Raw genomic sequence first — 71,919 nt, 5'->3', positions numbered from 1 at the left:
CATTCACAAAGCGCGTGTGCAGTAGGAAACGGGCAGTGAAGTTGCAAGGCTTCACTGCCCGTTTCCCTTTGTTAAGATGGAGGCGCCGGCAGCCGATTCGATGGATGGATTGGCCTCGGGGGGCTGAAATCGTGGGCTCACTGGACAGGCAAATGTCCTTATTAAAAGTTAGCAGCGACAGTGTTTGTAGCTGCTGACTTTAAAAAAAAAAAAAAAAAAAAAAGAAAAGAAATTTGTGGCTGAACACCGCTTTAAAGAGGAACTTCACCCCTCATTAATTTTCCTCTTAACCCCCTCTTACCTGGTCTGCGGAGCTGAACGCAAATAGCATACACACTGGCCCAGTGAACCCACAGGTGTCCAAATACCACCTAAGCTGGGCCCTGCACCGCCATCTTCATCGTAGACATCATCAGGAAGCTGGCTGGCTTTTTAAGTCCTAGCAGTTTTTGCTTTCCGCATTGCCCCCACTGGAACAAGGTTTTATTAAGAGTTGATCTTGCCAGTAGTTGATTTGCCACTTCAAGCAGAATTTCCATTCTACACACGTTTATGGCAATGCAAATCCTGCTTAAAAGTAGTCTTAAACCCACAAGGACATATTTATTGGAGCAAAGTTCAAAACGAATCTTAGAAAACCTTATTTTACTGAATGGGTAGTTGATGATTGGAATAAACTACCAACAGATGTAGCGAGACAGTCAACAGTAAATGGCTTCAAACAGGGTGGATTTGATTTAAATCAAGTTAAGTCCATCTTGAGTGTGGAAAGCTGGCTGTGACTTCCTATTGGCTCACAGCCGGCTCCCCGCTGCACATGTGCGAGTCATTCTGTGCTTTCTGAATTGACCTGCAGCCTTGTAGCATCTGCAAAATGTGCTGGGGGGCAAAGGGAACAAAAGTTCTCCTGGATCGCCTAGGTCAGAGGTGTCAAACTCGATTTCACCACAGACCGCATCAGTATGATGGTTGCCCTCAAAGGGCCGGTTGTATCTGTGAGGCTGGGTTCACACCTCTGAGCGGCTCGCAGCAAGGGGTCCAGTGCGTCCCTGAGAGTTGCAGGGAATAATTAGGGATGGATTTTTGGCTGAAATTGGCCCTGAAACTGAGCCAAAGACACACCGGAGATATTCGAACCGGCTCCATAGAGAGTCCGTCACAATCTCCTGGCATGTGAATTGGTTTTCTTGCATCCAATTCGCATAGGTGTGAACCAGCCTAAGACTAGATGTCCAGAGCTCCCCCCCCCCACCAACACCTTACATCAGATATCAAGAGCCAACCCACCATCAGAAGTCAAGAGTCACCCCACCCTCCCTTACATCACAGTGATACTCCCTGCTGCCAAAGAAGAAGCTAAAGGCTGAGCTGGAAAGTGCAGGGTCTGGAGGACCAGATGAGGGCTGGAGTCAGCTGAATGCTGAGACCAGGGAAGGCGTAGATAAGAGGTTCTGAGGTGCAGGATCTGTAGGAGGAGTTCTGTTCTCTCGCTGCCGAAACAAGGTGGGGGGCAGAGATGAGGGGGGGTGTGCCTCAGCAGCAGGAGAAGTGCGAGCAGTGATAGCCCGTAATGCAGGGTCGCCGCCCCCACTAATCTACATGCAGGGTGCTGGATTCCAATGGGTTTTTCTTTTTTTTTTGAAGCACGCGATTAGAGGCTCTAATTGGCTTCAGACAAGAGTGGGCTCGGGGCGCAGAGCAGCACTGAGCCCTGAGCCCACCCGGTTGTGTGACAATAAAGAATATTCAATATTGTCCTCCTGATTCTCCTCTCCTCCCGGCCAATCAGGAAGCAAGTCCTGAGACCCGATTGGCTGAGGAGAGAAGCGATTGTATTGGAGGAGAAGAAACAGGGAAAGCCGCCATGATGGCAAGGAGGAGAAGATGCAGGGTGAAGCTGTCGAGGAGGAAGCACGTTGCCCACGGCCTAGATGGGGTAAGTGCGGGGGCTGGTGGGCTGACGATTGAGCGGGGGGGGGGGGCACCAGCTGCCACCGGGTGCGAGGGCCAAATGAAATGGCCTGTGTTTGACACATGTGGCCAAGCGATCCAAATAGGAGTGAGAGAGGGTACCTATCAAAACTGAATACCTGCTGGGGGGGGGATTCCAAAATATTGAAGAAGGGAGGGGGGAGGGGGAGGAGGAGGAGGAAAAAGTAACCTTCCTTTTAAGGTGATGTTCCACTTTGATGATAAACTCACACATTCCTATCACTTCAATCAAATGCCAGTTGGTGGATCTAAAAGGAGACTGTGCATTGTATAGTCAGCTAAAACCAATCCCTATTCTACACAAACAAATACAAAAAAAAGTTTTGATTACACAAACATGTCACAATGTGTCCAAAACACATCCCAGCTCAGCTCACAGATCATCGTGTCTTCTACAGAGAGGGATGAGGGATACAATGTATCAGATTAGACATGATGTATCATCAGATGGGATTGTGACCCGGGAGAAATCAGAGCACAGGCTGCGCAGGAGATCAGAGGAAGAATGAAGAAGTTTACCTTCTGCGCACGATCAGATCACAGCCCCGATGTCAATCACAGACCACCCACGGATCGGCCGACGTGCCCTCTCTCTCCCCCACACTGGCGGCTGCTGGAGAATGATGCCGGGGGAACTGATCGTCGGTGATCAGCTGACCTCTGACGTCACCGCCCTACAGCAGCCTGAGAGAGGCAAACCTTGTGTGCCAGGGATGTCCCTCCCTCCATTCACTGTCCCTCCTTCCCTTCCATTCACTGTCCCTCCTCCCTCCTCCCTTCCATTCAGTGTGAGTGTTTCATGGTAACTTGGTGACCACACCATAGAGACACAAGAAGACATGGAAGAACCGCAGCCATCTGCTCAGATCTGTATATCTATCTGTAGATCTGTCATTTTTCATGTAAGGATGCCTAAAGCGGAGGGCCACCCTAAAATAAAAAATAGCATTAATATTCTTAAAAAAAAAAATTATTTTAATTTACCTGAAACCCCTGTTGCTAGGCAGTTTTCCTAATCTGCCTCTTCCTATTCTGCAGCCCCCGTCGCCTTCTGGGACATGTGTGTGTCCCAGAAAACAACCGCTCTGGCCGTTCACAAAGCGCTGCGCGACTCGTGCTTGCACAGTAGGAAAGCCGCAAGGCTCCACTGCCTGTTTCTCTTCATTAAGAAAGCGGCGCCGACAGCCGATCCGATGGACATATTGGCCTGGGGGGGGGGGGGGGGGGGCGATATCGCTGGCTAAGTGTCCTTATTAAAAGTCAGCAGCTACCGTGTTTGTAGCTGCTGACTTTAAAAAAAAAAAAAACACTAAATTATATCCTTTGACTCCAGAAATAACACATTTTGGTGCCTCGTACAGTAGACCTGATACTGGGTAGATTTCACCCGCTGATTCAGGGCCATCTTTAATATCGATTGGATCCCGGGCAAACATATTCTTTGAGCCCCCCCCCCCCCCCCCACATGCAATTTCACTCTCCACCTGCTTTGAGACCTACAGTACAATAAATAGCAGCTACGCTCAAAATCAGGTTGCCAGAGGTAAAGCATAACATTACCACTCACTGATTAGTTGCTAGAGGTTACATCATTTCTGCTTGCTGATTGCTGCTAGAGGTTTCTGTACATCATTACTGCTCACCTATTGGTTGCTGGGGGTGGGAGGGGGGGTGATCAGTGGCAGTGGTGCTGAGGGGGGTGGAATGGTATCAGTGGCAGTGGTAAGGGGGGATTAGAGGGTGTGATCAGTGCTGGGGGGGTGGGATCAGTGGCAGAGCTTGGGGAGGAGAAGGGGGTGGGATGTGTGGCAGTGCTTGGGGTGGATGTGATCAGTGGCACTCACTTGCTGTCAACTGTCAGTCAGTGTCAACTCAGTTCCCCCTGCCTGCATGCTATGTGGGGGAGGGATGAGAGAGAGAGGGTGAGTGGGTGAAGGAAAGAGGGTTAGAGATAGAGGGGGTGAGAGAGAGAGAGAGGCAGCATGGTGAAAGAGAAGGGGTGAGAGTGGTGTGACAGAGGGGTGTGAGAGAGAGACGGGGTGAGAGAGAGAGGGGGGTGAGAGGGGATTGGCAGTGAGAGAGGGGTGAAAGGTTGGGATGAAACAGGGAGGGGGGTGAGAAAGAGAGAGCGGGGAAGAGAGAGAGGGATGAGTGGGTAAGAGTGAGAATAGGGGGCGAGAGAGGGGTGAGGTGGATGAGAGAGAGGGACCCCTAGCCCTGTCTGCAGTCCCTTCTGTGGGTAGTTGTGTGTGATGCCTGGTACCTTCAATAGGATGTTCAGGCTGGCCAGCAGCAGGCTGGACCCTTCTCCTTCTGGGTGGTGAGGATAGGGGTGTTCTGCCCCTTCCAGTGGATCCTTTTTTCTGTCATAGACTGTGGACTGTCCTGGGTAGCAGTCCCTGGTTGCCTGCATCTCCCGTCAGTCCTCGAGACCCTCAATCAGCCTGTCCTCTGGGCCACTGTCGGAGCTGGGAGTGGAGAGAAGGTAGAAGGAATCCAGCCTCTGTGTGGCGCCACCACGTCGGGTTTGCTTCACCTGCTGCTCCTCACATGTCCAGTGGTCAGGGAGCTCTTCTCCCTCCCAGGCTCTTGCTTCTCCCTGCTCCCACCGCCACTGGTCCCAGACTCCTAATGACAAGGGGCTCAAGGGGCAGCTGCTTTGGGAACCCCAAAAACAATGGCTGCCACTTTTGCCCCGCGTTAAAGATGGCCCTGCACTGATTCTAAAATTTAAACCAATTTTTCCATATCTGCTCTAGTTTTTGAGATACAGCATAAACTGCATATAACACTTTTCACTCTGTTAGCCCATCACAATTGCAGCCTGGTCCCGAGCAGCCCCCCTGTACACCTAGATATGAGGGGCAGCGCCGGCAGTGGTATATAGAGGAACTGATAACCTCAATTTTACTCATTCGGGTTGGGGTACAATGTACCTCATATGCATTCACATAGGTGGGTCCGGGATCTGGGGGCCCACTTTCTTAAAGAGGGCTTCCAGATTTTGATAAGCCCCCCTGCCTGCAGACCACCACAACCACTGCACAGGGCTGTTGGGAAGAGGCCATTGTCTCCATCAACATTGGGGCACAGTGCTTTGGGGTGGGGGGCTGAGCCTAAGCACTCCCTCTATGTTTAGGGCATGTAGCCTGGTATGGTCACTCGTTCCCCCCCCCCCCCCTTTGCTGAACTGCCAGGCTGCATGCTTGGATAAGGGTCTGATATGGATTTTGTGGAGGACCCAATGCCTTTTTTGTATTTTTTTGGCCTGGGGTTGCCCCTCAAAAGCCATACCAGGTCTTGGGGGGGGGGTCAAACACAATTTTTTTGTGTTTTGTTTTTTTAGAAGAAAAAAAAACAAAAAAACTGAAAAAAACAAAACAAAAAACAGCCAAGAGAAAGGAAAGACATTTTCCATGGTAGCACAATCAACTATGATAATAATAACAAAATAAAAGTAATTAAGTATTAACTATCACCTCCATCCTACAGGGAAGAGGCAAAAAAAAAGAAAAAGGGAAGGAGTGATAGCCCACAGCAGATATTAATAGTTCTTCCTCTCCTCTCTCCCCTTCGCCCACCTCCGTCCACCCCCCACCTCCAAAGGGTAATGACCCAAGTCATACCCCAAACTCCATCCCAAACTCTTAACTAATTGACATTGTCCTTTTTTTTTTTTAACCTTCAAGATCCTCAGAGCCCAAGTTGCATACCACAAGTCGGACCAGTTAAGACGCCTCTCATAGGGAACCATTGATTTTGACATGTCATGCGACTGGTGCTCTCGATGTCGGAGCGTATGTAGGACCAGTGTAAACCGATCCTAAAACCTGGAAGCTGATTTTGCACTCTTCAGTTTTAGTAACTCTTCCCTAGTAAAAAGAGAGAGAGGAGATTGCGCTATGGATAGAGCAGGTGTATCAGTAGTATGAGCTGCCTCTACCTAATATAACCCATCCAGATGATGTCCATGTGACGAAACGCATAGGGAATAGCCATACAGCGTGCACCTTCCATACAGACGGCAGCGGCCGGCGGTATTTTTAAACAGCGATTTATGCTTAATGTGATGTAAGTAGATTTCTTTTCAATAAATTCATTACCAATACGTACTACACCATGGATGTATTCTTTTCTTCACCATACATAATAACGCGGATGTAACATCATTGAATGAGCAAGCGTCTCCTAGGACAACACCAGCTAATGCCAGAGAGCAGCACAGTGGCTCATACTGTGGAGGCTTATCCACCCCAATAGGGGTAAGATTTCTGGTGAGGGTAATCACATTACTATTCACTGAAAATCGCATCGGCAGAAGTCTTCGGTTTTTTAAAGAAAAACATAAATAATCTTTCTGCACCAGCCACTTTTCTCTACTTCTAAGTGGGACTTTTACTATATGTCAATTTTAATTTGACTGTCACATTTAGCTTCTTAATTCATTTTATTTGAATGTCACATTGTGTTGATTTATTTTTATATACATGTATATTTATTGGTTTGCTCAAGTATTTGTTTAAAGCAATTCCTGTATGAATTTTTTATACATATTGATTTAGGTAGGAATAGCGGCACATAAGGTGTGTGTGTTTATTTATTTTTTTTCATATATTTGACACATGGTATATTTGGACATTAGGTTATAATTTTTTCACTTTGTGATAAGTTGGCATTATAATTCACACTATTGTGGTATTATGTATCTGTCGCCCTTTTTCACATAAGGCCGCATACATACAAGGGATTCACTTTTATAGATGTTTTGGTACCACATTAGATTTTTAAGCACGGTGACAACATCTACCATCCCTGTCTTTATTACCTTTTTATTTTATACATTTTTTCGTAGTATTTTTTTTTTTTTTTTTTTTATTAATTTTGTAATTAATTTTAAAAGTATAGTGCCACATCTACTCTCTCCTTTCTTCAACTCTTCCCCAGTAACTGAATGAGCTAAACAAGCATGTTTTCAGTGAAGGATCTGATAGGCCAGGCCTTTGAAAAGCAAATGTATAGATTCTGTAGGCCTGTTTCATAGCTCCCAACTGTCCCTGGTTTCGAGGGACTGTCCCTGATTTGGAGCAATGTCCCTCTTTCCTCCTCATTTGTCCCTCATTTTGGTCTGATTTATATAGATGTATATAAAATGCACTTTTTATCTATCAGAAAGTGTTTTCCAGCGCTAAACCTTTCATCTGATTCCTAAATTGCTGCATTTGTGAATTCCAAAAGTCAATATAAAGGAATAGTAGTGGGAATAAATGCACTTGTGGGTTTAACCAATCTTGTTCTTTTGTACAATTCTCCTTTAAGGGGGTGTGGCAGGGGGTGTGTCCTTTACCTGCATACCTTTACTGATAGATGTCCCTCATTCCTATCTCAAAAAGTTGGGAGTTGTGCTGTTAACCCTTGAGATGTCTTTCACTGTAAATCCCTTGGCGCCTACATTTGTCAAGTCAGCGACCAGATATGTAATTAGAGTAGATTACAGGACTTCATTGTAATCCCTCAGCCCCAGAATTACTAGAACAGTAACTACAGGGGACCAGATATGTCGTATTGTAATTACATGTGTGGGAACCTGTCCAGAGGATTTATCATTCAGATTTTTTAAAGTAAAATTAGATCACTGCCCAAACCTGTTACTTTATTTCTGCAAGAAGGTTAAAGCAGGAGTAAACCCGCTGAAGTTTTTTTTTTTTTGACCTGCAAAGGAAAAGGACTGCATACTAGCTCATTATGAAATACTTACCTTAGAGCGAGGCCCCGACATCTGGCCCGATCCACAGCGGTGGAGCTGACATGTTCCCTCGGCATGCCTTCCAGGTATCGCGGCTCTGGCGCTGTAAGTGGCCGCAGCCGCGATATCGTCACTCCCGTGCATGCGCACGGGAGGTTTCTTTCCGGCAGGGTCCAGCGTCTGCCGGACTTTCAGCCGAGAATCCCCTGTGCGCATGCGCCGCTGCAGTTAGCGGCGCATACCGAGGGGAATATCTCCTAAACCGTACAGGTTTAGGAGATATTTTTTTTACTTACAGGTAAGCCTTATTATAGGCTTACCTGTAGGTAAAAGTAAAAAAAATGACGATACAACCACTTTAACTAGGTTTACCTAAAAGCAAAAATATTTCTGGGGGGGGTAAAATAGAGGAAGGGGGGGGTAAAATAGCGGAAGGTTACTCCTAAAAGAAGAGGTAGAATCAGCACAAAGGACACAATATTCTAACTGTACGTTATGTCCCTTGTGCTGATTTTAGGAGAGCTCCAAACATATATACAGAAAATGCCATTTAGTACAGTTACACATTTATTTATAATGACTTAACAAAGTTTAAAGTGCTTATATGATTTATTTATTTTTCAGCAAATACCTGTTGATCTTGCCAATGATTCAGCATCTTTGTAATTTCTCGTGGGCTGAACTGAAAGCAAAAAGTACCTTATCTTTTTGTGTAAACTACTAACCCCATCAATCCCTCATGTAATGAACAAAGGCAGACGTGTTTGAAGTCCAGTCAGTGTTATAACCATGGCTGCTCCCATTTATATAATTGAGAGATGAATATAATTATAAAGGGGCAGAAGTGTGTTACTGGCAAAATTACCAGCTTTAAATAAGGGACATGAAGTCTGAAAAATGAAAACCAATGCAGCCATCACATTTAAAGTGGATGTAAACCCTCTCCTATACCCAGTAAAGTGAACAGCCTCAGATTATACCCAGAGATTAAACATATCCTCCTACATAAGTGTTGTATGTATATCTGCTGTCTTCAGCTTTCTACAGTCTTTAGAAAGTGCAGATCATGTTAGAATTTTTACTTCCTCTTTCACCTGTGGGTGTAGAGTCTTGGCATACACTGTGTGACAGCTGATTGGAGGAAAGGCACACACCCCGCCCCCCCCCCCCCCCTCTACATAGGCAGAGGAAGAAAGGAATGTGCAGAGCTGTGCTGTGAATAGACCAGCTCTCTGCTAATCTATTTATACCAACCTCCCTGACACAAATTTCAGGCTGTTTTTATCTCCTGTGTCAAGGGAACTTGTCAGAAGTTATCATGCTGATAACAGAGGAACAAAGCAGCAGAAAGACATAGGACTTAGGGCTTTGGAACGAGATAAGTAAACACTACAGATATATGTGCCCAGGTCTGATTACATGAATGGGATTTACATCCACCTTAAGGACTGGTAAGTTTGCAATATACAGTATCTCACAAAAGTGAGTACACCCCTCACATTTTTGTAAATATTTTATGCTATCTTGTCATGTGACAACACTGAAGAAATTACACTTTGCTACAATGTAAATTATTGGGCATACAGCTTGCATAACGGTGTAAATTTGATGTGCCCTCAAAATAACTCAGACAGCCATTAATGTCTAAACCTCTGGCAACAAAAGTGAGTACACCCCTAAGTGAAAATGTCCAAATTGGGCAATTAGCCATTTTCTCTCCCCGGTGTCATGTGACTCGTTAGTGTTACAAGGTTTCAGGTGTGAATGGGGAGCAGGTGTGTTAAATTTGGTGTTATCGCTCTCACTCTCTCATACTGGTAACTGGAAGTTCAACATGGCACCTCATGGCAAAGAACTCTCTGAGGATCTGAAAAAAAGAATTGTTGCGCTACATAAAGATGGCCTAGGCTATAAGAAGATTGCCAAGACCTTGAAACTGAGCTGTAGCATGGTGGCAAAGACCATACAGCGGTTTAAAAGGACAGGTTCCCCTCAGGACAGGCCTCGCCATGGTTGACCAAAGAGGTTGAGTGCATGTGCTCAGCATCATATCCAGAGTGTAAAGTCACATCAAAGTCCCACTCCATGAACAGAACTGTCATACTTTCCTACCAGCTAAAAAAACCTCACACAAAATGCATACAATACACATGTTCAAAAATTAAAAACACGCAGGAAAATGCATAGGCGTTCGTATTATTGTTGCCGGCCGACTCTTTTACTGTTCTTATTGGAACTTTCTATGCTTGTAATCGTACACTTTTAATAAATAAATTACCACTCTGTTTTACCTATTGTGATTCCCTTCTATTTTGTCTCCGCATCATTTGGATCATCTATATCTAGTGGATTTGGATTTTTGGCTGCTGGTCAAGGAAAAACACCTTCAGTCTCTAGGAGTACCTGGCCTGATCGGCCATTGGAGACGCCGGGAGGATTAAAGGCCCTGGCTGGGTAGTAGCCACAAGCTCTAAGGCTTGTGCAGCTGGTATATGGTGGAGGATTCACATTGTCCCGTAAAGTCACAGGAGACAGTCATCGTATTGTGTTGTTACAATCACTCACTTATTTTTCCTTTGAGGGATTTTTCAGGACTGTTTATTTTATACATCTTCAATATAAAAAAAGTATTGTTTTATTTTTCATTTTTGGACTGTTTTTGTCACATTTATTTCACTTGCACTCTTTTGGTTTCATTTTCAGCATTTTTTTAGATATATGGTTTGTGAGCACAGCTCCTTGTGTTTATTTATCAATCTAAGAGGGCTCCTCTCCTATGACCACCAATCTAAGAGGGCTTTTCTCCATTGACTACCAACCTAAAGGGGCTCTTCTCCATTGGCCACTAATCTAAGGCAGCTCTTCTCCATTGACCACCAACCTAAGACAGCTCTTCTTTATGGGCCATAAATCTAAGAGGGCTCTTCTTCATTGACCACCAACCTAAGAGGGCTCTTTTTCATTTACCACAACCTAAGAGGGCTCTTCTCTATTGACCACCAAGCTAAAAGCACTCTTCTCTATTGACCATCCATCTAAGAGGGCTCTTCCCCATTGACCACCAACCTAAGAGAGCTTTTCTCCATTGACCATCAATCTAAGAGGGCTTTTCTCAACTGACTACCAACCTAAGAGCACTTGTCTCCATTGACCATCAACCTAAGAGGGCTCTTCTCCATTGACCATCAATCTAAGAGGGCTCTTCCTCATCGACCAGCAACCTAAGGGGGCTCTTCTCTATTTACCAGCAATTTAAGGCAGCTCTTCTCCATGGAACATCAATCTAAGAGGGCTCCTCCCCAATGACCACCAACCTAAGAGGGATCTTCTCCACTGACCACCAACCTAAGAGGGATCTTCTCCACTGACCACCAACCTAAGAGGGCTCTTCTCCATTGACCATCAATCTAAAAGGGCTTTTCTCCATTGAACACCAATCTAAGAGGGTTTTCCCTCACTGACCACCAACCTAAGGCAGCTCTTCCTCATTGACCACCAAACTAAGAGGGCTCATCTCCATTGACTGCCTAACTAAGGGGGCTCTTCTCCATTGACCACAAGTTTGAGGGGGAATTTCTTTGTTAAACCACCAATGTAAGGTGTCTCCTCTCCATCGATCACCAATCTAAGGGGGTTCTTCTCATTTGAGCACCAATGAATGGGGGCTTTTCTCCACTGACCATCAATTTGGGGGAGGGGGGCACTTCCTTATTGACCAAGTTCACTACATTCCTCATACTTTTATTTATGAATAAAGCCATAGCATTGCCTTACCATGGCCATACCACCGCATAAAACTAAAAAAATCCCTGCTAGTTCTGCACTGCAGCACTTCTCCTATTGGATATCTCTTCTGACTTCCTGTCCTAGTGACAACACTGAGGGGAAATCTCCCAAACAGAGCCACAGGAGACAACCGCACGCCATTCTACCAGTGTTTCTATTCTCCTCTGCCATGCAGATCTATAAGAAAGAGTCCTGGACGGAGGAGGACTCGCACAGGACACTCTGACAAGTAGAACTAGAAGTCCCAGCATGTCAGGAGGAGGGGACACAGGACAACCTGCCCACCTATCCCACCATTCCCTGCTCAGCCCGCTGCTATAGCAACCCGCAGGCCCCACCCTGTTGGGCGTAGCGCACGCCGGGAAATGTAGTCCGCCGGGGAGAGCCGCCCTCCATTGTGCTGGGCGGAGTCTGGCTGACCCGGAAGTGACGAGTCTCCGCTGTGTTTGGGTTGTGACAAGGAGGAGGCCGCGATCGTGTCTGTTCCGCTGTCTCCGGGTGACACAGGTATGAGCACCGGGGAGGAGGGGACCGGACTGAGACATGAGCCGGAGAGGCCAGAGTGACAAGGGGGGGGGGCGGAGAGAAAAGGAGGGTGGGATGGGGTGAGAGGACAGTACCATGGGGTGAGAGAAAGGAGGGTGTGTTAAGAGAGGAGAGGAGCATTGGGGTTTGGAGAGTAAAGGAGCATGGACGAAAGAGGGGAGGTGAGGAAGTGGGGTGGGGGTGTGAGAGGGAGAGGAGCGAAGGGGGAAGAGAAGGGCTTGATGAAGGGGGGGGGGGGTGTAAGGGAGAGGTGCGAGGGGGGGGGGGGTGAGAGGGAAAGGCGCAAAGGGGCAAGAGAAGGGCGCAAGGAAGTGGGGGTGGTGAGAAGGAGAGGAGCGAAGGGGGAAGAGAAGGGCGTGAGGAAGTGGGGGGGATGAGAGGGAAAGGCGGAAAGGGGAAGAGAAGGGCATGAGGAAGTGGGGGGGTGAGAAGGAGAGGAGCGAAGGGGGAAGAGAAGGACTTTAGGAAGTGGGGGGGTGAGAGGGAAAGGCGCAAAGGGGAAGAGAAGGGCGTGAGGAAGTGGGGGGGTGAGAAGGAGAGGAGCGAAGGGGGAAGAGAAGGGTGTGAGGAAGTGGGGGGGTGAGAAGGAGAGGAGCAAAGGGGGAAGAGAAGGGCGTGAGGAAGTGGGGGGGGGTGAGAAGGAGAGGAGCAAAGGGGGAAGAGAAGGGCGTGAAGAAGTGGGGGGGTGTGAAGGAGAGGAGCAAAGGGGGAAGAGAATGGCGTGAGGAAGTGGGGGGGTGAGAAGGAGAGGAGCGTAGGGGGAAGAGAAGGGCGTGAGGAAGTGGGGGGGTGAGAGGGAGAGGAGCGTAGGGGGAAGAGAAGGGCGTGAGGAAGTGGGGGCTGAGAGAGAGAGGAGCGTAGGGGGAAGAGAAGGGCCTGAGGAAGTGGGGGCTGAGAGGGAGAGGAGCGTAGGGGGAAGAGAAGGGCCTGAGGAAGTGGGGGGTGAGAGGGAGAGGAGCGTAGGGGGAAGAGAAGGGCCTGAGGAAGTGGGGGGTGAGAGGGAGAGGAGCGTAGGGGGAAGAGAAGGGCCTGAGGAAGTGGGGGGTGAGAGGGAGAGGAGCGTAGGGGGAAGAGAAGGGCCTGAGGAAGTGGGGGGTGAGAGGGAGAGGAGCGTAGGGGGAAGAAAAGGGCCTGAGGAAGTGGGGGGTGAGAGGGAGAGGAGCGTAGGGGAAAGAGAAGGGCGCGAGGAAGTGGGGGGGTGAGAGTGAGAGGAGCGTAGGGGAAAGAGAATGACGTGACGAAGTGGGGGGGGGGGTGAGAGGGAGAGGAGTGTAGGGGAAAGGAAAGGGCATGATGAAATGGGGGGGGGGGTGAGAGGGAGAGGAGTGTGGGGGGTGAGAGGGAGAGGAGTGTAGGGGAAAGAGAAGGGCCTGAGGAAGTGGAGGGGGGGTGAGAGGGAGAGAAGCGTAGGGGGAAGATAAGGGCGTGAGGAAGTGGGGGATGAGAGGGAGAAGAGCGAGGGGGGGTGAGAGGGAAAGGCGCAAAGGGGGAAGAGAAGGGAGTGAGGAAGTGGGGGGTGAGAAGGGCATGAGGAAGTGGGGGGGCGGGTGAGAGGAAGAGAAAGGTGTGAGGAAGTGGGGGGTGTGAGAGGGAGAGAAGCGTAGGGGGAAGATAAGGGCGTGAGGAAGTGGGGGATGAGAGGGAGAAGAGCGAGGGGGGGTGAGAGGGAAAGGCGCAAAGGGGGAAGAGAAGGGAGTGAGGAAGTGGGGGGGTGAGAAGGGCATGAGGAAGTGGGGGGCGGGTGAGAGGAAGAGAAAGGTGTGAGGAAGTGGGGGGGTGTGAGAGGGAGAGAAGCGTAGGGGGAAGATAAGGGCGTGAGGAAGTGGGGGGTGAGAGGGAGAAGAGCGAGGGGGGGTGAGAGGGAAAGGCGCAAAGGGGGAAGAGAAGGGCGTGAGGAAGTGGGGGGGGGTGAGAAGGAGAGGAGCGAAGGGGAAGATAAGGTTGTGAGGAAGTGGGGGGAGTGAGGGAGAGGAGCGTAGGGGGAAGAGAAGGGCCTGAGGAAGTGGGGGGGGGGGGGTGAGAGGGAGAGGAGCGAAGGAGAAAGAGAAGGGCGTGAGGAAGTCGGGGGGGGGGGGTGAGAGAGAGAGAGGAGCGTAGGGGAAAGAGAAGGGCGCAAGGAAGTTGGGGAGGGGGGTGAGAGGGAGAGGATTGTAGGGGAAAGAGAAGGGCGTGAGGAAGTGGGGGTGTGAGAGGGAGAGGAGCGTAGGGGAAAGAGAAGGGCGCGAGGAAGTCGGGGGGGGGGGGGGGGGTGTGAGAGGGAGAGGAGCGTAGGGGAAAGAGAAGGGCGCGAGGAAGTCGGGGGGGGGGGGGGTGAGAGAGAGAGAGGAGCGTAGGGGAAAGAGAAGGGCGCGAGGAAGTCGGGGGGGGGGGGGTGTGAGAGGGAGAGGAGCGTGGGGGGGTGAGAGGGAGAGGAGCGTAGGGGAAAGAGAAGGGTGTGAGGAAGGGGGGGGGTTCATTGGCAAACTTCAGACTGGATGGAAAATGCGCCTTCTTAACTACTTCCCGGTGGTTCAGTTATCCTGACTGGGCGTCATATGACGTCCTTTAGGATAACAGCTGCCGCTCCCGTTGAGGCGCGCATAGCGGCGATCGGTGGTGTGTGTGTCTGTCTGACGGAGGCTCTTTATCATGTGATCAGCCATGTCCAATCATGGCTGATCACAATGTAAACAGTAAGGGCCGGTGATTGGCTTTTCCTCACTCACGTCTGACAGACGCGAGTAGAGTAGAGCCGATCGGCGGCTCTCCTGACAGGGGGGGGGGGGTCTTCGCTGATTAGTTATCAGCGCAGCCCCCCCTCAGATGCCTACACCAGACCACCAAGAAAGCCGCCAGGACCACCAGGGAAGCGGGCAACATGTGGATGGCCGGGTATGTACCCCATGGCCATCCACATGTGCAAATTATGCCCAATCTCTGCCAATCAGTGCTTGCAAATGGGTACTGACTGGCACCATTATATAACGTGATGCCCATCTGTGCCACTTCATCAGTGCCACCTCATCGGTGCCCATCAGTGCTGCCTTATCAGTGCCCATCAGTGCAGCCATATCAGTGCCCGTCATTGAAGAAGAAAACGTACTTATTTACAAAAAAACTTAACAGAAACAAACTTTTTCAAAATGTTCGGTCTTTTTTTTTTATTTGTTGCGTAAAAAAATACAAACCGCAGAGGTGATCAAATACCACCAAAAGAAATCTCTATTTGTGGAAACAAAATGATGAAAAAAAATGTGTGTTGGGACTTTGGGTACAGTGTAGCATGACCGCACAATTGTCATTCAAATTGCGACAGCGCTGAAAATTGTTCTGGGCAGGAAGGTGTCTAAGTGGCCGGTATTGAAGTGGTTAAGGAGGGGGACCTTGTGGATGCTACAGGATTTCAATCCATGGCGGAGTATTGTTACCAATGGTTTGTTCGGTGTCTATGTTCCCAACGGCCTTGAGATCATTCACAAGCTCCTCCCGTGTAGTTCTGGGCTGATCCCTCATTTTTCTCATTATCATCCTCACCCCATGAGGGGAAATCTTGCATGGAGCCCCAGACTGAGGACTGTTTGATGGTTATTTTGTGTCTCTTCCATTGTCCAACAATTCCAACAGTTGTCTCTTCACTAAGCTTCTTACTGATGGTCTTGTAGCCCATTCCAGCCTTCTGCAGGTCTACATCTTGTCCCCGATGTCCTTCAACAGCTCTTTGGTCTTGCCCATGATGGTGAGGTTTGAATGGAAGAAAGGTTCTTTTATACACATAATAAGTTGTCATTCGGAGCTCTTTCTTACATTGACAGGACTAATCTGTGTACCACATGAGCACCTACTGGAGCCAGTCTGTGGGGGCCAGAGTTATTGTTGGCTGGTAGGGGATCAAATACGGTACTTATTTTTTTCTTTCTGAACTGCAACTTGGTTTATAACATTTTGCATTGTGTGTTTTCTATTTTTATTTGTTTGTTTATTTGATATTCTGTCTTATTTTTAAATACACCTTTTGATAACAATTCTAGACCCTTAATTTCCTTGTAAGTGGGCAAACTTACAAAATCTTCAGGGGATCAAATCATTATTTTCGCCACTGTAGGTGACTACAGGTTTTCCCCCTGGGGATAGAAGGCATGCATAAGATTGGGAGCTGTGAAAATGGAAGATCATACACCTCAGAGGGGTGACAGAGGGGGAAGAGGTGGCAAAAACAATGTATGTGGAAAAATACCGTAATGGGAAAATAAGAGAAATCATAGCGATGTGTCTGGTGCCAGGCTGCAATGATTAGACAGATGATAGTGATGTGGTTGTATGATGAGATAAGACAGATGGCTGTAGAGATCTGACTGTACAAATAGGACGGGATGTGGGATAGACCTGTGACTGTAGATGTGTGACAGATATCAGACTCTTGGGGGGGGGGGGGGGGGGGGGGCGCTTTCTACAGACACGAGTTAGGCAGTAGATGGTGGATAACAGAGATCAGCATGGCAATATATTACTGGTGGTGACAGATGAAAGATGCCATGGGTGACAGATGAAAGCAATAGGCGATGGATGATGTGCGTTTATGAGTGCTTGAAAATTATGGATGACAGGCATCATAAAATAGACACAGGTGAGATAAATTATGGATTACGGGTGTGATAATTGAGACATGGGTATGATGGATGACAGGCATCATAAGGGAGACACACGAAAATTTAGATGTAGCTGAGACGAGTGATAAATGAGACAGGGGTGAAATGAACGATGGATGACAGATGTCATAAGGGACATAGGTGAGATGAATGACAGGTGTCATAAGGGAAGTGGGTGAGATGAATGACAGGTGTCATAAGGGAAGTGGGTGAGATGAATGACAGGTGTCATAAGGGAAGTGGGCGAGATGAATGACAGGTGTCATAAGGGAAGTGGGCGAGATGAATGACAGGTGTCATAAGGGACGTGGGTGAGATGAATGACAGGTGTCATAAGGGACGTGGGTGAGATGAATGACAGGTGTCATAAGGGACGTTGGTGAGATGGATGATGGATGACAGGTGTCATAAGGGACTTGGGTGAGATGGATGATGGATGACAGGTGTCATAACGTACATAGAATGAGACCTATGTAAGATGTATGTATATAGACAATGTGTAGGACATGAGTGAGATATGTGATGGATGACCAGCATCATAAAGAAGACAGGTGATGAATATTGAAACATAAGTGAGACAAGTGATGGTTGAGTGACATGTGAGACGGGTAGAACGGGTAGCTTTGTTTAGAAAGGAACATGGGAAAGACAGGTGATGGATGTCAAATGGCTTTGATGAGTCAGATGATGGGTGACATTGCCATTGGCTAAGGGAAAACCTAGGTGAGGGAAGAGCTGTTAAATGGGTGACAGGTGACACAATGCAGATACTAGTAGGCAATGCATGGTGATACAGGTGATGATATGAGAGCGCTGTTGGATCAGAGCTCACTACTGGGATCTGGGCAGAATGGCGGAGTCTGGTTTTTCTAAAGCCTGAACCAGAAGCTCCAGAGACCAGTTTTCCAGTGCAAGATGAGGGATTAAAGTAAAACCAGGACTAGTCATTGTAGGTAATGGCTCAGTTTCTAATGTCTTGTTTTCTCAAGTCATCTTCCAGGACGGCACACCTGAGAGATGAGAGGCTCCTCCCTACAGGAAACACAATCAATCGACAGCTGTTTTAAGTCCCCACCCTTCCCCTTGATCCTCAGTTTTTGATTGTGTTTCTCCCTACACAGCGAAACTGTTTGTTTTTTTCCAAATGACCCGAAGCCTGGGGCTGGTGGTCTCCCCCTGGGAGCCGGACCACAAGCCTGGGAAGCCTCTGGGTCTGGTAGGATATTCTTGTCCTTCCTGGGGGGTTCCCCTATCTTTTCCTCAGGGCGGGCAGCAGAAATTGGAAGAGCCCCCCTGAGAGCTGAAGGACCCTGGGTACAGTGGTGTACCCAGAACTTCAGGGGCCATTATCCTGTCTCCCCCTCCTTACCTGTACAGGTGGCTGTTCAGACGGGGGTGCTGGCCATCGGTTCTTTCCAGGGGGCTTGTCCCCGACTCCTGGGTCCCCGGTAGCTCGCGTGGGCTGCCGGAGAGGGCGTGGCAACAAGCACCCGCGTCATTTTCAAACTTCGGGAAAATGGCAGCGGCGTTCTTACCCAGGAGGGAAGGCTGAGAGTCAGTAGGAGCAGGCGCCCACATCCTCCTTTCTCTAGAGCGAGGAGGCACCAGTTTACTACGGTGGATGTCTGCCTTAACCACCTCAGATATGAAGATAGGAATGAGGAATGGAAGGCATTGCCCCCCCATGTATATAGACTGACTGGTACAGTGCAGGACACAGCCTAACCTGGCACCTCCCTATGGGGACAGCAGTTGGGGGGGGGGAGCACTTTGGCGGCTATCCTCCTTGCGTGTGGACCATAAGGATGGAAAAGCAAGCCCGCTGGCTGTGGCAAAAAGAGGAAGACGACAACGGTGAGTACTTTACTTTCCTTTTGCCTTGGGAATTTAGCTGCAAAATCCCCAATTCCAGCCAGAGGGTTCCTGGGCATTTGAGATCTCACCTGGGGTCTGGATTCAAATAGCCCTTAAGCTTCTGCTAAAAACACCAGCCGCAGCTCCCTCTTACATCAGAGAAGCTGTATGGTGGACAGGTGGTGCAGAGGAACGAGTGTGCCTAAACCACCTCAGATGAGAAAGAGGTAGGTAGGCCATTGCTCCCCCTTCCCCGTGTATATACTGACTGGTGCAGTGCAGAACCTGGGGTCGGGATACAAATAGCGCAGACGCCACTGCTAAAACCACCAGCCACAGCTCCCTCTTACAGCAGAGACACTGTGGTTATCGCAGCAGTAGGTTGCCAGCCTCTCCCTACATGCCCAGTTGTGGTACATTAGTAGGGATGAATATAGCGTACAGAGGGGACCTGGTAGATACAAAGTTACTTACAGGCCAGGTATACCACTGAACAGGTTATTAATTGGGCAGTGGTTGGTGGATTCAGAAGCTCCCCTGGTCAGCAGGTGCACTAGGTTACCGGCCCTATTAGCCCAGCTGCTAGGAATCTGAAGTTGCTTCACAATGTTTAAAAGCTGACCTAACATTCAAGGATGGGCAGAGACCAAGCTATTGTGTGGCACAGTAGGGGTTCCCTTGTCACAGATCCTCCTTTTGGGGGTTGCCTGCTATAGTTAACTTTCATAAGCTCCAACCTCCCACTCCACCTTTACACTGTGTTTATATTATAGTGTAGGAGGTAAGAAGAAACTTTTTTTATTGGTTTGGGCTACAATCCACTCAGTGGCAGATCTAAAGGCGATTCACCATAGATCGCTCCCTACATCCTTTTAATTGAGGATTTTCTGTGCAAACCTATGCAAGAGCTACATAATTAATTGTTTGAAGCCTGCAAATAGCTATTTACCTCCCAGGCTAAACTGGTAACCACCTCTTCTAGAGAGGTCTTAAATTGGTCTCTAGGGCTGGGCTCATTGAGACTTTAGTTGCTAATCAGCACCACCTGGATATGTGCTGGCTAGCGTTTGCTCAGTCTATGGAGGTAAGGTAGGACAACAACTACTACTAATAGTAGGGTGTCCAACCATTTTAGGATCTGTTCCTTCTCTGGTGGTGAAGGTTTAGTATCTACAGCCCAGGCTATGCCTATGAAATAAATTGCCTGTTGGTTATTTCATAAAGGGATAGACCATGACTCCTCATTGGCTGCACACCAGTAGACCTCAGTAGTGAAGGTTTGTCCTTGCTGGGATGTTTTTGTGGCACAGCAGAAATACACATTGAGATTTGTGACATCTCTGCTTATAAGGGCTATATTGCTGTACATCAGAAATGCACTGCACTGAAGCTTGTTTGCTGTCCTTTATATACTAAAGGTACTGCTTTGTTTGGCTACAGATCAGAAAAATACAACAGTGAAGGTGGTCTGTACTTTCTGGTTTTGTGTTGCACAGCAGAAATGCACATCGTTGAGTCAGGTGACATCTCTGCTCATAATGGTTATATTGCTGCACATCAGACATACACAAGATTGAGGTCTGTCTGTGGGGCTTTGTGTCCTGTTTTACTGCCTTGTTGGTTACTTATCAGAAAGGCAGCAGTGAAGTCTGATGATCCTGATTTGCGTGGCGCTGTGCTGATTCAGACAGTGCTATTAACAGCAATGGCTGCCGAGTTTAAACATGCGATTTGACATGTTGAGTTGCATGACAAATCATTTCAATATTGGTGTGCTATCTCTATTCATAGTGTTTTATTGTTGCACATCAGATATATACAGCATTAAGGTCTGTGAGGTTTTGTGTCCTGTATTACTGCCTTATCAGAAAGGCAGCAGTGAAAATTGATGGTTCGAATTTGTTGGGCTACATAGTAGAAATACAAATTGAACCCCTGCCAGGTGTAGTACATATACTGCCTTTGGTAATCCATGTAGCACCACAAAGTGGTGTTGTGCTGATTTTAGCCATGCGATTTGACATGTTGAGTCGCAAGGCCAAATCGCTTCAATATGGATGTGCTATCTCTATTCAGAATTGTTATATTGTTGCACATCAGACATATACAAGATTGAAGGTTGTCTGTCCTTTGTCTTGCATATACTGCCTTATTGGCTGCATATCAGAAAGGACACAGCAGTGAAGGTTGCTTGTCTTTTTCTGATTTTGTTTTTGCTGCTCAGCTGAGAGACACATTGAGGATGCTGGTCTCTCTGCTCAGTATTGGTATATTGCTACACATCAGACATACACAAAGATTGAATGTTTGTGTCCTGTATGTCCTATATTTACTGCCTTATCGTTTGTATATCAGGCTAAGCAGTGTTTCTCATGGATCTACCTTTCTGCATCTTAGGGATACACAGCAGGGGTTTGTTGGCTGCAATCCTCCAGGGAGTCACAGCATTGGGGACCCCTTACTTGTTCGACCTGAAAATTGCTATTTGTTTTTTTCCCTGCGACCTGTGTAATCTTGAGGTCTGTGGATCCAGGAATCAGGGACTGCTGGTGTTGCACAGACACAAATGGTACCCATTGGAAGCCATAGTATATGACTTCTCATGCGTCTTGCAGTCCCAAGTCGCAGGTTGGGTCGCACGGGTGTGGGAACCCTAAACTTATCTGTCCCTTCTGATTGAGGTTTTGCTACACAGCAGGAATACTCATCATGGCGTTATTGTTTTATTTTGCAGCAGACCAGAAAGATTGCAGCTGTAAAGGCTGTCTGTCTTTTTCCTCAGTGTCTGCTTTTATGTTGTTGCACAGCAGAAATACTCAAGATTGAAGCTTGTTGGTGCTTTCTGTTTCAGAAAAACACAATGCTGCAGGTTGCTTGTGTCCTTTCTCAGTGTTGGTTCTATCTGAACTACACTACAGAAGTGCATGACAGAAAGGATTGTCTTGTGTTCCATATTTTTCCCTGTGGCATAGCAGAAATGCACAACACGGGAGTTGGTGTTCATATTAATCTTATAACTGTGGTGGTTTGTCAGAAATACACAACATAGAAGTTTGGGTCTTTCTGTCTTTATAGCCTTATTTTGCTGTACATAGGTAAAGCACAACAGTAAAGGGGGTTCCTGTCCTTTCCGTATTTATATATCAGTTATGACCTAGCTAGCTGCACTAAAGAAATGCGCAGCATTTAGGGTTTGCTTGAGTCTTAATGTTTTTACGTCTTGGCAGCACATCAGAAAACCAGACTATGAGGACTGTTTGTCTACGTTGAGGTTCAGATTTGGGTCTCTTCCCATATTTGATATATTTGTTTAGCTAGTCACACTCAGGCACACAACATTGTTGTCTATGCTTGTGTCCTTTCTGTCTAAATCTATTGTGCCGTGCCCACAATCTATGATCATTTTATTTGTGATATTATTAATGCATGTATCACCTTTTTGTATTTCAGCCTTCTTTTCCATGGAGGGGCCAGGAGTTCGGGCTGCAGCTGCCACATGTCAGAAAACCTTGACCACTTGCATTCAGGGATGCCAGAACCATTTCCTAGGGTTGAAGCCCTGTAGGGTTATGGGACACTGGAGGAAGGGGATAATGAATCGCCCTGTTTAGTAAGAACTTGGAGAGTTCTGTTCAGAGGAGTATTAGGGCCTAAGGATGAAGTATAAAGATGTATACCCGATCGAATAGGTTTCGGCTCGGTGCATGGCCTTCATTTTGCCCTTTTAGCAAAACTAGACATAGCAATATGGGTAGTCTACTCCTGCTAGGGACTTTAATCTCCTGAAGAAGGCTCTCAGGCGTAAGTAAGGACATAGATTGGGCGTGCCTTAAACCCAGGGTTCAAGCTTCTGTTAATCTATTTCCCTTAAGTAGGCTTCCCTTTAGTCTTTTGCTAACATAAAGATAAAAAGGAAGCAGTTTTATTTCCCTCAACAGGATAGTGTTAAGACAGGCCCTCTTATTGATTAATGTAGTGTCCTTGTCTTACACAGGTCTCTTATTTATCTTTTTAGTGGTTCTAAGTAGCACCTACAGGCATAATAGGCCATGGTTGTTAGATGTGTGAGATAGGCAACATTGCTAACCTACAAGTTTAACATGTTTTCTGATTCCATTTTTAAGAGCCCATTTCACCTAGATACTGCATCTGAAGCGGAAAAGGCAGGAACATCTGTGGAGCAGACCTGCAGATCAGCCGCATGATCCAGCTAACATGCCTTCATCAAGCATATGAGCGTATGGAGTGGAGGTAAAGCTCACTGCAGAGCCAAGGTTCGCCAAGAAGGTTTTGCAGTGGCCCCACCCTAAGGTAGGCCTGAGGTACTTGTTTATCCTCTCAGGTGTGCCGTCCTGGAAGATGACTTGAGAAAAGTACCAGTTACTTACCGGTAACTGTCTTTCTGGGAAATCTTCCAGGACGGCAGGCCTACTTCCCGCCCGTTGGAGGAGGGAAAATTCTAGAACACTAGAAGGTGAGTACCTATGAGGAATGATTTCCCTTGTGAACCTGGTTCAGGAGTTACTTCTCTACAAACTGAGGATCAAGGGGAAGGGTGGGGACTTAAAACAGCTGTCGATTGATTGTGTTTCCTGTAGGGAGGAGCCTCTCATCTCTCAGGTGTGCCGTCCTGGAAGATTTCCCAGAAAGACAGTTACCGGTAAGTAACTGGTACTTTTTTTTTTTTTTTTAAAGGCCCATTCACACTTTGGCATTCTTGTGCGCTGTGTTAACACACTTTTTTTGTTTAGTGTGCTAACATATGTTGCATTAAGGCAGCCTTTAAAGAAGAATGGACTGTCATCTTGCAAAAACATCCAAAAAAAACAGACGTGGGGCATTTTTGTTAATTTAGTGCACCACAATGCATGGTAGTGTGCTGCCTTTCATTGTGGTGCATTGTAGGGCCGCAACTAACGATTATTTTCATAATCGATTAGTTGGTCGATTATTGTTTAGATTAATCGATTAATTGGTTAATAACCTTAAAAAAAATAAAAAAAAAAGTGGGTCAAATTGACGTTCATTTTCAACCACAGTGACGGGAAAATTTGGAAATAGAAAACTTCTTAGTCAAAGGAATTTTCAGACAGTGTTTGTGGTTTTCGTTCAGAAATTACATTCATTTTAAAAACAGAATGTTAAAAAAAAGTGAAAATTTCAAACAAAATTCTTTTGTTCAGTGAATGTACAAAGATTTTTCGTCTGAATATTCTCATCTGAAAATTGATCTGTGTGGCCAGCATAAGCCTCGGTACACACCTATGCAGTTTTCTTTTGATCTGTTGCAGTGCTTTTTGCTGTGCGTTTTGATATTTGTGCATGTGATTTTACTGCAATTTTCATTTTTTTTGGGCAGATAAAAAAACACAAATTGCTGCAAAAACGCATTACATGCTTTTCTGCAGCTTCTCCATTGAAATATATTGAACCAATAAAGCACCATTTTGCGTTAAAAGTCCCTGACCCTTTCAGATGTGAACGTGTCCCATAGGAAACGATCTAAATGAACTGTAGTGCATTTCTGCAAAAAGCACCAATAATCACATAGATGTGAACCAGGTCTAAGAAGTTTAGTAACATAATGGGGTTAAAAAAACTAAAATTAGCCCTTTATAGTAGAAAAAAATAATATAATATTATAATAATAATAGATAATCACTACTGTAAGGGGTTCTTTTTTTTTTTTTTTACTGTAGAACAGTGAAAGTAATATTTACAGTAGCGATTATTTGCTCTTTTTGTACTATAAAGGGCTCATTTTAGTTTTTTTGACCCCATTATGTTACTGGCCGATTAGTTGATTATGAAAATAGTAATCGATTCATTTCATAATTGATTAGTTGTCGATTAATCGATTAGTTGTTTCAGCCCTAGTGCATTGCAATGCATGTATGGCGGAGATCTGGTGCCTTGGGGTGCTGTTTGAAATGAGTAGGGGTGCATTGGGCAAAGAGAAATACGAAAACCCAGCGTTCAGTCCAGCTAGTCGGTGCAATACATCCAATTAAACTGCTTTAACATCAACATCGGAGGCTTTTACTGCATACATTGGCAAATCTAAAGCCACCCTCCCCCTGCATGGCACCTCTGCAAAGTGTGAATATATAAACTGTACTGTTTGAGCACCTAAATGAATATAGCGTGTATGTATGTATGTATGTGTATATATATATATATATATATATATATATATATATATATATATATATAATATTTATTTTACTATTGTCAAAAGCATTAGGACACCTGACTACCTATCAAGGCACATGAACTTTAATGACATCCCAGTCTTAGTCTGTAGGGTTCAATATTGAGTTGGCCCACCCTTTGCAGCTATAACAGCTTCAACTCTGTCCACAAGGTTTAGGAGTGTGTCTATGGGAATGTTTGACCATTCTTCCAGTAGCACATTTGTGAGGTCAGGCACTGACGCTGGACAGGAAGGTCTGGCTCTTTAATCTCCTCTCCAATTCATCCCAAAGATGTTCTGTCAATTTGAGGTCAGGACTCTGTGCCGTCCAGCTAAGTTCCTCCACTCCAAACTCACTCATCCATGTCTTTATGGACATTGCTTTGTACGCTGGTGCGCAGTCATTTGGGAACAGGAAGGAACCATCCCCCAAACTGTCCCTATAAAGTTGGGAACATGAAATTGTCCAAAATGTCTTGGTATGCTGACGCCTTAAGCGTTCCCTTCACTGCAACTAAGGGGCCAAGCCCAACCCCTGAAAAACAACCCCACACCATAATCCCCCCCTCCGTCCAAATGATTTGGACCAGTGCACAAAGCAAAGAATTTTCCCAGCCAGCAGCAATCACAGGGATCAGCCAGGTATTGAACACACATACTTACATTGGACCAAGCTGGACCATTGAAGAGTATGAAACTATGCCAAAACATCCATATCTGGAATTTGGCTTTAAAGTGGTTGTAAACCTTCCATATACCCAGTGAGGTGACTGGCCTCAGGTTATACACAGAGATGAAGCAAATCCTCCGACATAAGTTGTACATTTTTGTGTGCATTCTTCTCTTCAGCCATTCAAAGTGCTGAGTTTTACAGCTTGTCTGACAATTCAGAAAAAAGGGGGTGGAGAGCTGAAGTTATACTCTGCAGAGATCATTGGAGGTAAGAGACACACCCGCCTCGACGCAGAAACAGAGCTGAGGCTGTCAATCCACTAAAGCTCCCACCCTTGTCACCTTTTTTTTCTTGTGGTGTCAGGAAAACTTGTCAGAAGTGACTCGTGCTGATAGCAGAGGAGCAAAGCCACAGATAGAAACTACTTTTGATGCTTTTAATTGAGACAAGTACACACTGTAGCGAAGATATGCTTTGTTCTTATTTCATGTCTGAGGTTTACAACCACTTTAAAGCGGAGTTCCGCCTGGGAAAAATAAAATGTTAAAGTCAGCAGCTACAAATACTGCAGGGACTTACCTGTCCAGGGAGCCCGCGATGTCCTCACCCAAAGCCAACTCGTCCCTTGGCTCTGGGTGGAGGCGCCAACATCCTTACTAAGGGAAACAGGAAGTGAGCCTGTTTTCTACTGTGCATGCATGAGTTGCGGTGCGTGATCTGAATTGTCCCTGCTGTCTTCTGGGACCTGTATGTCTCCCAGAAGACGGCGGGGGCGGGGTGGGGGAGAAAAGGCCAGACATTGCATAGATTGCCATACAAAGTGCAGCGATCTATTCCCTGAAGTGGGAGCAGATACCTGGATTTGACACGTATCTGCCCCCCCCCCCCCCCAAAAGGTGCCACATGTCACATAGCACTGGAGGGGGAGAGGAATCTGATCAGAGGAAGTTTACTTCCTGGGTGGAACTCTGCTTTAAGGTTAAAGTGATATTAAAGCAGTAGTAAACCCGCAAATTTTTTTTATTTTTTAATTTTTTTTTTAAACCTGCAAAGCAAAAGGCATAATGAGCTAGTATGCACCACATACTAGCTCATTATGAAATACTTACCTTAGAACGAGGCCCCGACATCTGGCCCGATCCACGCCGAGGGAGCTGACATGCTCCCTCTGCGTTTCTTCCGGGTATCGCGGCTCCGGCGCTGTGAGTGGCCGGAGCCGCGATATCGTCACTCCCGCGAGATTTCAGCCCGGCCGGTCGGCCGCTGCCGGATTTTCACGGTGAGAACCCCCTTGTGCGCATGCGCCGCTGCAGTCAGCGGCGCATACCGAGGGGAATATCTCCTAAACCGTATAGGCTTTCCTGTAGGTAAAAGTTAAAAAATTGAGCATACAACCACTTTAACCACTTGCCGATCGCCGCACGACGATGTACGTCGACAGAATGGCACGGGCAGGCATATGGGCGTACCTGTACGTCCCTGCCTTCCCGCGGGTGGGGGGCCCGATCGCCCCCCCCCCCTGGTGCCTGCGGCGGTCGGTTTTCGTTCGGGAGCGATCCGGGATGAGGGGGCGGCCATTCATTCATGGCCACCCCCTCGCGATCGCTCCCGACGAATGGAAATCCTTCGTGACATCACTTCCTCTCCTGTAATGTAAACACAGGAGAGGAAGTGATGTAATCTCTCCTCCGTGTCGGTATTTTTCATTCCGGCACCGAGGAGAGAGGATCGGTGAGTTGCACCAACACGACACTACACAGTAGAACATGCCAGGCACACTCACACCCCCCCTTTACCCCCCGATCACCCCCCCAATTACCCCTGCCCCCCCAGTCACAGTGACACCAATGCATTTTTTATTTTTTTTTGCATTGGTGTCATTTATGACTGTAATAACTGTTAGGGCAGTTAGGGTTAGCCCGCTTTAGTTCTAATGTACCCCCCTAACCCCCCCCAATAAAGGTTTAACCCCGTGATCACCCCCCGTCGCCAGTGTCACTAAGGCTGGGTTCACATTGCAGCGGTTTATGAGAACGGATGTGATTCGCACCGCACTGCAGTGCAAATCACATCCGATCTCTGCGATTCGAGTTCAGCCATTCGCCGCACCCGCCGCAAATTCGCACGGGACCCTTTTTTTGGTCCGCAGCAGAATCGGATCGCATGGGTGTTCACACCATGCGATCCGAGTTTGCAGATCGCACTGCGATATGCGAACTGATCTGGGGGTGTCATTAACATTTCACTGACACTCCCAGCAGTTCGCATAGGGCAGTGTGAACTGCCGCCGGGAGGCATGCGATGCGGGAACCCGCCGCGGATTCGTGGCGTTCCCGCATCGCTCCAGTGTGAACCCAGCCTAATAAGCGATCGTTTTTCTGATCGCTGTATTAGTGTCACAGGTGACGCTAGTTAGGCAGGTAGGTATTTAGGTTCGCCGCAGCTTTTTATAGCACCAGGGACCCCCATATACTACCGCATAAAGCCCCCTGATTGCCCCCTAGTTAACCCTTTCACCAGTGATCACCATATAACTGTTAGGCCGCGTACACACGGGCGGACTGTTCGCCCAACCTTGTCCGCTGAACAGTGTTTGGGCGGACAGTCCGCTCGTGTGTGGGCTTTCAGCGGACAGTTTCAGCGGACAGTTGGACGGACAAAGTCTTTCGGAAATTCCGAAAAACTGTCCGCTGAAACTGTGTTTGAGCGAACAGTCCGCCCGTGTGTGGGCTTGTCCGCTGTACTTTCGAAATGAGCGGACTGTTCCCGCTCGGAAAGTCCGCCCATTTCGAGCGCGTGTACAGGTAGGCGGGGCCCGCGAAGGAGACGTCGCGGGCTCCGCCGCCTGGAATGGGCTTAAAGGGGAACCCCAACGCCGAAAAAAATCGGCGTGGGGGTTCCCCCCAAGTCCAGACCAGACCCTTGTCCGAGCATGCTACCCGGCCGGCCAGGAAAGGGGGGCGAGCGAGCGCGCCCCCCCTCCTGAGCCGTACCAGGCCGCGTGCCCTCAACATGGGGGGTGCCTTGGGGAAGGGGGGGCCGCGCGGCCCCCCCACCCCAAAGCACCTTGTCCCCATGTTGATGAGGACAAGGGCCTCTTCCCGACAACCCTGGCCGTTGGTTGTCGGGGTCTGCGGGCGGGGGGCTTATCGGAATCCGGGAGCCCCCTTTAAGAAGGGGGCCCCCGGATACCGGCCCCCCACCCTATGTGAATGAGTATGGGGTACAATGTACCCCTACCCATTCACCTGTGAAATAAAGTACAAAAAAAAACACAACACATGGAAAAAGTATTTTATTGCACAGCTCCGGGGGTCTTCCGTCTTCGGGGGTCTTCTCGCCGGACTCCTCCGCTATGTGTGTGTAGCTCTTTTACTAGCGGAGGAGTCCGGCTTTCTTCCTCCCCGCCGCCGGCCTCTTCTCCCGACTTCGGGGGTCTTGTCCCCCTCTTCGGTTCTTCTGCCGGGCCACCGCGCCTGGTCCGGTGGCCCGGTCTTCTGTCGCCATCTTCCGTTCTTCTGTCGCCGCCTTCGGTTCTTCTGCCGGGCCACCGCGCCTTCTTGTAGCTCTTTTACAGGCGGTGGCCCGGTCTTCTGTCGCCGCCGCTGTCGTCGTCGCCGCCGCCGCCTTCCGTTCTTGTTCTTCTTCTTGTTCTTCTTCTTGTTCTTCTCCTGGAGATGTTGACTCGACGATCTCTCCGGCCGGAATGCCAGAGCCGCGCTGTGCGGTCACTTATATAGTGACAATGGGGCGGTGTCACATGGTATATGTCACATGGGTTGGTCACATGGTGACCCCGCCCCCTTACGATGTCATAGTCCCCATGTGACATCAACCCATGTGACCAACCCATGTGACATATACCATGTGACACCGCCCCATTGTCACTATATAAGTGGCAGCGGAGCGTGTCCCTGGCATTCCGGCCGGAGAGCTCGTCGAGTCAACATCTCCAGGAGAAGAAGAAGAAGAACAAGAAGAAGAACAAGAACGGAAGGCGGCGGCGGCGGCGACGACGACGACAGCGGCGGCGACAGAAGACCGGGCCACCGCCTGTAAAAGAGCTACAAGAAGGCGCGGTGGCCCGGCAGAAGAACCGAAGGCGGCGACAGAAGAACGGAAGACGGCGACAGAAGACCGGGCCACCGGACCAGGCGCGGTGGCCCGGCAGAAGAACCGAAGAGGGGGACAAGACCCCCGAAGTCGGGAGAAGAGGCCGGCGGCGGGGAGGAAGAAAGCCGGACTCCTCCGCTAGTAAAAGAGCTACACACACATAGCGGAGGAGTCCGGCGAGAAGACCCCCGAAGACGGAAGACCCCCGGAGCTGTGCAATAAAATACTTTTTCCATGTGTTGTGTTTTTTTTTGTACTTTATTTCACAGGTGAATGGGTAGGGGTACATTGTACCCCATACTCATTCACATAGGGTGGGGGGCCGGTATCCGGGGGCCCCCTTCTTAAAGGGGGCTCCCGGATTCCGATAAGCCCCCCGCCCGCAGACCCCGACAACCAACGGCCAGGGTTGTCGGGAAGAGGCCCTTGTCCTCATCAACATGGGGACAAGGTGCTTTGGGGTGGGGGGGCCGCGCGGCCCCCCCTTCCCCAAGGCACCCCCCATGTTGAGGGCACGCGGCCTGGTACGGCTCAGGAGGGGGGGCGCGCTCGCTCGCCCCCCTTTCCTGGCCGGCCGGGTAGCGTGCTCGGACAAGGGTCTGGTCTGGACTTGGGGGGAACCCCCACGCCGATTTTTTTCGGCGTTGGGGTTCCCCTTTAAGCCCATTCCAGGCGGCGGAGCCCGCGACGTCTCCTTCGCGGGCCCCGCCTACCTGTACACGCGCTCGAAATGGGCGGATTTGCCTCCTCCTTACGTGGGCGAGTCCGTTCATTTCAAAAGTTGAGCGAACTGTTTGCCCAACCTTGTTCGTCAAACAGTCCGCTCGTGTGTGGGCAAGTCCGCTCATGCAAATTTTGAGCGGACTGTTTGCCGAAACTGTTTGACGAACAAGGTTGGGCAAACAGTCCGCGCGTGTGTACGCGGCCTTACAGGTGACGCTGGTTGGTTAGTTATTTTTTTATAGTTTCAGGGCACCCGCCATTTATTACCTAGTCTCACTAGTGTACCCGTAAATTTAGGGGTGTCTACTTTCCAAAATGGGGTCATTTGGGGGGGGTTTGTGCCATCTTGTGCCATCTTGGCATTTTATGGCCTTCAAAACTGTAACGCCCTTAGAAAGCCTGAAGGCGGTGCTTGGTTTTCGGGGCCCCGTACGCGGCTAGGCTCCCAAAAAGTCCCACATATGTGGTATCCCCATATTCGCAGAATTTATTTTGGGGTGTCATTTCACATATGCCCATGGCATGCGTGAGCAATATATCATTTAGTGACAACTTTGTGAAAAAAAAAAATAAAAAAAAAAAAAGTTTGTAATTTTCCCGCAACTTGTGGCAAAATATAAAATATTCCATGGACTCAACATGCCTCTCAGCAAATAACTTGGGGTGTCTACTTTCTAAAATGGGGTCATTTGTGGGGGTTTTGTGCCATCTTGGCATTTTATGGCCTTCAAAACTGTAATAGGTAGTGAGGAGTGAAATCAAAAATTTACGCCCTTAGAAAGCCTGATGGCGGTGCTTGGTTTTCGGGGCCCCGTACGCGGCTAGGCTCCCAAAAAGTCCCACATATGTGGTATCCCCGTACTCAGGAGAAGCAGCAGAATTTATTTTGGGGTGTCATTTCACATATGCCCATAGCATGTGTGAGCAATATATCATTTAATGACAACTTTGTGTAAAAAAAAATAAAAATAAAATTTTTTTGTCATTATTCAATCGCTTGAGGCAAAAAAAAAAAAATATTCAATGGGCTCAACATGCCACTTATCAATTTCCTTAGGGGGTCTACTTTCCAAAATGGGGTCATTTGGGGGGGTTTTGTACTGCCCTGCCATTTTAGCACCTCAAGAAATGAGATAGGCAGTCGTAAACTAAAAGCTGCGTAAATTCCAGAAAACGTACCTTAGTTTGTAGATGTGACAACTTTTGCGCAAACCAATAAATATACAGTTATTGACTTTTTTTTTTACCAAAGACATGTGGCTGAATACATTTTGGCCTAAATGTATGACTAAAATTGAGTTAATTGGATTTTTCTAATAACAAAAAGTAGAAAATATCATTTTTTTTCAAAATTTGCGGTCTTTTTACATTTATATCGCAAAAAATAAAAATCGCAGAGTCAGTCAAATACCTTTAAAAGAAAGCTCTATTTGTGGGAAGAAAAGGACGCAAATTTCGTTTGGGTACAACATTGCATGACCGCGCAATTACCAGTTAAAGCAGCGCAGTGCCAAAGTGTAAAAAGACCTCTGGTCATTTACCAGCAAAATGGTTCGGTCTGAAAGTGGTTAAAGGTTTGGCTTTAAAAAAACAACAAAACAGTCTTTGCCTGCTCTGTGTAATGGTTTTGCATAGAGCAGCCCCGATCCTCTTTTCCTCAGGTCACACTCCTGACTCCTCCCCCATGACCAGTGCCCCCAATAGCAAGCCGTTTGCTATGGGGGCACTGGTGCATGTTCTCTCAAGAGCCCTGCCTTATGCGTCCATAAGACACACGAGGTTATTTACTAAAGGCAAATCCACTTTGCACAAAGTGTACTTGAAATTGCACTGAAAGTGTACTTGGAAGTAAAGTTAAAGTATAGATTCAAGGGGGACATGCAAGGAAAATAAAGAACAGCGTTTTAGCTAGATTGGATAATAAAATCAGCAGAGCATCCCCTCATTTCAGATCTACCCCTCAGATTTATAGCGACTGCACTTCCAGGTGTAGTTTGCACTTGTAGTGCAAAGTGGATTTGCCTTTTGTAAATAACCCCCATAGAGTTGTGGCTTGGCAAACCCAAAACGTCCCCTGCATTCTCCTCACTGGCTGTGATTGACAGCAGTTAGAGCCACTGGCCTCCGTTCCTGGTTCAGCCAATGAGAGCGAGTCCCAGGCCAGCTGAGGCTCTCGTGCACATCGCTGGATTGAGAGCATGGGGGAGGGGGGCTGTGTAGGGAGCTGCACACAGAAGGGTGCATTAAGGTAAAAAAAACTTCAGCCTTCACAGTCACTTTAAGCCCCCCCGTTTTTTTCACCGTTCAAATAGCTGCCACTCAGAAAAAAGTCCATGCTCTATTTTTTGCCCATTTCATTGCGACTTGCACAGACTTCTGTTGCATGAAGTTGATGGCTGCAATGAAATTGTCAGTGCAAACCACACTGATGTGTGGCATTGAAATCGTGTTGAAGTAGCGCAATTTCAAAGCCCCACCTGTGTGAATGGGGGGCTAAAGGAACACATCAGATGCCCAGACTTAAAGCAGCGAAAGCCCCCAGAATGTATTTGTACCAAATCCAAAAAAGCAAAAGAAATAGCAGCTGCTGACAACGGAACGTCCTGTCCGGGTCCTGTTCCGGACAGGACTTGGATCACTTTATAACTGGTATAAAGGGGGTGCACATGCATAGGATTATAAACGCATCCCCCAACACTCAGTCCTGCTAGGCAGCATAAAATACCCAATTAGACTGCTGTAACATTTTAGATTAACCCTTTCATGACGAAGCCCATTTCTGACATTTGGTGTTTACAAGTTAAAATCCATATTTCTTGCTAGAAAATTACTAAAGCCCCCAAACATAATATATATTTTTTTAGCAGAGAATCTAGAGAATAAAATGGCGATTGTTGCAATATTTTACGTCACACGGTATTTGTGCAGAGGTGTTTTAAACGCAACTTTTTGGGAAAGGGGACACTAAATTTAGCCGAATTTTTTTTTGTATAGTGTGAAAGATGGCGTTACGCTGAGTAAATAGATACCAAACATGTCACGCTTTAGGCCCCTTTCACACGGGACAGATCAGTAATGATCCGCCCCGCGATATTCATCCGCAGACACCTGCTATCCCATAGGGATGCATGTATGTCCGCATTTCATCAGCAAACGGATGGATGAAATACAGACATAATGTCCGCATGTGTGAAAGGGGCCTTATAATTGCACACACTTGTGTAATGGTGACAAACTACGTTACCTAAAAATCTCCATAGGCGACGCTTTAAATTTTTTTTTTTTTACGGTTACCAGGTTAGAGTTACAGAGGAGGTCTAGTGCTAGAATTATTGCTCTCGCTCGGACGATTGCGGCGATACCTCACATGTGTGATTTGAACACCGCTTGCATATACGGGGCACCGTTTACATATGTAAACATCCCTTGTGACAGTAATAGGTGATGACAGGTATTCTTTATGGAGGGATCGGGGATCTAAAATCCAATCCCTCCTTTGCACTTCAAAACATTCAGATCGCCGTTTTCGGTGATTCTGAATACTGTATTTTTTTTTTTTTTAAACCGGTGCTATTGACAGCCGAGTAAACAGGAAGTGACGTTGTGATGTCACTTCCGTGTTTACAATTGGGAGGCTGGAACGAAGCAGTTTCCGGCTTCATTCCAGGCTGTCCCTAGCTGTCAGAAGCGGCAGATTGCCACCAGGAAGAACGGTGGAAGGTGGCGGGAGGGGAAAAATGGAGAAACCCCCTAGATGTGGGACTTTATAGGTACTACCATATTCACATACGTAGGAAAATATGTAAAAAAAAAAAAAAAAATTATACAAAGAAATACATAGTTGCAATATCACAGAAACATAAATAATCAAAGATGCATAACAATACACAAAAAAATCATGGATAGGTGTAATGGAGTAACCCAAACCCTGGTGGCGGGAGGGGGAACGTCCCGTCCCGCTCCTCTGGGATAACAGCTAAGCGGCTTTTAGCCGCATCGGTTGTTATCCCTGGATAGCCGATCACCCGCTCTAAACAATGGTACTGGGATGATGCCGGCAGCTGCGGACATCATCCCGGTATAACCCCCGGAAAGCCGAGTACGACTACGCACATCTGCATACACTCGGCAGGAATGGGTTAAAACAGGTTTTTGTTGAATACATTTGCAAATGTATATAGAGCCACTCTTCTGAGTCCTAGCACCTCTGCAAAATGTGGCCTGTAACTGAAATATTCAAGCTCACAATTTGAGGCAAATAAAGGGGCATCTCATAAAATAAGAAGATCAAAAAGTTCATTTATTTCAGTATTTGTATTCAAAAAGTGAAACTCCTATATTTTATGTAATGGCGTTACACACACGATCTATTTCAAGCATTTCTTTCTTTTAATTTTGATGTTTATGGCTTACAGCTAGTGAAAACCCAAACTTTAGAATCTCAGAAAATTAGAATATTATACAAGACCAATAAAATAAGGATTTTTAACCACTTTCAGACCGGACCATTTTGCTGGTAAATGACCAGAGGTCTTTTTACACTTTGGCACTGCGCTGCTTTAACTGGTAATTGCGCGGTCATGCAATGTTGTACCCAAACAAAATTTGCGTCCTTTTCTTCCCACAAATAGAGCTTTCTTTTGATGGTATTTGATTGCCTCTGCGATTTTTATTTTTTGCGATATAAACGTAAAAAGACCGCAAATTTTGAAAAAAAATGATATTTTCTACTTTTTGTTATTAGAAAAATCCAATAAACTCAATTTTAGTCATACATTTAGGCCAAAATGTATTCAGCCACATGTCTTTGGTAAAAAAAAAGTCAATAATTGTATATTTATTGGTTTGCGCAAAAGTTGTCACATCTACAAACTAAGGTACGTTTTCTGGAATTTACGCAGCTTTTAGTTTACGACTGCCTATCTCATTTCTTGAGGTGCTAAAATGGCAGGGCAGTACAAAACCCCCCCAAATGACCCCATTTTGGAAAGTAGACCCCCTAAGGAAATTGATAAGAGGCATGTTGAGCCCATTGAATATTTTATTTTTTTGCCTCAAGCGATTGAATAATGACAAAAAAAAAATTTTTTTTTTTTTTTTACACAAAGTTGTCACTAAATGATATATTGCTCACACATGCTATGGGCGTATGTGAAATGACACCCCAAAATAAATTCTGCTGCTTCTCCTGAGTACGGGGATACCACATATGTGGGACTTTTTGGGAGCCTAGCCGCGTACGGGGCCCCGAAAACCAAGCACCGCCTTCAGGCTTTCTAAGGGCGTAAATTTTTGAGTTCACTTCTCACTACCTATTACAGTTTTGAAGGCCATAAAATGCCAAGATGGCACAAAACCCCCACAAATGACCCCATTTTAGAAAGTAGACACCCCAAGCTATTTGCTGAGAGGCATGTTGAGTTCATGGAATATTTTATATTTTGCCACAAGTTGCGGGAAAATTACAAACTTTTTTTTTTTTTTTTTTTTTTTCACAAAGTTGTCACTAAATGATATATTGCTCACACATGCCATGGGCATATGTGAAATGACACCCCAAAATAAATTCTGCTGCTTCTCCTGAGTACGGGGATACCACATATGTGGGACTTTTTGGGAGCCTAGCCGCGTACGGGGCCCCGAAAACCAAGCACCGCCTTCAGGCTTTCTAAGGGCGTAAATATTTGACTTCACTCCTCACTACCTATTACAGTTTTGAAGGCCATAAAATGCCAAGATGGCACAAAACCCCCACAAATGACCCCATTTTAGAAAGTAGACACCCCAAGCTATTTGCTGAGAGGCATGTTGAGTCCATGGAATATTTTATATTTTGCCACAAGTTGCGGGAAAATTACAAACTTTTTTTTTTTTTTTTTTTTTTTCACAAAGTTGTCACTAAATGATATATTGCTCACGCATGCCATGGGCATATGTGAAATGACACCCCAAAATAAATTCTGCTGCTTCTCCTGAGTACGGGGATACCACATATGTGGGACTTTTTGGGAGCCTAGCCGCGTACGGGGCCCCGAAAACCAAGCACCGCCTTCAGGCTTTCTAAGGGCGTTACAGTTTTGAAGGCCATAAAATGCCAAGATGGCACAAACCCCCCCCAAATGACCCCATTTTGGAAAGTAGACACCCCTAAATTTAGGGGTACACTAGTGAGACTAGGTAATAAATGGCGGGTGCCCTGAAACTATAAAAAAATAACTAACCAACCAGCGTCACCTGTAACAGTTATATGGTGATCACTGGTGAAAGGGTTAACTAGGGGGCAATCAGGGGGCTTTATGCGGTAGTATATGGGGGTCCCTGGCGCTATAAAAAGCTGCGGCGAACCTAAATACCTACTTGCCTAACTAGCGTCACCTGTGACACTAATACAGCGATCAGAAAAACGATCGCTTATTAGGCTGGGTTCACACTGGAGCGATGCGGGAACGCCACGAATGCGCGGCGGGTTCCCGCATCGCATGCCTCCCGGCGGCAGTTCACACTGCCCTATGCGAACTGCTGGGAGTGTCAGTGAAATGTTACTGACACCCCCAGATCAGTTCGCATATCGCAGTGCGATCTGCAAACTCGGATCGCATGGTGTGAACACCCATGCGATCCGATTCTGCTGCGGGCCAAAAAAAGGGTCCCGTGCGAATTTGCGGCGGGTGCGGCGGGTGTGGCGGGTGCGGCGAATGGCTGAACTCGAATCGCACAGAGATCGGATGTGATTTGCACTGCAGTGCGAATCACATCCGTTCTCAAACCGCTGCAATCTGAACCCAGCCTTAGTGACACTGGCGACGGGGGGTGATCACGGGGTTAAACCTTTATTGGGGGGGTTAGGGGGGTACCTTAGAACTAAAGGGGGCTAACCCTAACTGCCCTAACAGTTATTAGTCACAAATGACACCCGCCGGGTGATCAGGGGGTTAAACCTTTATTAGGTAATAAATGGCGGGTGCCCTGAAACTATAAAAAAATAACTAACCAACCAGCGTCACCTGTAACAGTTATATGGTGATCACTGGTGAAAGGGTTAACTAGGGGGCAATCAGGGGGCTTTATGCGGTAGTATATGGGGGTCCCTGGCGCTATAAAAAGCTGCGGCGAACCTAAATACCTACCTGCCTAACTAGCGTCACCTGGGACACTAATACGGCGATCAGAAAAATGATCGCTTATTAGGCTGGGTTCACACTGGAGCGATGCGGAAACGCCGCGAATCCGCGGCGGGTTCCCGCATCGCATGCCTCCCGGCGGCAGTTCACACTGCCCTATGCGAACTGCTGGGAGTGTCAGTGAAATGTTACTGACACCCCCAGATCAGTTCGCATATCGCAGTGCGATCTGCAAACTCGGATCGCATGGTGTGAACACCCATGCGATCCGATTCTGCTGCGGGCCAAAAAAAGGGTCCCGTGCGAATTTGCGGCGGGTGCGGCGGGTGTGGCGGGTGCGGCGGGTGCGGCGAATGGCTGAACTCGAATCGCACAGAGATCGGATGTGATTTGCACTGCAGTGCGGTGCGAATCACATTCGTTCTCATAAACCGCTGCAATGTGAACCCAGCCTTAGTGACACTGGCGACGGGGGGTGATCACGGGGTTAAACCTTTATTGGGGGGGTTAGGGGGGTACATTAGAACTAAAGGGGGCTAACTCTAACTGCCCTAACAGTTATTACAGTCACAAATGACACCAATGCAAAAAAAAAAAAAAAAAAAAAAAAAATGACATTGGTGTCACTGTGACTGGGGGGCAGGGGTAATTGGGGGGGTGATCGGGGGGTAAAGGGGGGGTGTGAGTGTGCCTGGCATGTTCTACTGTGTGTGGGATGTGTTGGTGCAACTCACTGATCCGCTCTCCTCCGTGTCGGAACGAAAAATACCGACACGGAGGAGAGAATACATCACTTCCTCTCCTGTGTTTACATTACAGGAGAGGAAGTGATGTCACCGGGGATTTCTATTCGTCGGGAGCGATCGCGAGGGGGTGGCCATGAATGAATGGCCGTCCCCTCGTCCGGGATCGCTCCCGAACGAAAACCGACCGCCGCAGGCACCGGGCGGGGGCCCGATCGGGCCCCCGACCCGCGGGAGGCAAATCACGTACATGTACGTGCTTATGCCTGCCCGTGCCATTCTGCCGACGTACATCGGCGTTAGGCGGTCGGCAAGTGGTTAAAGTGGTTGTAAACCCTTACAAACCATTTTGACCTACAGGTAAGCCTAGATTAAGGCTTACCTGTAGGTCCAAGAAATATCTCCTAAACCTTTACGGTTTAGGAGATATTTGCCGAAAGACAGGCACCGCTGTCTAAGGCGCATGCGCCGTAGACAGCGGCGCGCAGGCGTACTGAGCGCGCTGCTGTCAACGGCGATATGCCGTGAGTGGCGGCTCCCATGCGCATGCATGGGAGTGACGTCATCGTGGCTTCGTCGAATGATGCGGACTACAGGGGACAGCGGTGACTTTGCTGGCTCCTGTGTCAGGTAAGTGACACATAATGGACTACTATGCAATGCATAGTAGTCCATTATGCTTTACCTTTTGCAGGGAATCAGAGGAAGTAAACCCATCAGGGTTTACTTCCTCTTTAATACAGAAATGTTGGCTTACTGAAAAGTATGTCCGTATAGTATAGTATTCACTCAATACTTGGGTGGGGATCCTTTTGCATAAATTACTGCATCAATGTAGTGATAAATGGGGAGTACTCGGAATGGTCAGGGGTAGGTAGGTCCCCCAGGGTTCTGTGCTGGGACCAGGCCTATTTAATTTATTCATAAACGACCTGGAAGATGGGATAAACAGCTTAATCTCAGAATTTGCAGACAATACTAAGCTAAGCAGGGCAATAACTTCTCAGGATGTAGAAACCTTACAAGAGGATCTAAACAAATGAATGGGGTGGGCAACTACATGGTACATGAGGTTTACTGTAGAAAAATGTTAAATAATGCATTTAGGCTCTATTCACATCTATGCATGTTGCTTTTGAGCATTTCTGCAGTGCTTTTTGCGTTGCTTTGCCACGTTTTTGGACACGCTTTTTTACCGCGTTTTGCTAATAAAATTTTTTTTACAGTGTGGTTGCTTAGAAACCAGCTATATACAGTGTAAAAAAAAAAAAAAAAAAAAAATGAAAAAACGCAAATCACGGTAAAAACGCGGTACTTGCGTTTTGGATGTGAGTCCATTGACTTCTATTACATGCAGAACACTGCATTGTGCATGAAAAAAAGTCCCTGACCCTTTACAAAAGCGCAGAGGCACAAAAATGCATTGATGTGGACATGTTCCAAAGGAACCCATGTTAAAAAATTTCCCTGCATTTCTGCAAAATGCATCAAACAACGCATTAGTGTGAATCAAGCCTTAGGTGACAAAAACATGAATGCAATGTATACACTGGGGGGAGAACCTCTGGGGGAATCTAGGAGGGAAAAGGACCTGGATGGTCCTAGTAGATGATAGGCTCAGCAATGGCATGCAATGCCAAGCTGCTGCTAACAAAGCAAACAGAATATTGGCATTAAAAAGGGAATTCAGTCCAGAGATAAAATTATAATTCTCCCGTGCTACAAGACTCTGGTCTGGCCGCATCTGGAGTATGCTGTCCAGTTCTGGGCTCCAGTCCTCAGGAAGGATGTACTGGAACCGGAAAGAGTCCAGAGAAGGGCAACAAAACTAATAAAGGGTCTGGAGGATATTAGTTATGAGGAAAGGTTACGAGCACTGAACTTTATTCTCTTTTGGAGAAGAGATGCTTGGGAGGGGATATGATTTCAATGTACAAATACCCGGTTTCCCCGAAAATAAGACCTAGCGTGATTTTCGGTGATGGCTGCAATATAAGCCCACCCCCAAAATAAGCCCTAGTTAAAGTCCTTGTAGGGCTTATTCTCAGGGAAACAGGGTAGGGCTTATATTGCAGCCATCACCGACAATCGCGCTAGGTCTTATTTTCAGGGAAACAGGGTACCATACTGGTGACCCCACAATAGGGAGAAAACTTTTCTGCGAAAGGGAATTTAAAAAGACACGTGGCCACTCACTAAAATTAGAAGAAAAGAGCTTTAACCTTAAACTGCGTAGATGGTTCTTTACTGTAAGAGCGGCAAGGATGTGGAATTCCCTTCCCCAGGCGGTGGTTTCAGCGGGGGGCATCGATAATTAAAAAAAAAAAAAAAAAAACAATTAGATAAGCCCCTAAACAACCACAACATAATCACACACACACAGGTTGGACTTGATGGACTTGTGTCTCTTTTCAACCTTACAAACCATGTAACTATGTAATGCGGCGTGGCATGGGGGTGATCAGCCTGTGGCTCTGCTGAGTTGTTATGGAAGCCCAGGTTGCTTTGATAGCGGCCTTCAGCTCCTGCATCTGCATTGTCAAGAGGAAGATGAGAGACACCAGACTCAACAATACCCCACAGATTCTCTATGGGGTTTAGGTCAGGTGAGTTTGCTGGCCAATCATGCACGCTGATACCATGATCATTAAACCAGGTTTTGGCAGTGTGGGCAGGTGCCAAGTCCTGCTGGAAAATGAAATCAGCATTTCCATAAAGCTGGTCAGCAGAGGGGAAGCATGAAGTGCTCTACAATTTCCTGGTCGGGGGGCTGCGCTGACTTTGGACTTGATAAAACACAGAAGACCAACACCAGCAGATGACATGGCTCCCCAAATCATCACTGACTGTGGAAACTTCACACTGGACCTCATGCAACTTGGATTCTGTGCTTCTCCACTCTTCTTCCAGACTCTAGGACCTTGATTTCCAAATTAAGTGCAAAACTTTTCATAGACCAGTGATGATTTGGGGAGCCGTGTCATCTGCTGGTGTTGCTGGCATTGATGTAGTAATTCATGCAAAAGGATCCCCGACCAAGTATTGAGTGCATACTATCCACTTATGTCCCGGACCAATTTTCAGCCAAAGGACCAGGCCCCTTTTTGAGATTCAGCACTGCGTCGCTTTAACTGACAATTGGCTCCCAAACTAAATTGGTGTCTTTTTTTTTTTTTTTTTTTCCCCACAAATGGAGCTTTCTTTTGGTGGTGTTTGATTTATTTTTTGTGCTATAAACAAAAATAGAGCGACAATTTTGAAAAAAATTTTAATATTTTTTACTTTTTGCTATAATAAATATTCCCAAAAAATATATAAAAAAACTTTTTTTTTTTCCTCAGTTTAGGCCGATACGTGTTCTACATATTTTTGTTAAAGAAAATCACAATTAGCGATTACTGATTGGTTTGCACAAAAGTTATAGCGTTTCCAAAATAGGGGATATAGTTTTATAGCATTTTTATTAATATTTTTTTTTAACTAGTAATGGCGGAAATCGATTCCCCCCCCCCCCCCCCCCCTATTTTTTTTTTTTTTTTTTTTATTGTGACTGCTACATTATGGCGGACACATCGAACATTTTTGACACATTTTTGGGACCATTGTCGTTTATACAGCAATTAGTGCTATTTAAATGCACTGATTCCTGTATAACCACTAGGGGGCGATGAGGGGTTATGTGTGACATGTGTTTTTTTTTATTGTAGGGGGGCATGGCCTGGCATGTGATGTCACTGATCGTCTTTCTCTATAACAGGGAACAGACGATCGGTGACAGCCACACTAGGAAGCACAGGGAGAAGTTTGTTTACACAGACCTCTCCTCGTTCTTCAGCTCTGTGACCCGATCGCGGGACACCAGCGGCGATCAGGTCCACTAGTCCCACGGTCAGGAGCGTGCCGCCGGCGGCGTGCTCCCGACCCACGGCTGGGCACTTAAAGAGCAACGTACCGGTACGTGCTTGTGCCCAGCCACGCCATTCTGCCGACGTATATGTGCAGGAGGCGGTCCTTAAGCAGCTATTCTGTATATGGACATACTTCTTAGTAAGCCAACATCTCTGTGGGTTTGAGATGCACCTGTATATAGCAGTGCATAAATTGAGCTTTACAGACCATACTTTGATCAATCGATTTTTATTGATTTTAAAAATAAAGCATATAGAAAGTACATTGTACAGTAAATTTCAAATACGCGTAAACAAAAGAACAATAATGAAAAAAAAAGAGAAAAAAAAAGCTAAATAAATATATTTTTTCTGATACTCTTAAAGACGTTTAGTTCACGCAATAAGATATTAATAATAGAGTACATACATAAAATCATAAAGTTAATTGATACAAATATTTTAATTGTATAAATGAAAAATATTAGCCTCCCTTAAACACCTGTATGGATACTCAGCTGTGTCCTAGGGGAGGGAAATGTTGCCAATATTAAGCATTGTAAACATATAGAGCTAAAAATTAACCAAAAAGAATGAAACCAGGAATTGAAAACTCAGTAAAGTATGTCTAAATATTGTTTAAGATTTTTTCAGAAAATCAGCGGATTTTGACCATCCCTCCCAAGGTGACCACCTACATTTTTCTTTTGGTAAATTGCCTGCAATGGAGGCCATCATTAATTCATAGTTGTAGTGTAGGGATACAGTATCTAAAAGTTGATAGACAGTTGGAGGTGTTGTAGATTTCCATAATCTGGTTATGGACAGTCTGGCTGCCAGGAAGACGTGTGTCATTACATGACGAAAAGGGTATGGTATGTTTTCTATAGTTAGGTTTAATATCGCTAACTCAGGTAGAAGTGGAATCTGCATTTGAGTTATGTCTGTTAATATAAGAAAGACACTTTTCCAGAACTCTTGGAGTTTATCGCAACTCCAAAAAATATGAAACATGTCGCCTTTAGCGGAATTACATCTCCAACATAAATCCGACAAAGATGAATTAAAGGATGTTAGTCTTTATGGCGTCAAATACCATCTAAGTGAAATTAGAGTAAGTTCCCATAGTGTTGAGCTTTTAGTAGTTTTATATATACTTTTAAGTGCTTGTTCCCATTGTTGATCCGTAAAGGATTTTTGTAAATCATTTTCCCAATGTGAATGAGAGGTGGATTTCGTAAATATACTTTTGAGGTGTAAAATATTGTAAATTAAGGAGATTCCTTTTTTATGAGTTAAGGAGGAATTAAGAAATTTCCATATTGTTGGCGAAATATTGTATAAAGGAAGTTTGATTTTGTTGAGGCAATTTTGTAGTAGGGTATATGTAGATATATCTGAATGAAGTAAATTAAATTGTTTTTGTAGCTCAGAGAAGGATTGTATTTGTGTACCTGTAATAAGTTGGTTTATATGATTAATGCCTTTTTGAGTCCAATGATGAAGAGATAGATCATGTGATAAATGATGTAAGGATTCGATAGGAATCGTCATTTGGGGTATACTAGATTCACAATGTATTTCTTGGTTTTCCAAGCTTTGGTCGTGGCAATCATGGTGGGAGGTAAATCTTTGGGTATTTTAGTCCCTAGTGGAGTGCTTAGAAGCCAGTTCTTTAGTCCGGGACTTAATAGAAAGGTATGTTCGATGTTGCTCCAGAGTTTACTTGGAGGGTTTTGGAACCATTCTTTAGATTGATCAATTATTGCTGCTATATAGTAATCTTCGAAATCAATAGAGCCTGACCCACCCGCCATCTTGTGATTTCTTAATTTGGAATGAGCACATCTAGGTTTTGTTCCATACCAAATTACAGACCATACTTTGCAGAGGTGCCAGGACGTGTCTGTGTGGGCTGTACATGGATTTGCAAAGGTACTCCAAAAAAAAAAAAAAAAACCTCTATTTTAACCTAAATGTTAAAGCTGGGGCTGGGGATTTTTCTATCTTTATGTCTGTTACTTTACCCATTTGAACCTCATTTTTATTAGTTAATAATATGAGTGACTTCCATTGTTTATGCTTTTTTGCTCTAGCCACTTCACCTCCAGAAGATTACCCCCCCTCCCTTTATGACCAGGCCATTTTTTACAATGCAGCACTGCATTATTTTAACTGACAATTGAGCGGTCATGCAACACTGTTCCTAAATACAATTTATATTCTTTGTTTTCCCCACAAATAGAGCTTTCTTTTGGTGGTATTTTATCACCTCTGCAGTTTGTGTTTTGCACTATAAACAAAAAAAGACCAACAATTTTGAAAAAATAAAAACGTATTTTTTGCTTTCTGCAATAAAAAAAAAGAAAAAATTTAAATTTCCATCTATGTTTGCTACCCACCATTGGCTCCCACGGCTGACAATGAGGAGAGAAAGGGGGCGGGGTCAGGCTGCAGCTCCGTGTCTGAATGGACACAGGGACCTATGGCTTGGGACCTCCCATAGCAAGCTGCTTTCTGTGGGGGCACTCAACAGGAGGGAGGGGCCAGGAGCGAAGAAGAGGGACCCAAGAAGAGGAGGATCGGGGCCGCTCTGTGCACATCCACTACACAAGGCAGGTAAGTATAACATATTTTATTATTTTTAACGAAAAAAATAAGCAGACCTTAGTATCTATTAGGGGTAAAAGTTCTCTACTATGTTCCTTGCTCCAGCACCCTTCTCATTGAAGCTCTGGGATGTGTGCAGGCCCTGGATTTTATTAAGTACCATTTCAAGGCTTAGTCCTGCATCGTATGTGCGGAGGGAGGTATGCAACTGCAGGCTGGATCATCTTAGAGAAAGGAGGCTGTGGGTAACGGTTACACAGATGAAGGGAGCCTTTAAAGTGTAAAGTCCAAGCAAAAACTAACTCTCAACCTGCTCTTTAACACATTCTAAACCTAAACTATCTAACCCTGTAAAGTAAAAATCGTTGTACTTGCCTATCTTGCAGCCGATCCGGTCCGGTTCCCAGCGACGGAAGCTGTGCAGGAGAGGACTGACGGCGGCTGGGAAGTGACGTCACCCATAGACTTACTATGGGACTTTCGTTGTTGGTTGCCTCTCCTGCACCTTCCTCCGCACTGAAGCCGCCGCTGACAGCTAATGCTGGGACTGGACCTGAGCGGCTGTAGAACAGAGAAGTTTTACTTTAAAGTGCTTTAACCCTTGCATTTTTTTGCAATCTGCAACTCTAATGCCTAGAGTTGGGCTTTAAATGGCTGACTGGCTGCTCTTTATTGGTATTTTTCTTGTGTTATTGCCATCATTAAAGGAGTTGTAAAGGCAGGAGGTTTTATCTTAATGCATTTTATGCATTAAGATAAAAAACCTTGTGTGTAGCAGTCAACCCAGCATCCCTCTAGTTACTTACCTGAGCACCATCTCTCTCCAGCCATATCCACAAGTGTCTAAACCATCCGGGACACGCCCCTGATTGGCTGAGACACAGCAGTGGCGCCATTGGCTCCCGTGGCTGTCAAAGTCAGCCAGCCAATAAGGGGAGAGAGGGGGAGGGGCCAGGTTGGGACTCAGTGTCTGAATGGACACACGGAGCTGTGACTCTGCTCCGGTGCCCCCATAGGAAGCTGCTGACTGTGTGGGGACACTCGATAGGGGGGAGGAGCCAGGAGCAGCTAAGAGGAACCCGAGAAGAGAGAGAGATCCGGGCTGCCCTGTGCAAAACCAACTGCACAGAGGAGGTAAGTATAACATGTTGTTTTTATTAATTTTTTTTTAAACTGGACTTTACAATCACTTTTAACCAGCTTTAAATTATTTATATAAGTATATGTTGTTTTTATTTGTCTTTTTTCAGATGGACCAGTCCTCCCAGTCCTACATGCTTGCCAACATAACCCACTTGCACTCAGAACAGCTTCTGCAGGGCCTGAACCTCCTCCGCCAACACCACGAGCTCTGTGATATTGTCCTCCAGGTTGGCGATGTCAAGATACACGCCCATAAAGTGGTGCTCGCCAGCATCAGCCCCTATTTTAAAGCCATGTTTACAGGAAACCTTTCCGAGAAAGAGAATACTCAGGTAGAATTCCAGTGCGTTGATGAGGCCGCCCTCCAGGCCATCATAGAATACGCCTACACAGGGACAGTTTTCATTTCCCAGGAAACAGTCGAGTCTCTTCTTCCAGCGGCCAACCTGCTACAGATCAAGCTAGTGCTGAAGGAATGCTGCGCGTTCCTGGAGAGCCAGCTCGACGTGGGCAATTGCATTGGCATTTCACGCTTTGCCGAGACTTACGGCTGCCACGAACTTTACCTAGCTGCCAACAAGTTCATTTGCCAGAACTTTGAGGATGTCTCTCAGACGGAAGAGTTTTTCGAGCTGACGAATTCGGAGTTGCACGAGATCGTTTCCAATGACTGTTTGAATGTTGTTAGTGAGGAGAGTGTGTTTTATGCGCTAGAGGCCTGGATTAAGTATGACGTACAGGAGAGGCAGAAGTTCCTCTCCCAATTGTTGCACTGTGTCCGACTGCCTTTGCTGAGTGTCAAATTTCTCACCAGGCTCTATGAAGCTAATCACCTTATACGCGATGACCACACCTGTAAACATTTACTCAACGAAGCTCTGAAATACCATTTTATGCCTGAACATAGACTGTCCCATCAGACGGTGCTAAAGACTCAGCCTCGCTGCGCTCCCAAAGTGCTTTGCGCGGTGGGAGGGAAAGCTGGACTGTTTACGTGTTTGGAGAGGTATGTTGATATAGAAATCTAAGGGTCTTCCATACATAGGCAGCTGGCCCATCGAGTATAGTGCTCTTTTTGTGCCCAGCGCAACCCTCTTTTCCGGTTTTAAACAGAACCTGTCACTTTGCGATTTAGAACAAAGTAAGAGGTTCTCTTTATAGCCCATCTTCTTTGCTACTAAAGCCTGGTACACACTAGCAGTTTTTTTTTTTTTTGCTCAGTCCAAAAACAAAACAAAAATGAAGAGCTTGGGAAGGAGCCGATGTACTACCTATCCAATGTTAGTACATCGATCTTCTCCCCCGCTGAGCTATTGTGTTCCGTCAGGGGGACGTCCCCCTCGCCAGAACACACCGGTCAGTGCTCTGAGAGTACTCGTAGAACGCCGATTGGAAGGCATTTTTTTTTGGTCATGCCCCTTTGACAGAAGCCAGTTATTCAGTCAGCTTCTGTCAGGTGGGCTGCAGTACACACAGGCCGAATGTCAGCTGGTTTCCATTGAACCGCCCAATATTCAAACCTTAAAGTACAACTAGAGGCAAAAAATTGTTTTTTTTTTAAAAAAAAAATAAGTTTTGGATAGCTTGGGATAGATTAGAACACGTCGTGTGTTTTTTTTTTTTTTTGTTGTTTTTGTTTTTTTCTTTTATTGCAGTTTGTGCTTCCATTAGGGAGTTTCAACCTCTCCATTTGTCCTATTTAACCACTTCCTGCCCAGCCTATAGCAGAATGATGGCCGGACGGTGGTTCAGTTATCCTGACTGGGTGTCATATGATGTCCTGCAGGATAACAGTGGGGGCACTCATCATGCCGATCAGTGGTGCGGTGTGTCAGTCTGACACATCACTACACCGATCTCGGTAAATAGCCTCCAGCGGATGCTCTTTACCACATGATCATCCATGTCCAATCAAGGCTGATCACGATGTAAACAGGAAGAGCCGGTGATCAGCTTTTCCTCACTCATGTCTGACAGACACGAGTATAGGAGAGCCGATTGGCGGCTCTCCTGACGTGGGGGGTCAGCCCCCCCCCCCCCTCGGATACCCACACTGGACCACCACGGAAGCTTCTAACGTGGATGGCCAGGTACACCCTCGCCCCATGGCCATCCACATGTGAAAATCAATGCCAACATATGCCAATCAGTCCCCACAAATGGGCATTTTCTTCTTTAATGACAGGCACTGACATGGCTGCACTGACTGGCACCTCTATGGCACAATAAAAATTAGTGATGCCGAGGAATGCCACCCATCAGTGCCACCTCATCGGTGCCCATCAGTGCTTCCTTATCAGTGCAGCCATGTCCGTGCCTGTCATTAAAGAAGAAAATGTACTTCTTTACACAAAATTTTAACAGAAACAAAGAAAAAACTTTTTTTTTTATTTCAAAATTTTCGGTCTTTTTTTATTTGTTGTGCAAAAAATAAAAATCGGTGATCAAATACCACCAAAAGAAAGCTCTATTTGTGGGAACACAATTATAAAAAAAAAAGTACAGTTAAGTCACACTTGTTTAATAATAAAAGTAAAAATAACAAATGTAGTCAAAACATAGCCAAAGTTCAGTAACCCGAATGGATAATCAGCTAAGCCAGAAGTCAGGGATCAATGTAGTGGAACAGCAAGCAGGATCTGGAGCCAGAAGGGATGTCAGCAAAGCAAGTCTTTAAACAGGAACGGAGGAGATAGTTTCTTGTGATGTGGACCAAGGTGAAGGCAGAGATCCACTGGGCTGAACGACTTAAAGTGGGGTGCCCCTTAAAAAAAAAAAAAAAAAAAAAAATGTCAGCAGCTACAAATACTGCAGCTGCTGACTTTTAATAATCGGACACTTACCTGTCCCAGGGTCCATCGATGCGGGGGAACAAAGCCCCGCTCATTCCCTGCTCGGCGGCGCCAGCATTCTTACTGTGGGCACAGCCGGGCACCCACACTGCATGCGCATGATACACCACGCAGTCATCTGGGATCTGTCACTTGTCCCAGATGACTGACTGCTCCGAGGGGAAGTGATGTCAGGTGCCCGGGCACCGAGGGACCCCCTAGCAACAGACATTTAGAGGTCAGTTTATATATATATATATATATATAACTTTTTTTTTTTTGGGCAGGACTGACTAGCAGGATATCAACAGCTGAGTAACTCTGGAGAGATGGGAGCTGGCAATTAGCCGACAGCTGAGCGGCCAGCTCTGAGAAGGAAGGGCATTCATTTTGGTGACAGGAAGCAAAGGTATATCTCCTCAATAGGACACAGATGTAAAAAAAACAGACTGAGAGGAGTTATGATCCTCCCTTGCTGTATCCAAAATAAGGGAAAAAAAAGTTTTGCCTATAATTCTACTTTAAGGCTTACTTTCCTCAAGCACCCCTGCTGATATGCAGACTTGAAAGCCCTGTGTAAACTGTGTGGAACAAACTCCAGCTAATTACCTTTCCCCCTCCTTTTCATGGCTGTGAATGGGCCCTGATGAATGGCTAGTTATTTTATCACTGTTCCGTGATAGGTTACGGTTTTGGTGTTGTATTGAGATGTGCAAATTTGGGATCGCACAAATACTTGTAAGTAATGACAAATGCAGATAACATGTAGTAATTTTAGAAAATATAACATTAATACTTAAAAGGGTTGTAAACCCTCATGTTTTTTCACCTTAATGCATCCTATGCATTAAGGTGGAAAAACTTCAGCGACCGGCCCCTAGCCCCCCGTTTTACTCACCTGAGCCCTTCTTTCCCTCAGCGCCCTGTACTCTCTGCCAGGGGTTCTCAGATCTTGATTGGATAGATTGATGGCAGCGCAGTCATGGGCTCCTGCTGCTGTCAATCAAATCCAGTGACGCAAGGGGGTGGGGCCGAGTCCTGCAGTCTGTGTCTATGGATGCAAATGCTGGACTCGGGAGCGCACCTGCAAGGTAACCCCCCCGGGAAAGTGCTTCTTCTAGGGCAGCGGTTCTCAACCTTTCTAATGCGGTGACCCCTTAATAAAATTTCCCAAGTTGTGGGGACCCCTAACAGTAAAATGATTTTCGCAGCGTGGGTTGTCAGCACTCTAGGTAAGGCAAGTCATTTGCGCTCCTAACCCATGAACATTTAACGCTCCCTCATTCCCTTCCACTCATACAGTAATAAAACCCCTTATAATACATTTTAGAATGTACCACTCTTTCTTTGTTCTCCTTTCTTTCCCTTTTATCTCTCTATCCTAATTTCTCCCCCCCCCCATCCCTCTCTCTAGCCTTCTTTCTTGCTCTTTCTCTTATTTTTTCTCTCCCTTTTTCTTTGTTCCTCCCCATCTTTTCCTCTCCCTTCCATGTATTCTCTATTTTTATTCCTTCTCTTACACCTTGGTGGGGGGAATTGGATGAGAGGCAGTGCTGGTGGGTGGTGGGATCAGTGGCAGTGCTGGTGGGGGGTGGGATCAGTGGCAGTGCTGGGGGGAGTTCTGATCAGCCAACTTAGGTGCTCTTGATCAAGGTCACCCGCTGATCTGAGAACTGTAGTGGGGACTTTTAATGGCAACTATAATCGCGGGTAGTGTTGCTCACTGTGTCTCCGACTTTGTGGTGTCTCGCAGCAGTGACACCTATGCTGAAATCAGGAAATTGGGTCTCCATTAGCCCCTCCCACTTCACATTCCTCACCAGTCAGCTGACCTCTAGTCTCTGCACCCCAGCCATGCTTTGAACTGAATCGGTGGCCGTGGGCTCCAGGAACAGTCCAGCTGGGCGGCCACAGGCTCCAGGGATAGCTCTGCTGGGCGGCCGTAAAAAGGCTGGGAGAGCGGTGCAGGATTCAGGAACAGCCCAGGATTCGGTGACCCCTGGCAGATCTTCTTTCGACCCCCAGGTTTAGAACCCTCCCTGTCCTAGGGGGTTATACGATGCGGGAAGGAACTGAAAGTGCATTAAGGTGAAAAACCTTCTGTGCTGCAACTCCCCCCAGACCCCCCCCCCTTTTTTCTTTTTTTTTTCTTCTTACCTGAGCCAAATCTGATCCAGCGATGTGCATGAGGGCTGTTGATCCAGCCGCTCTCTCTCCTCATTGGATAGATTGATGGCAGAGGAAGCTCCCACTGCTGTCAATCAAATCCAGTGACACGGGAGCATGGGGCTTGTCTGAATCCTGCTGTCTGTGTCAATGGATTCTGCAGCGTGACTCTGGAGTGTGCCTGCACAGGTGCCCCCAGGGAAAGCATCTTTCTGTGGGGGCACCCAATGAAGAGGAGGGGCCTGGCGCGCCATTTAAAAACACTGCTTGGTTACTTCTGCCTTACTTCCTGGTCAGACTTTGACACAGGAAGGAGTTGACCAGCTGAGGGTGGATGATCCAGAGTGTGTGCTAATGAGATCAGCTGGTCAACTCCTTCCTGTGTCATGACCTAAAGTCTGTACAGAAAGTAGGGCAGAAGTAATGGAGCAGTGTGTTTAAATCACTATGAAGAGAGTGAAGTAAGCCTCTGTAAAATGAACGGAAAGCTGTTTTTATTTTGCAAAAGTACATTTAATGCTATAGTGGTACATAGGGGAGCTGGAATTTAGATAGAGAAAAACAAAAACAAAGGTGAACTTAGTCTTTAAATATGCGATAGTATAAATGCCTTAGACTGGCAAAAGTCAGCAAACCTTCCTGCATTGCACAGTCCATCACAGGAGACGTACAGACAGGAGAACAGTAGGCAGTAATGACGTCTCTTCTTACTAATCCCAGCTCTTGTTCTAGAATATAGCTTTCAAAATGGTGTTTGAAGACGTGTCATTTGCAATGCTTAATTCGGTTGTCCCTTTCTTCTTTCCAGCATGGAGATGTATTTCCCCCAGGACGACTCTTGGATAGGCCTGGCGCCTCTCTCAATGCCGCGTTATGAGTTTGGACTATGCACCCTGGACCAGAAAGTGTATGTTGTTGGGGGCATTGCCACTACTGCAGGGGGCATTGTCAGCCACATGCGACAGGGCATCAATATGAGGAAGCACGAGAGCTCTGTGGAGTGCTGGGACCCGGTCACCAACACGTGGACGTCTGTGGAGAGGATGAATGAGTGTCGCAGCACCCTGGGCACTGTAGTTTTAGCAGGAGAACTTTATGCCTTAGGAGGATATAATGGACAGTCGTGCTTACAGTCAGTGGAAAAATATATCCCGAAAGCAAAGGAGTGGCAGCCGGTCGCTCCAATGATCAAGACAAGGAGCTGCTTTGCAGGCGCTGTACTGGATGGCATGATCTACGCTATAGGCGGTTATGGCCCGGCTCATATGAACAGGTACAATGTGTTTGTTGTTGAGAAGCCTTCTGTTTATCCCATTTAACATTTACATCCTCATGATGGTAATTGGCAAGGGATTTAATTAGCTATCTTTAGCACTACAAATACATGGTTGTTAGGGGAACAATTCTCAGCATGAATAGTCCTGGAAGAGGAACGCACGAGTATCAGCACAATTGTGTCTAATATTCGGGTGTGTGTATATAATATATTTCTATTATTTACTTTTTGTTCTTTCTTGTTTTTTTTTTTTTTTTCACTTTAGTGGGGCAAACTTATGCTGGCCATACACTAGCTGAAAAATCATTTGAAAATCTGTCATTTGGGTCGTTTTTTTGTTTTTTCCTTTATTAGGCACAAATAGAAAATTTTGGTTTTAGCTTTTCCGAGCCGAAAAATCGAAAGGAAAGGTTGAAAAATTCTGCCAAACAATAAATTGAAAGGTTAAAGTGGAGTTCCACCCAAAAATGGAACTGATAGCTATAGCCGCATAATGTAAGGCCTCCAGCCTGCTGTACTTGGCTAATAATTAGAGAGTCACTGGAAGGAAGAGAGGAAAGATCCCTAGTGCTGCACATCCACCCCCCGGAGCTTTTGATTGTGATCCCCATGACTAAGCTCTGAGGGGCAGAGCAAAATTTGTTGGGGGCGTGGCCTGGCAGGAGCCCACGCTGAGATTGCATGTCTCTCTCATACCACCATAGGACTTGGTGGATGTGCGGCACCAGGGCTCTTTCCTCTCTTCCTTCCAGTGATTACAGGAGCTGGGACAAGCTCCATCCTTTGCTGGCACTCCTGCAATGGTTGCAGCATCACCCCCACACACTACTCCCCACAGTGATTGAGCCTGAGTGGCACACTAAACCAAACGTGGTCACAGTTAGAATGTCAGCTTAGTTGATGTCCATTTTTTGAGCTCTCTGCACGTCCCGACTCTAATGGTAGGTTTTTGATTTTCCTACTTTTAGCTAGTGTATAGCAGTGCTGTAAGACGACAGATTTAGGCAGCTCATAGATGATTTGATTTTCTTTCCTTGAAGGAAATAAAATCGCTTGTTTTATTATTATTATTTTTTCCCCACATCAACACACTATTGTGTTCTCCTGGCGGGGGGGCCTGTCCAGCTGGCAAACCAAAATAACTGCTAGCAGCTGCAGCCAACTGCAGTAATCCCGTGCTGAAAAGCCCAACTGGCTGGTTGCACCCAGTCGATCGATGGATCAACTTGGGTACAATTAGCATGTCCATACATTGATCAAAATTCAGCAAGTCACTGGTGAACTGACAGAATTTTAAAGTGACACCTAAAATTTTAGTTTTTATTATTTTTTTAAACCACTTAAGCCCCGGACCAATTTGCAGCCAAAGGACCAAGCCCCTTTTTGTGATTCGGCACTGCGTCGCTTTAACTGTCAATTACGCGGTTGTGCGACGTGGCTCTCAAACAAAATTGGCGTCCTTTTTCCCCACAAATAGAGCTTTCTTTTGGTGGTATTTGATCACCTCTGCGTTTTTTATTTAATTTTTTTTTATTTATTTTTTTTATTTTTATTTTTATTGTGACTGCAACATTATGGCGGACACATCAGACATTTTTGACACATTTTTGGGACCATTGTCAATCATACAGCAATCAGTGCTATTTAAATGCAGTGATTCCTGTGTAAATGACACTGGCAGTGAAGGAGTTCAGTTAACCACTTGGGGGCAGTGTAGGGGTTATGTATGACATGTGTGTGTGTTTTTTTTTTTTTTTTTTTTTTTGTAGGGGGCGTGGCCTAGCTTGTGACGTCACTGATCGTCCTTCCCTATAAAAGGGAACAGACGATCGGTGACAGCCACACAGGGAAGCACGGGGAGAGGTTTGTTTACAAAGACTTCTCCTCATTCTTCAGCTCTGTGACCCGATCACGGGACACCAGCGGCGATCGGGTCCGCTGGTCCCACGGTCATGGAGCACAGGACCGGGTCGGGAGCGCGCCCCCGGCTGTGCGCTCCCGACCATAGGATGCATTGAGGTGAAAAAACATGAACATTTACAACCCCTTTAAATCATGTGTGGCTGGCTTTAGTGACCTAACTAAACTGAAAAGTGATTTGTAAGTTTGAACTGAGCACATCATTTGGATAAATAGTGGTTGTATTTGTTCCCTTTTGATTGGTCTCTAAAGAGTCACCCCATCTTCAGATTGTTTTATAAACGATCTTTCTATACGATCACATTTAAAGTATCTTATGCATGGTAATCATTATCTGTAAAGGCTTCTCTTGTGTAGACATCCTACTATTAGGGTGTGGATGTAGTGTGTGTGTGGAGGGTGGGGGGGGGGTGGGTTGCCCTTGAGGTGAGAGGGCTATCCCCCCCCCCCAAGAAAATGTTCCAGCTTGGATAGTATAAGGCTGGCCATAGACAGAGCGAATTTGAATGAAATTTGCTTGATTTCCCCATCAAAACAGAATATTGATGCAGAAATCCCTCCTGCCGGGCCATTGTCTTCTCCCGACTATTGCAGCTTGCTAGCGACAATCACAAGTGAATCCGGCTGGCTGGTTGCACCAAAGTTTATCGATCAACTTGGTACATTCAGCCTGTCCATTAACAGTTAAAATCTCTGCCGGTGTCTTGTCAAATAACGTCCTCCATCGGATAGTGTCCGCTGCGTACTGCGCATGCGCAGTACACAGCAACACAGATTCCGAAAATTGCAGAGGATGAACGGCACCTGCGCCGTGAGTCCAGGTTCTATCCCCACTATCCAAGTGGACATAGAGTTAGAATAAAAAAGAGCCGAGCGCAGCGAGGCCGAAGCGTGGCGAGCGAAGCTCGCCCGCGAGGGGCCCTCTAAAATTCAAAACCTTATGTCCGCTTGGATGGTGGGGCTACCACCTCCACTCACGGCGCAGGCGCCGTTCAGCTTCAGAGATTTTCCGAAGCTTCGTCTGCTCCGTACTGCGCATGCGCAGTACGGAGCGGACACTATTTGGTGGCCGGACACTATACGGCAGAACACCGGTTCCTGCTGAACTGGCCTGAGAATCAAACCGTGTATGGCCAGCCTAAGATTCTCAGTAAGAATGTTAGAAGCCAGCCGCCGTGGTTTAGGTCAGTGACTACCTGGATACTTGGATTGAGAAAATATCAGGGATTGTATTTGTTTCTATTTGTTGGAGAGAAAGCGCTGGAAATGATAAAAATCACTTTACCTGTTCAAATATCTTACTAGTTAAACTCCCTGTCTATCCTGAATCTATACATACCTTGGCAGGATAGGCAATGAAAGTCGAAAAGGTGTTTTGTTCGAATAGGCTGAAACAAACAAGTCATAATGATCATTAACTGATAAACATCCTGCAGACAGGAAGCGGTTCACTTAGTAAAGTCTTGTGATTTTAATATATTTAAAAAGCAAATGACTTATATGTGGTGTTAATACAGGGAACACAAATTTCTTGTGTGGGGTTTCCGCTTTTAATCCAGTCATCGCTGTAATAATGGGTGACCTTGGGAACTCCTTTTGCCGATATAACAAAATCGTTTATAAAAGGTAGAAATTTATTAGAACATTAAAAGCAGACATAGAAAAGGTAAAAGTATCGATATTGCAGTACTAATACATGTGCTGACTGATTTCATCTCTACATGTTTCGCCTTGGTAATTGGCTACTTCAGGAGAATTTATACACAGTGTGCCTGATATCAATAAATTCTCCTGAAGAAGTCAATTGCCAAGGCGAAACATATAGAGATGAAATCGGTCAGCACATGTATTGGTACTGTAATATCAATACTTTTTACCCTTTGTATGTCTGCTTTTAAATGTTTGAATACATTACTACCTTTTTATAAATGATTTTGTTATAATCTTGCACCTCCAAAAATCACAAATACATCCTCAAATTTCTAATTATCTTTCAAGGGATGTGGTGCTTTATCTTTATTAGATAAGCAAAATATCTTCTCTCCTTTTGCCAATATATGTTTGTAATGCAGGACAGGTATTCCCAAACACACCCACGCAAGCTCCTTGCAGTCTTTCAAACACAGACTGTATTCTGATCTGTGCCTGGGAGCTGCACGGCTGTACACTGGAACGCAATTGGAGACCAGTCCAGCCTGCTATTGATATCAGCAGGCTACTGGCACGCATCTTGAGATGAGAGATTGAATGAGATTTCACCCTTTTATGACCAGAGGTCATTAACATCTAGATGCCCAGGGCAAAATTTAGGAGTGCCAGTATGTGTCTATTAACTAACTATAAGGCCTCATACACACTGGAAGTTTTTACAGATGCTGTTTTTTTGGGGGTTCAGGTGTTGTTGTTTTTTTTTTTTTTTTTTTTTGTTTTTTGCAGCCGGTGAACTCCCCAGCATGTTATCCTATGTGTCCATGCACACATGTTAGCAGTTTTTGGCAGGGGAATTTTCTGGCTGGAAAAACCCTCCCAGAACCAGTGGGTTTTAAGAGGAGTTTTTCAGCTGTAAAAACACTCTGAAGCCTCATACACACGATTGGACTTTAAAGAGGAAGTAAACCCTGATGGGTTTACTTCCTCTTTGATTCCCTGCAAAGTTAAAGCATAACGGACTACTATGCATCACATAGTAGTCCATTATGTGTCACTTACCTGACACAGGAGCCAGCGAAGTCACCGCTGTCCCCTGTAGTTCCGAGCGTCCATCTTCTTGGTGGGTCTCGCTGCTGTGATTCGCCAGAGCAGCGATGACGTCACTGCCGCGAATGCGCACGGGAGCCGACACTCACGGCATATTGCCGCGATCTGCGGCCTAGCCAGTGCGCCTGCGCGCCGCAGACAGAGGTGGCTGTCTTCAGGTAAATATCTCCTAAACTATATAGGTTTAGGAGATATTTCTTCGACCTCCTTAAAGTGGTTGTAAACCCTTACAAACCACTTTGACCTACAGGTAAGCCTAGATTAAGGCTTACCTGTAGGTCAAAGTGGTTTGTAAGGGTTTACAACCACTTTAAACAAACTTTGCCGTGGATTTCTGTACAAAGGGCATTGGCCGTGAACTTGTTAAGCATACACACGATCTGTCTTTTTCAGCCAACTTTCACCAAATCACGTGTTTTTTCTGCTCTTTACTGCCACCTTTGGTCTAGGGCTGCAACTAACGATTATTTTCATAATCGATTAGTTGGCCGATTATTGTTTCGATTAATCGGTTAATGACCTTAAAAAAAAAAAAAAAAAAATAAATAAATAAAGTGGGTCAAATTGACGTTTTCAACCACAGTGATGTAAAAATTTGGAAATAATAGAAAACTGCTTGGTCAAAGGAATTTTCAGACAGTGGATGTGGTTTTCATTCAGAAATGACATTAATTTTAAAAACGGAATGTTAAAAACAAGTGAAAATTTCAAACAAAATTCTTTCATTCAGCGAATGTACACAATTTTTTCGTCTGAATATTCTCATCTGAAAATTGATCCGTGTGGCCAGCATAAGGCTCGGTACACACCTATGCAGTTTTCTTGTGACCCATTTTTGCTGTGCGTTTTTGATTTCTGCGCACATAATTTTACTGCAATTTGCATTTTTGCCAATTAAATGAATGAATAAATTATTGGTGCTTTTTGCAGAAACGCACTATAGTTCATTTACTTATAAACATAGATGTGAACCAGGTCTAAGACATTTAGTAACATAATGGGGTTAAAAAAAAAACGAAAATGAGCCCTTTATAGTAAAAAAAAATGCAGATAATCACTACTTGAGGGGTTAATTTTTTTACTGTAGAACTGAGAAAGTAATATTTACAGTAGCGATTATTTGCTCTTTTTGTACTATAAAGGGCTCATTTTAGTTTTTTTTTTTTTTTTTTTTTTTTTTCTAACCCCATTATGTTACTGGCCGATTAATCGATTTAATTTCATAATCGATCAGTTGTCGATTAATCGATTAGTTGTTTCAGCCCTACTTTGGTCAACTTCTGTATTGTTTGATCTTTTGCATTGGTTCTGAGCATGTGTGTTTTTGTAAAGTCTGATTGTTTTCTGAACACATGATCGGGCTTTGCTCCATCGGTCTATGTTGTAGAAAAGTTTGCCTGTTCGCACAGCCAACATTTGTCCAATGAAAACCGAAAAAGTTTGCCTGATGGAGCGTACACACGGTTGGATATTGCCTTAAAACAGCTAATTTGCATGTTGTCAAAAATTCAGATCGTGTGTGCGGGCCTCTAACGATTTAACTTGACAGATAGTAACCCACATTTAATACGTCCGTCTTGTCGCGTTTCGTGGCGTTTTAGAAGCGTTTCTAAGAAGGAAAAAAAAAATTATATAATTTTTTTATTTATTTTAGGCCTATAAACGCAACTGCCTAAAAACTACAGTAAACAAACCTGTGTATGTGTACACATAAGATAACATTAAGCTCAAGGGCAGTCGAAAAAAAAGTGTCCAACTGCTTTTGAACGTTCAATTCGCAGCAGCAGTATACACGGGGCCTAACTGATAAAAGCTTAAAAACGCAGCTATTTGATGTTTATAAGCTTTTGTGGGAGTATAGTTTTGCTGGAAAAACAACAAAACTACTGCAAAACTCATTCTACAGCCACAGCTTTTGACAGCTAACTCTACTGGTTGTTTTCATAATGTCCACTGTGCATGAGGCCTAACTCTGACTAATTTGGATTTCACCTGACACTTTTTATTTTTATTTATTTTTATTAATACCGTAATTGTATCACAGTTGCAGTATTAAACATAGGCACATTATCATCTACAATAACCTTTAACAGATGAATCATCTTTTTTTTTTTTTCCAGAATGAAGCCTTTAGCTAGCGCGTGATAAGTGTCAAGATCATATGATTAAAATCGGGTAGACTGGTTCCTTATTAATAGTGGGGACAGTAGTCTCGTCATGCCCGGGGTGGCGACATCACAAGAGGCCAGGTCTCTGATGTCACTGCATGGCCACACTCCCCATAGCTGAGGTGGATCGGGGGGGACCCACAAGTTTTCTCACTTGCAACCACTTCTCCTCTGCATGGGGCATCATTTAGAGAAATGATATCACTTAGTTTGTGGATGGAAAGGTGGTAAAATGTTCCTGAATTTTGTATCCTTGTGTAGCACTGCAAAGCAAGAAGCTGAGCCCATGTGTGTATTTAGCAAATAAAAATGGCCACCCCTTGTAATATTAAGGTTTTTAGCCCTTGCTGATGAAATTATTTACATAATTGCTCAGAACTGCTGAAATATGATTTTATATTTTTTGCCATGAATTATAGAGCATCATTGCACCTTTGCTGTTTTATTAATAAGCCACTGACACTCTCTATTTTTATCTTTTTTTTTTTTTATATAGCGTGGAACGTTATGATCCAGCTAAGGACTCGTGGGAAATGGTGGCGCCTATGGCAGATAAAAGAATTAATTTTGGAGTGAGCGTAATGCTGGGATTTATCTTTGTGGTGGGGGGACACAACGGGGTTTCTCACTTGTCCAGCATCGAGCGTTATGACCCTCATCAAAACCAATGGACGGTGTGTAGACCCATGACGGAACCCAGAACAGGTGAGGAAAAAGAAAGTGAAATATAGGATTATATCTGATCAATTATTCACAATCCAGTCCTGCATTGTTTTGAATGTTTCATTAGTTGTCTTTATAAATAATTGACTTGTTTGTGAAAACCTAGCACATACTTCAGGTGCTATGGGGATATATAATAGTTACACGAGCTAACACAAGAGGGAGGAGGTAGAGCCAGGATACGAATGCTGCTTGTTTCCAGGTATGCGCACCCTGCTTCAATGAACCATAGCCAATTAGGATTCGACCATCACTGCCCTGCAATTAAATGACTAGTTAATGAATTGGGTTGGCTTTCAATAACTCCTTTTAATACCAAAGGATATTCATGACTGGAGCAAAACATAGCCAGAGACATTAATTGCTAACAAACCTTCTACAATGAGGCTGTGCGATACATAATTCTGTTTTATCTCACAAATAAGAGATCTGAACGTCCTAATGGCTTCCATGATCTCCATGTAACTACAGATGATGATGGATTCATGTTCTAAAGTAGGGGTAGGTTCTTTATACCTCCTTGGGGGTATGGGAACTATACGATGGGACTGGATCTTTAACTAATAATAAAATTAAAAACACATTCCTCTGTATTATCGATCTTGAGATCAAAGTGGAAAAATTAACTTGGAGTACTAAAAGAGATGTTTGTCATTCGGTCTTGCTCATTCCCTCCAACACCCCTCTATTCCTGTTTTCGGTGGAGCACAGCCAGCGCTTCTTCCTTTTATCACTTAATCAAAAGCGAGGTCCTCTCCCATCCTAAGCCTCTCAAATATGTCACACATTCCAGGAGGGTTCAAGGCTATATAAAATACACAATGTGCAATGTCATCCGGAGACTCACTGCTAAGGCTGAGAATAGACAGCTAGTCTCCTAATGACCTCATAAAGAAGATGGCGGCACGGGACCTGGCGTTCAGCACCTTTTGGCGGATTACTGTTGAATAGACTGGATTCTCTGGGTGGGCGAGTAGCTCAACCCAGTGGACAAGGTAAGGGTTAAAATCGAAATTAACCCCATGGAGATGGGGTTGAAGTTCCTCTTTACAAACCCCCGGTCTATGAAATTAGGCATGTAAACAATTTTGTGTTTATGCCCAGATTGTTATCGCTTTTATTTACAGTATATAAAACGCCCTGTAAACTGATGGTTCTAAAAAAAAAAAAAAATCCTGTAATAAAAAAATAAATAAAATACTATTATTATTATTATTACTTTTATTATTAAAACCGGACTCCATAAAAAAATTATCATCTTTGCTCTAAATTCCACATATATTGTATTTCTTACACTTCAGGCCCCATTCACACTTGGCTGTTTTGAAACAGTTGCTGGAATCACAAGTTTCTGCTCAGGTTTTTAGAAATGCAGCAAAATGTGCAACGTGTTATTTCTTAATGGCACATTAAACGCGGCGCAAGTTTGCTGCACGGCACTCAACGATCTCTCAAAAAGATGCGAGAGGTCCTGTTTGGCATGTTTGCGTGACGGCGGGGAACATATATATATTATAATATACACACGTGTGAATGTGGCATTAGTTGTAGTCATCCTCCACATGCTCAGTTCAAAATCTTATGATAATTAACCATATAATAGGCGACTAAATGAGAACATAGGCTGTAAGCTATACACAGATTAGGCTATTTTATAGTAACTGTATTTGAAAATACTTTTTAATGGTAGATAATTATGAGCGAGGAAGGGTGTTATGCCTTTCCTCTGAGTCATCCAGCTTTATGTATAGTCTGAGATGTCTCAGCTAAGCTTCATAACGGTAGCAGTTTTTATCTTGAGCATGAGTAAAGCAGCTGTTCTGCTGGGAGCTCGCCACCTGCAGTCTGTAAGTGGTAAATATAAAATATTCATATGCATTTTGCACATCCCACCGCTTCCCAGTGGTTCCTAGGATAACCAGACCTATCGGTGAAGCACTGGACACCATGATGGCTTGCAGTTGAGATGAATGAAGGAAAGATGGCCTCATCTCTATAGCCTTGGAGGCTATGTCATGACATCTCTTCTGGCATGTAAACAAGGTTTTGGTTTTTTTTTTTAAAGCAAAAGATAAAAATAAAAAAAAGGTTTGGGATCTTTTGCTTTTAAGAGGTAGAGGATAGATTTAGGGTCTTATAGACTCCAGATCTCTCCATAAAGCGTACCTGTCATGCTGTATTGTTATCGCAATGGAGTTTTAAATTTCTTGTGATAGCAATAAAAGTGTTCCAAAAATGTAAAAAAAAAAAAAAAAAAAAAAAGACTATCTATCTAATCTCATATTTAAGAGGTCCTGTCATGCCTTTTCTCTATTAGAAGGGATGTTTACATTCCTTGTAATAAGAATAAAAGTAAGACACTTTTTTTTTTTTTTTTTTTTTTTTTAAACGGTATAAGAATTAAAAAGAAAAAATGTAAATGTGTCCTGTGCCGATGAGCTTGCGTGCAGAAGCTAACACATACGTGAGTAGCGCCGCGATCGGTAGAGCGAGAGCATTAATTCTAGCCCTAGACCTCTTTAACGCAAAACATGCAACCTGTAAAAAACTTTAAACATCGCCTATAAAGATATTTAAGGGTAAAAGTTTGTCACGCAATTTTGAAGCTTGGCATGTTGGGTATCAATTTACTTGGTGTAACATTGTCTTTTACAATATAAAAAAAAATTGGGCTAACTTTACTGATGTCTTATTTTGTAATTCAAATTGCACCAACCGCCATTTTATTCTCTAGGGTGTTAGAACCCCCAAACATTATAAAAAAAATTTCTAAGTAATTTTCTAGCAAACACAACAAATCTCGGAAAGAGGCTGTGCTGCACACAGAAGGCTTTTTATATCTTATGCATTAAAATAAAAGAAACACACACACACACACACACACACACCATCCGCCTTTACAACCACTTTAAAATAATCAAGGTTAATTGGGAGAGAAGACTCACTTTGAAATGATATTTCTTTAAAGTTTACTGAGACTCAAGTTATTTAAGAGTCTAATCATCAACCACTCGCTTAAAGAGGAAGTAAACCCTGATGGGTTTACTTCCTCTTTGTTTCCCTGCAAAGGTAAAGCATAATGGGCTACTATGCATCGCATAGTAGTCCATTATGTGTCACTTACCTGACACAGGAGTTAGCGATGTCACAGCTGTCCCCTCTTCCACAGAGCGTCCATTTTCTTTGCGGGTATCGTGGCTCCGGCGCTGTGATTGTCCGGAGCCGCTATGACGTCACTCCAACGCATATCGCCGTTAGCTGCGGCATGCTCAGTACGCCTGCGCGCCGCTGTCTACAGCACAAATGCGATGTAGACAGCAGTGCCTGTCTTTTTGCAAATATCTCCTAAACCGTGTAGGCTTAGGAGATATTTCTTGGACCTAGGCTTACCTGTAAGTCAAAGTGGTCTTTAAGGGTTTACAACCACTTTACGGCCTCTGGTAAAAATATATATATTGTTTGGTGGGGTTCTAAGAAATTTTCTTGCAAAAAAAAACAAAAACTGATTTTTACATATATAAGAGAAGTCAGAATTGGTCCAGTAGGCAAGTGGTTAATTGGGTGTAAAATGTTACTTTCTCGTATAGAGCAACAGGAAAAGAACCCTATACACTTTATTTACAAGCTGTTTGCATTCTGTTATTTTCTTTTTTGTACAGGTGTCGGCGCAGCAGTGATTGACAACTACCTCTATGTGGTCGGTGGTCACTCAGGTGCGACCTATCTCAACACAGTGCAGAAATACGACCCTATCTCAGACACATGGTCGGATTCAGCCGGCATGGCGTACTCTCGGTGTAACTTTGGTCTGACAGCCCTTTGATGAACATCAGCACATTGTGTAATATTATATCCCTGCATGAATGGATTTCCAAGGCCTCATCTCCTTGATACCGAACCGTGAAGACATGGAGATTCAGTACAGCTCTTCTGTCGAGTGAAAGCCTCCAACAGCTTCAAACGCGGTCACTCTTCTGTAGCCGGTTATTCCTAACTTGCTTGACTGACTATTCCAAGTGGTAGTATGCTGGAAAAGATCTAAGATCATAGTTATTACAGGCGTAGTATGTGACGGTGTTTGCCAAAGTTTGGGACGTATATTAGCGGGTGGTACTCATCCACACCGTGGTGGCACACTGCATTTGGAGTTAAAACTAGGACAGAGCAGGGCCCTTAAAAGAAGACACTTTTTTTGTCCATGGTTTAAATCGGCATGCTGCCTCTAGTGCCCAGCAGTCATCACGGTGAGAGACTGTGCGCCGCTTCTGCCAAGCACTGGAGAAAGCATGGAGATTTAAATGAAAATTTCTGGCTAACAAGAAGTTTGTTATCAAGCAATACAAAAGTGCCAGAACTGTCGCTGTAATAATATATAATGTTAACTAAACTATGCTATAATACAATAGAGGACATGTTACTCACCAGGGGTCTGTCTGTATTGTTGTCTGCAGCTTTGGATCCTTCACAAGCTGTGTCATTCATATGCCTCGTGGCTCTTCTGTCTGTTATCATGCTATTTACTACAGTAGGGATGTCCAATGCCGGTCCTTAAAGGCTGTATACAGGTCAATGTGTTGGGATAGACTGAGTTCATTTGAGAACCATACCTTAGTGATTCACCACTGTCAATGGGCAAATGCTTGAAAAATGCGCAAGCATCTCAGATCTTTTGGACTGGAGTTGGACACCCCTGTTCTGAAGCTACAGGTCATTGCCATTGATAATTTGACCCTACTTTTAGATATTGCAGACCAGTAGCTAGGGTGGGGGGAGGGGGGGGCAGATATCTGAACAGCCTTTATCTGTGACGTGTCCCGTTCAAGCTGCCAGACCTCTACTTACAGAAGAAACAAGAAAAAAAAAAAAAGATGGAGAGGGACATATTATGAGTGGTAACATGAAATCCTAATTCCTGCATGAATTGTTGCCTTTATTTTTTACTTAATACATTTAAGATATAATCAGATCGTCTTTAGGTAATGTAAAAAACAACAAAAAAAAAAACTTTAAACCATGGACCGGAATTGTCCACTTCAGTGGCCATTTTATGGGTGAACATGGTAAGTATAGCAACATGCATGTGGGTTTCAGGGGAACAAAGGGCAGATACAGGTGAGAGAAGTAGCTGTGGACTTGTTGGTTACTACAGTCACCACCAATGAGGCAATTGTGGTCACCAACTGACTATTGAAGCCCTAATATATTGTATGGGAACAGTCACTGCATACTGCCAATCCTGAGATGTAAGTTTACATAAAGAGCTATAGTCACATCTATTTGTCTCTGTCTGTTTTTGTCTTTTATGCATTTATAAAACGTTCTGGTATAATCATTGTTGTTCACAACCAAACCGATTCCATGTGTTTACATTACAGAGGATAAAAAAATACTATCTCGTTCTCATACGGTGCTTAGCAGTATAGAGTGCCATAGGGGTATGCCTTTCCTGCATGAAGATTGAGTAAAAGCCCATACACACGGGACAAATGTCAGACGGCATCGGCCGGTTCAAAAGGAGCCAGCTGACACTCGGCCCATATGTGCTGTAGCCAATCCGACAGACATTCAACTGGCTTCTGTCGAAGGGGCATGACTGATAAAGGTCTACTGACCGACTCCTGTGTATTGCTCTCAGCCAATGGCTAAGAGCGCTGACCTGTGTGTTCTAGGTGGGCATCTTCCTGTCAGAACACAATAGGAACAGAAAGGGTGATCACTGTACTAACATTGGATAATTAGTACAGCAGCTCCGACCAGAGCTGTCAATGGTTCTTTTTCGTTCAGCCCACTTAGTTGAATGATGGGGAAGAAATAGCAGTGTGTACGAGGCTTTAGGCTGCAGTCACACCTTTGCATTTTAGTGTGATGCATTTCAAAATAAAATGCATCTTGCTGCATGTTTAATGCAGCTTCTAGCAACTTCCATGAGAATGTATGGTAAGGCATTTAAAATCCACTAACGGAAGAAAATGTGCCTCTAAGTGCAGAATTAAAACTTTTAATATCCCCAAAAATTATTAAAAACAGCATATAAGAATGAAGGGAGCATTTCACATGTTTTTAAGGCAGGTGATCCGGCATCAGGAAGGTCCCAGTGTGGTATAGGTTTCCAGGGGTGTCGATATGTCGAAGATCCCAGGGTGACCAGCAGATGGAAGCCACACGCTCTGGAAGCACTGGTGAAGCAATCGTGCGGTCAGTCAGTGTGGGACTTGAATCCCGGAAATTAAGTCAGCGTTAGAGGACGACAACCAGCGTGGACCGCAAACCGGAAGTAGATCATCTAAATGGGATGTGTTTTGGAACTGCTGATTGGTTCTTTCTTCAAGCTGGTCACCCTGGGATCTTCTGCTGCTGCATATCGACACCCCTGGAAACCTACAACATGTGAAATGCTCCCTTCATTCTTGTATCCTGTATGTGTTTTTAATCCTTTTTGGGGATATTAAAAGTTTTAATTCTGCACTTAGAGGTTCCTTTTATTCTATTTGTCTTTTACTAGAGATTGCTACTCTCTTTGAGTGATACCCTAAGTGTTTGAACGCCTCATCATTTGAATACCTCTATTCAATGTAGACGTTATCTGCCTGGTCCTGCTATTCAGAGCACCCTTACACACACACTTTTTTTTTTTTTTTTTTATCTGGATTTAAAATCCACTAACTGCAAAACACAAATATTGCAAAAGGTGTAAATGTAGTCTAAAGGCCAACTTGGCTTGTAGTTCTGTCCTTCAGCTGATATGAGTAGAAAATCAATTGAAACAGTCCAGCTTGCAAGATTTCCCACAGTATTGGTCCCGTTATGCTGAATATTTTGAATGAGGATGCTCTTCCGGAGGGCTAGATAAAAGGAATGTACTTGTCACTTGTATAACCCCTGGTCACTGGGAACCAGAAGCCAGACGGGCTTGAAGCTCCCGCACCGCCCCAAGGACGCTCCCACACCTCCCCAGTGGGAAAGCACTCTGGCTTTTACACGGGGGCTGCAGAAGAGGCAGTTTACAGGCACGATTTCTTTAATTGTACATCGTGGGACACAGAGCCATAGTAATTACTATGTGGGTTATTGTCCACCTTCAGGTGCTGGATGCTGGCACACCCTAAACGGGAAGCTGGCTCCCTATATAACCCCTCCCACTACTGGGAGTATCTCAGTTTTTTCGCCAGGGTCTAAGGTGTTGGTCACGAGTGAAGATGTGCTTTGCTGAGCGCCACTGAAGCAATCCTTGCTGGGGCTAGCTATGCAGTCATATCCATTCAGTGTGTCTTTTAGGCCAAATTGAATGGTACCCGGGCCTCGTATCCGAAGAAACAAGGTTTTGCCTGTAACGCTTCTCTTTTTAGAGACATCGGGATCGAGTACTTTTGGTATTAAGGCCATAAAGTTTCACTGGCGGGGTTGTTTTTACAGGTCCAGGATTGTGGGTTTCCGGAGGGTCCTCGGTTTCTGAAGGTTTTGTTAACGGAACCCACTGTGAAGGGTGAAGATTGGGTCTGTTGGTTTTACCACAGAAAACCTTGCACCGGGAAAGGTAAGTGGAGTTTTTCTAAGGTATTTTTACATTTTCTTAGGCATGACATTTACTTTAAAGGAGACATTTCATAAGTGTCACCACTGGGGGCTGTATGGAGCATGTATCTTCTCATGCTTTGCTCAAAGTCACGCTGTGTTACAGAAGCAGCAGACTTTTTTACTCCGGCTAACAGGCAGACCTCTGGTAAGTTTGGGGGGTTTTACTTCCTTCAGACACCCCCACCTGAGCTGAACTCTTCCCCTCTTCAAGAGGCTGAGTTAAAGGGAGAACTAAGTGATCGGCAATGCTGTTTTCTCTTATTGCCCCTACACAGCGGTGGCTTCCAGGTCTCTTCCACACTATCCCTCCCTCACTCAGCCAATCCCATCGGATTGGAGGCCCGTGCTGGAAAACTTTTTTCAAAAAGGAAGCGGGGGGGGGGGGGCGCGATGTAACGGTGGGGGCAGGGCGTAGCGCGGCGTTGGCATCCTCCAACGTGGGAGTGTGTTTTAAAAAAAAAAAAAAAAAAGAGAAAAACTCCATTTATGCTGGCTGCAAAATTGTCGGAGAGACATAAGAGCAAAGAAGAGTATGGAAGAGGATTTGGTGATACAGGCATTTCCTATTTGACACATTTACTAGTTGCATCAGGCTGAGCATTAATAGCAGTAGCTGGACTATTGCACAAGCAGTGGATGCGATTTCTTTTAGTAGTACATCTGCTTTGTGCATCAGGCTATGGTCAGAAGGGGGGGTTTAAACACCCCCAAAAAAAGAGCTAAAATGGAAAGCCTACTCATCTCTACAAATGGCATCTTCCCTGAGAGGGGGTGGTTGGTCAGAGTGAGCATCAGGGCCATGAGATGTCTGCAACTGTTATTAACACGGCAGCCCCTGTTTATTTTATGATAATTAAAGATAAATAAAAAAAGTTTAGCAACTTTAATTGCATCCCAGTGAACATGCGACAGGTTTTCTTCCATTTCCCAGGACCCTCAAACTGAGGAACTTCCCTCAAAGGACTTTGATGAGGCTGATGATTCCTCTTCAGAGGTGTCAAATGCGGGAGAATCAGCTGTTCCAATCTAAAGATTGATGGTACAATTTCTTGCTGAATAATCGCTCCACGTTTATGTACCCTTAACTGAGTGTTTGGGTTCACTAAAGCCTCCTCCAAGCTGTGCATGCCTTTCCTGTCCATTCATTGCTGGAACCAAATATAGAAAAAAGAGGAATGTCCAAAGGGACTTTTATAGCTGGGGTTAAGAACGTAGTCAGTACAAAAATGTAAAAAAATTATTTTTTTATTAATACATCATAGTAATAAAGACAAATAAAAAAAATACAAAGCAAAACAGCAATATGTATGCAGAAACTCTTGCAGGATGTACATGGAGAAAACCATTTCGTTGCTGGAGAAGCTTTTTTGTATCCGAGAGGATCACCCAGATAAGCATTTTTTTTTTTCTCTCCTAAAAAGTTTTCACACTTTAGCCTATGGTAGAGGAAATTCACTAAGTAGGGTATACCGGCAATTAACGCTGCTATATCCTCTGTGGATACATTTGACTTGTCCAGCAGACAATGCTCAAATGCTTAGGGATCCAATGGATAAAAAGGTGGAATTCCTATTGAAAAAAAAAAATAATAATAATTTTCTCTGGCAGATTGAGTGTCTCAGCCTGCGTTGACGGTAATTGCTTAATCATTTGAGAGACCAGTTTAAACAGGTTTTGAAGGTTATCCTGCTCAGCAGGCCCAGGAGGCAGCTTTATGTTTGCAATAGTTGCTATGAGAGATTTTATCATTCAGAGCTTGCACCCTTCGCTAAGTGCCTTGTAAGAAGCTCCTGGCTCATCTTCCTTTTTGCGGTGAAACAGCTATTTGGGGATGTTCTGGATAATACATCCAAAGAAATTCTAGTGGAAAGCACCCCTTTTGCCATTTAAGAAAATGCATTTTCATTTTAAAGCTCCTTCGCTGTGCCAGAGGTATCAGCCTCCAGGCAGTCATAACGGCTTCCACCGTCAGGTTCGATTGAATAGGGGGAATTCTTCTGCAGTTCTCAAGGATCTGGCAGGAAGAGTGTCGAGACGAATGAGGGACTTCCTCAATAGCTCCAGGGTACAAACTGGAGTTCCAGGCGTTCCCATCTCCTTTTTTTTCTCAGAGCAAATCTTTCTAAGGATCCAGAGAAAAAGAAAAAAGTTATCATTGGGTTCCCTATGTAACAGCAGAGGTTGGGGTTTGATTAAAACTTTTTTTTTTCCCACGGTGCCAAATCCGAATGGACATTCTGGATCTCCAAAATCTAAATTCAATTCCTGAATATAAATACTCTTCTTTCGTATGGAGTCAATCCAAATCAGTTATTGCCATCCTACAAGGAGGAGAACTTCTGGCGTCAATCGACATCCCTCTTCTAGCCAGATTAAGGGCCCAAGGTATAATGATTAATGGTTTACCTAGTCGATCTGTTCTTGATAGACCAGTCGGTAGCCAACTTAGACCAAAGTATGGTCACCACATTCAACTACCTAGAATATCTAGGTCGGATTCTCAACCTAGGAAAAATCTTCTTTAAAACCATGAAGAAGGTCATAGGTACACCCAGAGAAGGGTATTCTTACCCCATGCAAAGATCAGCGCCATAAAGGTGGTTGAAGCAAGATGAATTTCTTATATTCAACTTTGCATGAGGTTGTTGGGAAAGATGTTGGCTTCATTCAAGGCCGTTCCTTATACTCAGTTTCATTTGAGACTGCTGCAAAACAGTATCCTATTGGCTTGAACAAAGGGTTCAAGCTCTACATTCCCAATGTATCTGACTCCAAAGCCTATGGCCACATCACCGTGATGGCACCCAATCTCCTCTGATCTTGGAGGCTAAGCAGGGTCGGGCCTGGTTAATACCCGGATGAGGCCACCTGGAAATACCAGGTGCTGTAGGCTGGGTGCGCCGGAGCCTCAGTTTATGGTTAATATCCAAAAATCTACTAAGGGGAAAATCCTTTCTTCAGTTACCTGTGAAGTGAAAACGTATGCCAACCTTTTTTGTTTAGGTTGGGGGAACAGTCCTGGAAGAGGCAACTGTCCAAAAGAAGTGGCCCAGATCAGAAATGGGCCTTTCCCATTAACATTTTAGAAATTCAGGCAGATCTCTTGGTCCCGAGGGCCTGAACGTTCAGTTTAAGGTATTGTCCTGCCAGGATTCAATCTGACAATGCCACAGCAATGGCCTATATTAATCACCAAGGAAACACAAGACTTTGTGAGACCCAGAGAAAGGTGAATCGTATCCTATCTTGGGCATAAAACAATGTACTTTGCCTATTGACAGTCTTCATTCTAGGAATGGTTCCTTCACCCAGATATCTTCCTGTCAATATGTCAAAAATGGGGGATTCCAGACAGATCTGTTTGACAAGTTCAACAAAGGAATTGACAACTTTTTGTCAAGAACTCTGGGACATCCCACATAGTAATTACTATGGCTCTGTGTGACGTACGATTAAAGAAAATAGGATTTTTATAACAGCTTACCTGTAAAAAATAATTTTCTCTTATATTCACCGACCGACACAGCTCCTCTCTGTAACAAAATTGGGTTGTTAGCCCTATCACTGGAGATTAGTAGGCAAAGTTGTAATACAACACTTCAGAACTTTAGTTCCGCCCAGGGGGCGGTCCCTAGGCTACAATTCCCACACTCTGCCCTAGCAGTCTCCAGTTTTATTTTGCCTAGTGAGGAGATAGACCTAGGAACCCTGCGGGCCCATAGGTCCATGTTTGTTTGATGCAGAAGCTTGGCTTTTTGTGCAAGATGAATGATCCTGTGATCTTCTATCAACAGCCGGCTGGGTGACAGGCTGGTTCACTTATTCTTGTAGTCTCCCCAGTCCAGCCATTGAGCGTGTGCAGGTCGCAGCTATAGCTCGGCAGGCCACGACATACCTCAGCTCCAGAGGAGGTCGGTGAGCTTTTATGCTCCGGGGCATACATATAACCGGGCTACTGATGTCTCCGTCACAGTATGCCGGGCCAGTATCCTTCCCTGTACTGATCAGGAGTTGGCTACAATGGAATGTCTCCCAGCTCTTCAGGACTGGTAAGTACAGCTCTCCCTGTCTCAGCAGGGTTGAGCAGCTAAGCATTCCCTGGGAGGTCGATTCGGGGGCCCCCTCACCCCCCTCTCTTCTCTCCCCTGTCCCTAACTCCCCTCCTTCCTCCCTCACGGGGGGGGGGCTGTGCTTGGATGCTGAGCAGTGTGTGTGTGTGCCCCTGGGCCCTCACCTGGGTTCTGGCTGTACTGGGGTGCCTGGGTCCTGAGTGCTTAATCCCGGGAGCTGTCTGTGAGGGTTGCCCCTGTGTCGGTGCAGCGCTGTGTCTGCCACATGTTTCTTTCTTCCTCTCATGTCGCTGGCTGGTGGCCATTTTCAGTGTGGGCAAGGGACAGCATGCTTCTGGGATTCAAGCGGCCATTTTTCCGGTGATTCCCTATTCAGATACCTGGGGGCCATTTTCTTGAAGCCAGACCACATCTTTTGTGCTCTAGCAGCAGCTTCCTGTGCCCTCAGCTTCCAGTTTTGTCATCACAGAGCGCTGGCAGTCTTTCTATGTAATCTGGACACGTTTTCAGATCGTTCACTGATCTTTCTGATGGGCTGCCACCGACACCGCTTTGGTCCCTCTGCATATGGGAGCGCTAGGGGGCTACAGGCACTGCTGTAGACAGCGCGGAACTCCTCAGGGTGGTGAGTCCGGCGGGTTAGAACCCCTCAGTCAGCAGCAGCAAGGGGGGTGGGACTGT

At 45.4% G+C, this 71,919-nt stretch overlaps 2 protein-coding genes and 1 pseudogene across 2 annotated transcripts in view; 2 read left to right on the top strand and 1 right to left on the bottom strand.

Moving 5' to 3' along the window:
- Positions 1–2,658, bottom strand: part of TOGARAM1 (TOG array regulator of axonemal microtubules 1) — a 91,702-nt gene extending 89,044 nt beyond the window's left edge. Inside the window, exon 1 of the mRNA XM_077463569.1 lies at positions 2,512–2,658. The gene's annotated coding sequence lies outside the window, so the exon portion shown is untranslated. The remainder of the gene's footprint in view (positions 1–2,511) is intronic.
- Positions 2,659–11,912: 9,254 nt separating this feature from the next.
- KLHL28 (kelch like family member 28) lies at positions 11,913–64,865 on the top strand. The gene is made up of 5 exons (XM_077463568.1): positions 11,913–12,028; positions 45,860–46,758; positions 51,558–52,022; positions 59,367–59,575; positions 63,253–64,865. The coding sequence occupies exons 2-5, from the start codon at positions 45,860–45,862 to the stop codon at positions 63,414–63,416; spliced, it is 1,737 nt and encodes a 578-aa protein (XP_077319694.1). The 5' UTR covers positions 11,913–12,028; the 3' UTR covers positions 63,417–64,865.
- A 5,079-nt stretch (positions 64,866–69,944) lies between these two features.
- On the top strand, positions 69,945–70,061 carry LOC143949978 (5S ribosomal RNA; annotated as a pseudogene).
- Positions 70,062–71,919: the final 1,858 nt, after the last annotated feature.

This window comes from Lithobates pipiens, unplaced genomic scaffold, assembly GCF_037356315.1.
Source record: "Lithobates pipiens isolate NorthernLeopardFrog02 unplaced genomic scaffold, aLitPip1_a1.2 Scaffold_30, whole genome shotgun sequence".
Classification (NCBI taxonomy): Eukaryota; Metazoa; Chordata; class Amphibia; order Anura; family Ranidae; genus Lithobates; species Lithobates pipiens.
This window is presented reverse-complemented; position numbering and strand designations above follow the sequence as displayed.

Coding starts and splice junctions, on each gene's coding strand:
- KLHL28 (XM_077463568.1), top strand. CDS start 45,860: ATGGACCAGTCCTCCCAGTCCTACATGCTTGCCAACATAACCCACTTG. Junction 46,759..51,557: donor CTGTTTACGTGTTTGGAGAG/GTATGTTGATAT, acceptor TCTTCTTTCCAG/CATGGAGATGTATTTCCCCC. Junction 59,576..63,252: donor CATGACGGAACCCAGAACAG/GTGAGGAAAAAG, acceptor TTTTTTGTACAG/GTGTCGGCGCAGCAGTGATT.